General features: G+C 35.0%; 3 protein-coding genes and 1 non-coding gene across 4 annotated transcripts; 1 reads left to right on the top strand and 3 right to left on the bottom strand.

The window, feature by feature from the left end:
• Positions 1-7,712: 7,712 nt before the first annotated feature.
• LOC130941763 (tobamovirus multiplication protein 2B) lies at positions 7,713-10,799 on the bottom strand. The gene is made up of 5 exons (XM_057870345.1): positions 10,584-10,799; positions 9,093-9,158; positions 8,936-9,000; positions 8,413-8,503; positions 7,713-8,156 (listed from the first exon to the last, which is right to left on the bottom strand). Exons 1-5 carry the CDS (start codon positions 10,782-10,784, stop codon positions 8,118-8,120), a joined length of 462 nt encoding a protein of 153 aa, XP_057726328.1. The 5' UTR covers positions 10,785-10,799; the 3' UTR covers positions 7,713-8,117.
• A 14,808-nt stretch (positions 10,800-25,607) lies between these two features.
• Positions 25,608-26,322, bottom strand: LOC130941593 (uncharacterized). The gene has a single exon (XM_057870153.1). The coding sequence runs from the start codon at positions 26,233-26,235 to the stop codon at positions 25,714-25,716; it is 522 nt and encodes a 173-aa protein (XP_057726136.1). The 5' UTR covers positions 26,236-26,322; the 3' UTR covers positions 25,608-25,713.
• Positions 26,323-32,262: 5,940 nt separating this feature from the next.
• On the bottom strand, positions 32,263-34,296 carry LOC130940034 (actin-like). Its single transcript, XM_057868087.1, has 6 exons — positions 34,271-34,296; positions 33,889-33,988; positions 33,370-33,480; positions 33,129-33,250; positions 32,553-33,024; positions 32,263-32,328 (listed from the first exon to the last, which is right to left on the bottom strand). The coding sequence occupies exons 1-6, from the start codon at positions 34,294-34,296 to the stop codon at positions 32,263-32,265; spliced, it is 897 nt and encodes a 298-aa protein (XP_057724070.1).
• A 12,556-nt stretch (positions 34,297-46,852) lies between these two features.
• LOC130942314 (small nucleolar RNA R71) lies at positions 46,853-46,960 on the top strand. The gene has a single exon (XR_009070890.1). It is a non-coding gene; the product is annotated as a small nucleolar RNA R71 (small nucleolar RNA).
• The last annotated feature ends 25,129 nt before the right edge of the window (positions 46,961-72,089 follow it).

Here is a 72,089-nt window from a genome sequence, read left to right on the forward strand (position 1 = left end):
CATACGTGGCTTGATGAGCTGTTTGACCGTTATAATGAACCCTAAATCTCAAAATTTTTCAAATTCAAAACTTTTCTCATCCCAAACACGAACCCTACCCCTAGGTTAACAAAATTCTTCGAAGATATTCCAATGTCAAGGCGAAGACTCTTTACCCCACTTTCAAATGGGAGTTGTAGCGTATCTGGAAGCTCAATTTTAAAGTGGGGGCATGATAGGAAGTTCAATGGGAGATGCTTTTGTGGGTTGGATGTGACCTTGTTGTAGTAAGAAACGGCAATAAATCTTAGGAGGTGGTTCGTCCGTTGTCCCAAATGGAAGGTATACCTTTTGTACACTTTGTTCTATTCAAAGTGAATATGTCTCTGATCTAATTTTTCCTTGCCATTAATAGACTTCAAACTGCAGCTATTTTGTATTGGTAGACGAAATCGAAAGGTTAGTGAGAGGGTTTGAGGAGAGCATTTTTAGAAAGAATGATGCACGAAAATGTTCTTGAGGCTAAGGCTGAAGTGAAGATGCTCATGAAGTTAGGGAAGATTGAAGCAGAAGTTAGTAGACTTAGGTTGTGGCTTGTGACTATGTCAATCATTGTGGTGTTTAGCTTTGTGTGTAATATGTATCTGATTTTGAGCAGGTTTTGAATCTAAATAACTGTTCGTGTATGATTATACAATACCATGGCTAGTAGTTTTATATCTGTTCAGTCCTGGTTGTGTTTTCTTTGTCATGATAAAAATACCCATACTCGATTGAGAGATGGACATTTGTACACACGACAAATTTAAAAAATGTTAAATGTAGCCTTACAAAATATATAACTTACAAAATATATCCCTTAATAATCAGTATTTTTGTTTTAACTTTTATGGTATGCCAAAATAACATGAAACATAAGCAAAATAACATGCTATATAAGTAGTAACTGAGTTACTGAAACATGAAAAATAAGTCTGAGTATCAATCATGATGATCAATCCAAACCAAAAACTAAAACATAAGCAAAATAGAGTAAAGTATGTGACATATCCAACAAAAATAACATAAACTACATATCCAACAAAATAACATAATTTAAACATATTTGCTTCATGGATTTGGAGTATAATTGTTGCTTCCGCTTGATCCTCCATTCAATTGTGCAGTGATTGACTCTTTTCTTGCTGGTGGATGAAAGCCTGACTATGGCCACTTAGTTGAACTTGATCCTCTAATTCCAGGAGTTGGCATAAAGTCTATGAACCTTGAAGTAATTTTTTGAGAGGCAGCTTGCATGGTTTGAAGTGTCATAGTGGGGGCACATGATCAGTAGTTAGAGGTGATGGCCTCACTAATGGTTGCACATTTAGTGTTGGTGGCTTTGGCAGTGATTAAGCACATGGTGGTTGCTAAGTAGTTGGTGGGGGTCTTTTTAGATTCTTCTTCTTTTTAGGGAGGGTCTTTTTGCACTTAGTGGCCTTACTGAAGGAGGCATAACTGGATTAAGAACAGGATATGGAACTGTTAGAGCTTTCTGTAATAGTTGGTATATATTAGTGTGATTTAAAAACAAATTATAAAATTAACTTTTCAAGCACATTACTGGAGTGAGCCACACCCTTGTATTTATCCAGGAAGTATGTTCTCATATATCCAAGAGGAACAAAGGAGGGGATCCTAACCTCCCACTATCTGGCTGGAGGTGATTTTACAATACTAGGAAGAACAAAAGAAGGAAATCCTTACCTTCCACCATTTCAATGGGGTTGTACTTTCGAGAAAGAGTGCTCAAGATGAAACAACCATGCTCAATTCAGTTTCATAATCAAAATATAGTTTCATAATCAAAATATGCTTCTTCAAATTTATCTCCATTATACTTCGATATGTCTTCTTTAATCTACTCAGTACACACCAAAAAATATTCTAGCTAATCCACCCACAATACTCTACAATCCTAAGTCACTGGCTCTAAATTCATAACCAAAATACCCCTTTTATTTCACCTAATACTCTCTCGCTCGTCCCACAAAGGCTAAGCACTAGCTAGGGAATCTTAAGCAGTGTTTACGAAGATTTAGAAAGCTAGAGGAAAGGTTGAAAGCTCACAATTGCAATTTCAGCAAAACAGGGGCCATGCGTACGCATGCCACCCGCGTATGTGAGCTCATGAGGCAGGGAGTAATCCCCGCGTCACGTGGCACTACCGCATACATGAGATTGCATATTTTCCAATGCCGCGAATGCGAGATATCTGGACAGAGCCCAATACTCGCGTCGCGTGACACTGTCGTGTACGCAGGCATATCAGTTTTGCTAAAAGCTGTTAAGTTCAGAAAATCAATTTTTCACACTAAACTTCAATCGCATATAACTTTTTCGTTAAAAATATTTTATTCAAGACAAATTTTACAAGACTTGGGAGTCCGAAAATCAAGTTATGACCTGTCGAAGTTAGTTAAAAGTAGGATTTTACCAAAAATTGCCAAATCCTCTAGTTTTCAAAACTCTCAATTCAAAATCAACCCAACTATACCCAAATCAATATCAACCATACCAAATTTAACCCCTTCAACACCTAACAAGTATTATTTTCAAATTATCAACCCATTCAACCCAAATCTAAACACTCACTTTTAAATCAATTCAATCCACCATTCAAAGTTCAATCAAAATTTCCATCAATCATCATAAAAAATCAAAATTATCATCATTCAATAACACCACAATCATTATTCATCATATCCAATTTTACTTTATCAACTTCAATCTTCAACATCAACCTCATTCACTAATTTCACTCACAAAACTACCAACTTCATAATTTATACATTTAACACCAAATTCAACAATTTTCAATAATCAATTAACCAATTTATGTAATTCAAACCTATCTTAAGGGTCACTAGCTTAAGTTTCACACAGCATTATATATTAGATACAAGAAACCGAAACCATACTTTGACCAATTTTTTCCAAGCTCAAAACATCACAATTCAAGCGTCCAAGACTCTGAATCAAATCCAATAAGTTTTAGCCACCAAAACTTTATTCTAAGTACTCTAATTCACATGTACTCAATCTAATTTCATACAATGTATCAAAATTAAATACTAGGGTTTATTAATTCATCAATTCACAAGGATTTAGTGGTTTATCACCTTACCCACTGATGATTGGGACAAAACTCAACAATCACCCAATGACAGACTACACCTAAACCACCAAAATCATGAAAATCGCTCAATATCCAAACCAAATTCGCATAAATAAGGAAAATAGAGAACTAGGCACAAAATTAAGAGATTCTTACCACTTTGTTCAAATATAATTGAAGAGTTCGGCGAGGTGATCGCATGGCCGCAAATGACACACAAATCGGAGCTTTGCAGAAAAAGTTATGAGAGATTGAAATTTGAAGTGGATAAGGGTTTGTTTATTGATTCTCCTCTTCCTCTTCAGCATGTTTCTCTATGAATGAAGGGGAGAGTCGTTGAGCTAGGGTTTTATATGTTGGGTTTGGGCCCAATTTGTGTCCGATTCAATTAATTTAGTCCATTGGCCCAACTTTGAACCAAAATCTTTAAAATTAGTGTTTTAATTCGTATTTTAATTATTTTTATTTTTTTAAATTATAAAAAATTTTTAATTTCTTTGACTCATAATTAATATATTAGTTAATTATTTATTAATTTATTGAATTTTACAAAAATTTCATCACTGATGTGGAGGAGATTGGATATAGATCATATTGCACATGGTGACTGAACATGATACATGGCTGTGTGATTCTCTCTTCTTTACTCTCTTCTAATTTTTTGTAATAAGAAACAAAATAAAAATGTCTCCTGCTTTGTATGATTCTCAAATATCAGAGCTATTTTACACCAATAAATTATTTTATTTTTGAACGAATTATGAAAAAACAAAATAAAATTGTCTCTTAATTTCTTACTTGACATACTTTAGCAACGAAATTTTTTAAAAAAGACAAAAAAAAGACAAAAAGAATGATACCATAAATTCAACCCAATATTTTTTATACTATTCAAACCTTCGTACATGTATTGAAGTCTTCTTTTTTTCATGTACATTGTAATGTTACAAACGGTAAATAATTGATCCTTGATGGAAATATCAAAAACGATTAATTATTTGACTTTTGGTACATAGTTATTTGTTTCTCTCAGTCGAGAGCTGGAAGAAACTAATTTAAAAAAAAAGTTGGTTCAATGGGTTTGAGAGAGGTGTAATGTGTTTAGGTGGCTGCAGTTACGAAGCTAGTATATATATAGGTGTTATATGAATGGTATGGGGTGTGAGTTCATGCCTTAAGAACTTCATACTCAAGCAGGGACAAACATCACGGGCGAGTAGAGGTTTCGGCTTCACTAATTTTTATTTTAAAAAATTAATAGTAATAAATTATTATGTATAATTTAATTTAAAAAAATTATTTAATATTTAATTTAATATAAAAAAAAATTTCATTCAATTTAAATATTAATAATTTTTAATATTTAAATAATAAATAATAATATTAAAAAAAATTGAAAAAGATATTATTAATAATATTTTTTAATTAAATAAAAATTTTCAAATTTCATAAAGTAAATTATTTTTCTTTTTGTAACCGTCTTTTTTTATTCATTTGGTATCTGCTACAACTAAGAGATTTTTTTCAACTATAAATATTGTGAAAAATAACTAATTTCTTGCTAATTGTCTTTTAATTATACCGAAAAGAAAATTATTGAAAAATTTGACACAAATTCGATTATCGATAAATTTTATGATACGAAAAATTGACCTCTTCGTTAGTAAAAAGTACACACATATTTTTTGTACTTTAAAATATATTTTCTATCGATATATTTTTGTAATACATCTTATATTATATTATTTTTTATATAATTTTTAATATTATATGTGTTATTGACCTTATGAAAACATTTTTGGATCCGTCCTGTTACTCAAAGAACCTGCATTAGGTGTTGGAACATTCAAAATATATGTAGGAAAAAAGATGAGTTCAAAGAGAGGAAGAAATGGATACAAGTAGCTGAGTAATAATAATAACAATTGGGTGCAGTGGCTATAGCTAGACCGAGACATGCATGTTATGAGGTAGTGGTATGCTTAAATCTAAAAAGCTCAAGGCAATATGGTAGAATAGGCATATAAGAAACAACTTTTGAGAACTACCAACGGACTTGAAGTAGTGTTGATTTTGATTGCAGGGCAGAGCTCCATAATTTCAATAGTTTTCTTTAATATGGTAGAATAATGCTTTTTTTATGAACTTATTAATGTGTTGCATGTTTGGTGTGGGTTGTTTTAGTGTGTTATGTTTGGTTTATTTTAAATTGTAACTATTATAATTAAAAATTCATATGAATTTTGGTATGTCTTTAATGACAATGTGATGGAATGGATTACAAATTTTTTGTTTTTCTCCTCGTTAAGGATCGAGTTTGTACGAACGATCTAAAAACAATCTGTATGATGTTGATATGAATTTATTTAATTTGTTTATACAGTGATAGGTATTAGATACACTTAACTGTATTTTATTTTATTTTGTCAGAAGATTTATTATTTGATGAAAACTGGTTATAACCTGAAATAAGTACACCAAAATGCCACACATATGATAATATATAATAAGCACAAGTTTTGCCTTGTTCAAGTCATTATACAAAACTAAAACTGTGGCAACTATGAATAATCAAATTGGCCATACAATAACTGAAACAAGATGAGGACTTGGATAGATGGCTTTTGGCCGCCATTGACTCACTTTTTCTTCATACCTTTCTCATGTTCTATAAAACCCCTCTTTTTCCACCCCACAATAAATAAAATAAAACAAGGAGCTTTCTTCAATGAAAAAAAAGTATATTTAAATTTTTGGTGGTCTAAAATTTTCTATGAATCATGGCCATTGAATTTTTTAATCGATGATTAAGATTTAAAGTTTTTATTAATAATATAATAATTATATTTATATTTAAATATTTTTAAAAATACTTCTATTTCAAAATTATATTTTTGTCCTTTGTCCCCTCCTTTCATTTTTTTTCTCTATTACCCCCTTGCTATCGCCGCTGACGTCGCTGAAAAGAGGAGCACGACCGCCACGAAAAGCCGCCGTCGTTGTCATCTTCTCGGGCTGCCTCTGCGTGCGCCGTCCTTGCCGTCATTCATCCGCGTCGTGCCGTCGTCGTCGTCATCTTCACGGGTTGCCTCTGCGTGCGCGCTGTCGTTCATCCGCGTCTTGCCGTCGCCGTCTATAGAATTGCTAGGCTATCGCCGTTCGCCACTTCCAATGTCGCCGCCAAGTCAAGAACGAGCGCGAGGGAGAAAGATCCGTCGCCGTCGACGCTATTCAATGGAGGAGGAAGATCTGCGATGAAAAAGGGGAGCAGGAGCCGTCACGGTGGTCGCCATCACCGCTGTTGGGTAGCAGTGATAAGAGTCATTGCTGATGGAGTCCGCCAAAATTTCTGTCCGAGAAAATATTAGAAGAAAAAGAAGATGAGAATATTTATGTAATTTATTATTTTATTTTATATTTTTTTAGATCACCAAAAACCTAAATATACTTTTCCTATCTAATACAAAGCCATAAAACAAATGTTGGTCTCGCCACACTTGATTCCACTTATTAGATCCATCACTCTCCATTGGACCAAAAGTTATAAATGTTAGGACACTAACATTTATTGACAAGATAAAGTGCTAGCCATTAACAACGCACTTATTATTTTTTTTTTTTCATTTTTGAGAATATTTAGCGTGCGCTCGCATGTGTTGTTTTTAATTTTAACACACAGAAGTCAGAACAAATAACACAATTATTGATGACTTATTTTTCCTGTGGTTCAAATTTTAAAAAATCGACATCTACTGCCATGTTATTTGTTCACGTTTTGCACAAATTTATGTTGTGCCCACTGCCAATAATACCACTTCTGAATGAAATTGATGAAAAGGTATATTGAACTTTTAGAAGGTTGATTTTTGACCTCCCTTTTTTTTTTCTCTATGATTTGGTTCATCATTGTCCTCCTCACAAGTACCATGAATGTTGCCTCTTTTAAGGCCAATTATGTAACGTTGTCTCTAAGGAAAAGGAAAAATGGGTCATGTAATTAATTGATGCTATGGTACATTGGGTGTGTTTAAAGTTCACACGTGACTTTTCCTATGAGACCACTTGAATACAATGCTTGTCTTGTGTTGGGGGAGCATAAGTGTCGTTATACAAGTTAAAAACTTAAAAACTAATTTTACCTCATCTCTGAAATCTTAAAAAGATTCCATAACTACAAGAATGTGCAACTCTTGGCCTTATTGCATTTAATATTAAGCAGAAAATGTTTGCATGCAAATTATGCACTATGAAGCTGTCCTCCATTAATAGCTTGTTATTCCTGTAAATTTTAGAATATTATTCTTAACGATATATATTTAAAACATAAAAGATCAAAAATATTTTAGACTATTTCATAAAATACTTAAAGGTTCGAAAATACTCTGAAAAATGTTGAAAGACCCTAGGTCTTAAAAAAGTCTTAGAACATTCTAAATAAATATAAATGTGTAAAAGTAATTTAGGTTATCTAAAAGTATTTAGAAAAATATAGATATGTTAAATATTTCTAATAACAATGAATCTGGACCCATTAAATTTAATTCATACAAAAAGTGAATGATTATATATAGGGTGAAAACCATTAATTTGGATGTATATTTCCATGTACATTTAACAAACACTTATAAAGTGTTTTAGCCACTAAAAGACCCTTTTTTTTGTCTTAAGAGATTGAGCAAATCTAACTGTCAAAGTGTCGAATGTTGAAGCGTGTCCAAAGTTGTGACGCTAATCTAATCTAATCAATAAAATTTCAAAATTCACATCATGAAGTTTATGCTACATTATCTCTAGTGCTCACATATTTCTCCACTTGAATAACCTTCAACCTTACAAGGTGAAAAGAACATTTGTACATTCAATTTGCAGAAGATACATGATGAAGCATAAATCAACCCGATGAAATTAAAGAGGCTCCAATCCTTCTGAAAATTTTGCATCAATATACCAAAGGTGAAACTCCAAAGCAACATGCATTCCCTTAACCTGGCCCTTCAGTTTGGCTTCGTTGTTCAAGTTCCTGATAAGGGAAAAAGGATTGACAATAATTATTAATTAGCCACACATAGCGCATTAGCATGAAGGCCATATATAAAGGAGATCTAACTCTCACACAACCTCATAGCATTTCACTTTAGTAAACAAGAAATTTTCTGAAATGCCTACATCCAAAACTCTCCTATTTAGAACTTAACATGCTGGGGAGACCAAAGTGCATATCCGAATTTAAATTTAAATAGACTTTCATGACTGTCTCCATGACAAAACTATTATACCTTCTGGGAAGGAAGAGCGTTGGAGAGTGAACTAAGCTGGCTGCTTTGCATGTTTTCCATTAACAGAACCACAGTCTTCAAATGTGCCATGCTGCATAATTGTAACTCAAAGACTTATCATATGCAAAATATTTTTATAATTTAGTCAAGCACACTGACAATAATAATTCAAAATAAAAAATTCTTTTCTCTCCAAATATGCAAGGCATATTTAGTCAAGCACAACAAGAATAATTAGCAATTTAGCACATCAGTGAAGCTCATAAAACCACACAGGCAACATTGTCAAAATACAATTTTGTATAATTGATTTTAGGTATAATTAATTCTAACATAACTGGTTTTTATGTCTGCTACTTCCTCTCAATGTAATTCTAACACAGTAAAAATTTTCACTTTGATCCAAATTGATTCTAGAGACAAGAATTTGATTCTAGTTGAGAAAAATCAAACATAGATTAAGAAGGAGGTTCCAATTTCTAAACATGTAAGTATAGCCAATCAGATAAGAGGAAGTTCTAACTTTTGCAATCCATTATCCATATATGCATCCAAAGATGATATCACCCGAGGAAGTTGCTCTAAAATCTGCAATTCGAAAAGCAAAAAACCAGCATTACACACACTAGAAACTTGTTTTTGCAGTCATCCACTACCCTGCATCAGATACAAATGTGCACCTGCTCTGTATTCTTCATAGTAGAAACCTTTGCCATAAGGTTCTTGGGAAGTTTAGTGAGTTTGGCCTACAAATGATCGAAGAAAGGAGTCATACATCATATACTAACGATAATAATGTCAAAAATATGTGCTCTCTAATTAGCTTATTTTTGCGAAAAAAAAAAGTTATATAAAAACTGCAACATCAAGTTGAGTCAGGCAATCTCAGCTCAACAGTGATGGCAGTGTTTTGTGGGATATGGGACTGCTGGGTTTGGGTGCATCCTACGTGACAACAATGGTAAATGGATTCGGGGTTGCAATGGAAAATGTGTGGAGTTACAGGTACTTCATTCTAAGTTATTAGATATTTGATGTGAATTGAATTTAGCTTGGGAGAATGGTCATGGATCAATAGTGTGAGACTTATTGTCCCAAAGCTTTAGATATTTAATTTGCTCTGGTTTGAGAATGAACTTGTATCATATAGAGGCTTTCGGAATTAATAAAATTGTAGAAATCATTTCCAAGAGGTGGCTTGTTAGGTTTTGCCTTGTGGCTCACTTTGCAAATTCTGCTGCAGATTTCATGGCAAGAAAGGGTGCTCATAGTGATATTCATTACAATGAATCTGTGCAGCCTTATGATGATGTACTTCCCTTGATTCAGAGGAACATGTTTGGAAACTTTATAGCCCCTAGGTTTCTTTGTTTTCTTCTTTTTATTTTTTTTTTATTATTATTTTTTTTTTGGTGTCAAAAGAAAAGAGAAGAAACACAGCCAGATTAGGCTCCACGAATACTTATGGACTAAATTAGATAAAACTGCTCCACGGCTCTAACCACACCGAGCTTCTCACTGCATGCTTGGCCATAAAATCTGCAACTGCAGTAGCTGTCCTCTGCACTAATTTAACCTCTGCTGTCCAATTCCAAAGAAGAGTATCATGGATTTTCTGAATCAAATCCCTATCAGCTGCATTTTCATGAAGTCTATGGGGTTGGGATGCTAGAAAAGCATCCACATTGTCAGCCTGACAAATAATTTCCTGGCAACCGCACTCTCAGGTCAACACTAAGCCTCTCCAAATAGCAAAAAACTCACACCGGAGGTCACTAGAAAAGGGGAGGGTATCTTCGATTTACATCTCTAATGACACAGCCATATCCAGGTAAGTTACTTCTCTCACGCTAGCATCACAATTAATCCTGACTTTATTTCCACTTTTCCCCAATCTCAATATACTCTATCAGTTTCCTTAATCAATTTCACTAAAATATTTTCTTTACTAATCTCCTCAGGTTTTTTCCCAATCCATTAACTTCACAAATGAAGCCCCCTACAGCCCTACTGTTCATCCAAAAATCAAGGCATAAAATAATACAAAACAATTTACCGAAAAAAGAAAAAAAAAACAAATGAAACTTGATGCTGGATATGGAATTTATAATGATAGTAACATTGTTGTCATCACGGCGAATTTGTGTTTGTGAGGGAGAGCGAGAGAGTACCTGAGCCGGAGAAGAGTTCTGCATCAGGTGGAGGAGGTTGGCGGAGGATTGAACCGCCTGAGAGATCTGCTCCGTCACCATAGCCTTTGCCGGAGCCTCTCTTGTGCCACTGCCGGCGGAGGCTGATCCCGCCGTCGACATCGATCGCCACAACCGCCCTCTTCTGTCGTTACTGATTGGATTCTGTTGCCGTCGTTCCATTCTTCGGTTTTATTGATCTATGTAATTTTTTAAAACTTTTTACCGCTGATTAGAGTTACTTCTTGTTATCGGGGTGAAAAAAAGAAGACCATCGAAATTAAAAGTTTTAAACGTGAAATGTTTTATTTTGTTTTTGGTCATAGGCTGGGCCTGGAAGCCCAACACAGAGAAACAAGTCTAAAACAAGCATCTACTAGAGTATGCCGAAAACAAAAACGTATCTTATCGAGGATTAGGAAGACTACACCAGCATACCCACGAAAAAAAAAAGGAGGACTACACCAACAGATGTCAGAGATATTCGTCAAAAAACAATAAACTGATTAACCGGTTAAAAAACTTTAACCAAATTTTAAATAACTGGTTTTCTAAAATGGTTAATAAATTAAAATCAGTTTTAAAAAAGCAGTTAACCGAATTGGTAAAAATTGGTTAACCAATTCAAAACCAATTTTAATGGTTTGAAATTATAAAGTTGATTTTTAATATAAATATGTTATAAATTTAAATTGGTTTTATAATAGGCAAAAAAAGCTAAATTAGTTTTTTAAGTATCAAAAATAGGTTTATAAGTTAAAATTAATTTTTTATAAAATCACTTTTTAAATGAAAAAATCGATGTTTACAGGAAAAACTAGTTTTAATGGGGAAAATCAAATTTTAGAAGAAAATTTGATTTTTAAATAAACAACCGATTATTTTTAAAATTGGTTTTTTATTTTTAAAACTAGTTTATTATTTTTATAACCAGTAATAAAGTTCTATTTAAAACCAGTTTGATTTACTAATCTAAATCAAATCGATTTATTACTTTTATAATTGGCTAATAATAAGTTTTTCTATTTAAATCAGTTTGATTTATTAACCTAAACCAAAATTTTGATTAACTAAAATGAGGTTTAGTGTTTTGGTTGATCTTAACCATGTATATCCTTAGTAATAGAGGCTTTAGTCAAAGTGGCAAATCATAATGATACGAATTTTGTGGAACAAATTGAGAATCGTCATATGTTAATTGGTCTAATTACAAGAACAATAACTAAGAGAATAAAAAAAGATATTGCAATTATGACTAAATTATTTGTTCAAAAGATGCATCAAAAATTGGCTAAGACAATGGTTAACAGTTATGAAAATATACACGTTTTACTATTTACAAGTTATATTAAAGACTCTCGTTAGTTAAATTGAATCAAATAGGCATCACTTTACTAGTATTTATTTTAAGACTTATTTTATGTTTCTCTTATATTTTATTTTATTTTGTTTGGTTTAGGCCCAAATATGATTTGACCTATTTTTATTTTAGTAAACTTATGAGTTAGGGTTTTAAACCTAAGAAGTATAAAAATCTTAAAACTTTGTAGCCACTTTTTTTTCTTATTTTTTTTATGAATGAAATTTTTTTGAGGTTTTTTGAGAAACTTGGGTGTGAATAGAAGAGTTAGAGTGATTCTCTTAATTGTTGTATAAGAAAATCAAATTAAGATAGAAGAGTCTTTTTCTTTGATTTTCATCTTATCCTGGATTCCATTCCATATCACATAGTGCCTCTTCTTAATATGTTGTACTTGACTTTAAAGTTGGCAAAGTCAAGTAATGGATAAGAACCTTGAAATGTCGGACATGTGAATGTGTAGTGTGTGTGAATTTGTGATGTTCTAATACTTAAGATTGATGATTGTCTATTTTATCTAACAAAAAATAAAAAAAAATAAAAAACACTACACCAGAGTCAAGCAACAACAACCAAGACTAAGTTAACCAGTAGCGAGCTATTCTTCACCGATGTTCCCTTAACCAGGAGTGGTATCACAACTACTTGCCAAATGCAAGAGACGATAGTAAATGGTACAATTTTTCATGAAGAAAGGTAGGTAGCAAATAGAACCGGGTAGAAAACAAGGGCGAAATCTTTCTTGTACACAAGGTTGGCGGATGTAGAGACTCTAAATGCAATTTTTAGATCGGACGAAAGCTCTATAGAATCAGCGAACTATTCTCATCAAAAGGAGGATTTGAGAGTAGCCCTTTCTAATAAAGCAGCTCACCAATTATATTTTCCTTTCGATACGAGGATCGAAGAACCCAACTCATCTAACATTAGTGGTAGAGTTGAAGAAACAATAGTAGCAGCAGCAATCCACCTAGGCACAACAATGAACTCCTCGAATTGTAACCTCTTTTTGTCTCCCCTCTGGTAAGAACGAAGTTGGAGGAAGCTGTGTGGAGTAGCCGTGTTGCAACACGCTACAGAGAGGTGAGTTAAAATTGAATAAAGACATCAGATTAACTACTTAGAGAAGGCGGTATCATAGCTACCATCCTATTTAAATATGGTAGTCGTTAATATCACTGATTCATAGCAGTAGGTAACAATGAACACAACTAGAAAAATTATTGGAAGTAGATGATGACATTCATATTTTGCAAAGGGAACTCCCAAGTTTCAATCTGTGTAGTACGATAGAGTTGCTAGGCGAGGTTCAATTTTTTTAGGACTTGGCGAGGTTCAATTTTGATGTGCGTAATCTTGTTGCTATTTGAACTGGGCTTCCTAGTCTTTCTCTTGACCAAAAATATAAAAAAACTGAAATTCTTTATTTTATTCTTTACACTCTCAACTACAAATCAAATGAATACCTAAATAATGTCCAAAAAAATAGATATTCAAATGTTTTTAATCTATATCCAAGATGAAATGTTCAAAACACATTTTATTTTTCCAAATATAGCGGTGGCAAAATGGGTCGAATTCGGCAGGTCAAACAGCCAAAACCACCAAAATCTCCAAAAAGGGTGGGTTGGGACGAGATTTTGAACTTGTCAAATTTTAAAAATCTGCCAAAACTGCACCGCCAAAACCGCGGGCCAAGATAGGGTGGGCGAGTGGGCCCGGTGGGCTATCATCCTTTTTTCAGGGATATTTCAGTAAATTTATATAGGTATAAATTGAAAATTAGGGTTTTTACTTTACACAAACAACACATCACACATGTTGCCTTCTGCCTAATGATGCCATAGCCCACAATTCCACACAACCACACCCCAGATCCCACAGCCATCCTTCATCCCTTTCCTGACCCAATGATCCTGACTCCCTGAGCTTCAGTAGCTTGGCTGCCTCTTCACTCGCTCCTCCCAGCGCCGGCGGGCTTTCCTCAGTCTCGCGGTCCTCATTTCTCGGTGTTCCCTGCAAAAGAAAATGTGGAATATGTGAAAAAAGAAATTATACAAACTTTTTAAAAAATATGACAAGAATTCTTGTTCAACCATTGAAGCACTAGTATTCAATCTTCATCCATGGCCCATACCCCTGAAAGTGCAAGTAAGAAACGACTTGCGATTGTTGGTGTAAGTAATGTTTAATATATTTTGATTTCTCTTATATTATTAATTGTCATTATTCTATCCTAATAAGATAGTTTATTTCTATTTTTCTAGAAATTGATGAAACATAACTGATACGTGTTTCAAATATTTGTGATATGAAGAGTTCAAGTGTTATTTAGAAGATATTAGTTTATATTTTTAGAATGTTTTAATTTAACTTAATGTATTTTGATTTTGTTTATTTAATTACTAGATTGGGCCTTATATTTGTGGGCTTTAGGGTTTTCTTTGTTTTAACCTAATAAGAGGTTATAAATACCTCATTAGCTATTGTAGTCGTAACACGGAATGATTTAAAGGTGTGAAAACTCCTTTTTGGTTTCGTGATGAAATCATGATATGGACAATTGAGGTTGAGGAGTTTCTCTCTTGTTGTATCGGAGAATTGGATAGAAGGTTGAGGAGTCCCTTCGATTCAATTCCCAAATTATTACGTTGACAAGTTAGGTTGAGGAGTCCCTTTTTTGTTGCGTCAAGAAATTGAGTAGAAAGTAGAGTGATTCTCTTTGTACTTAATTTCAATATATCCTATTTGTTTTTATTTGAATTACAATGTATCTTTTTTTATTCAATTTAAAAGATAAACAAGATAAGGATTCAAATTGAATAAAAAAAGAAACATTGAAATTGAATACAAAGAGAATCACTCTACATTTTTCTCAATTTCTTGACGTAACAAGAAAGGGACTCCTCAACCTAACTTGTCAATGCTATAGTTTGGGAATTGAATCGAAGGAACTCCTCAACCTTCTACCCAATTCCCCGATGCAACAAGAGAGGGACTCCTCAACCTCAATTGTCCACACCATAGTTTCATCACGAAACCAAAAAGGGATTTTGAAACCTCTAAATAATTCTATACTGCGACTACCCTAGTTTATGAGGTATGTATAACCTCTTACTAGGTTAAAATATAGAAATCCTAAGCCCACAAATATATGACCCAATCTAGTAATTAAATACATAAAATCAAAATACATCAAATTAAATTAAAATATTCTAAAAATGTAAACTAATATCTTCTAAATAACACTTGAACTCTTCATATCACGAACATTTAAAGCACACATTAATAACCATCAAGCTAAGGTCTCTAGTGGAAAGAATCCACTTGATACATATTTGGAGGAACCACTTTTGTCAAAGGATTGTTTTGAAGATTTAGATGTTTTGGAATAGTGAAAATTATATGAGAATCGTTATCTGAAGTTATCAATCATGGCGCGTGACTTATTGAGTATTCGAGCCTGATCTTGTGCATGCATCTGGTTGAACTAATTCTTTTCAAGTCACTTATGGTCCAGCCGAGAGTTGTTTTGTGTGTCTTCAGCACTCGAATCAGTACTTCGACCTCTTGTGGTTTCAAGGAAGAGCTTATGAACACAGGGTAAGTGTCCCCATCTACTAGAAACACGTATTTCAAGGATAATGGCAGTGGCTTGAGCTCAAGTTTGGGAGGTTCATTTTCCATTTTTGGAGCCTCTAGAGCCTTATCATGCTCTTCTGATGCCTCCATGCCAGGTCTGTCATCTTCAAGGATGTCAACCACCCCCACCTCAAGCCCCTCAACCATGTACCTCTTCCACTAGGGAATCAATGACATCAATCCTCATGCATTCCTCTAGGGCGTCACGGTGTTGCATGACCTTGACAACATTCAGTACGAATTCTTCTTTATCAACTTTTAGATTTACTTCCCTTTTTTCTACATCAATAAGGGTCTTTCCTGTTGCCAGAAAATGTCTCCCTAAAATGAGGGATGCATTCTCGTGTTCTTCCATATCTAATACCATGAAATCTGTGGGAAATGCAAAGGGTCAACCCTTACAATCATGTCTTCAATCACCACTGATAGAATCATGGCTGAGCCGTCATCCAACTGAAGGCATATGCAGGTGGGCTTGACTTCTCGGATTAGACCGAGTTTCTTTATTAGTGAGGAAGATATTAGGTTGATGATCGCCCTAAGATCACATAGAACCTTCCTTATACAGGCGTCTCCAAGGTTGTAAAGTATCACGAAGCTTCCAGGGTCCTGAAGCTTTTCTGGTAGGTTCCTTTGGATGACTGCACTGCACTCTTCAATGAGGAAGACTGTCTCCACCTCCCTCCAGTCCTTCTTGTGGCTTAAGATGTCCTTCATAAACTTGGCATAGGAGGGTATTTGTTTAAGGGCTTCTTTTAAAAGGGATCTTGATCTCTCGGGTCTTGAGGTAATCTGCAAACCTAGCAAATTGCTTATCCTTTTCTACTTGGCGGATTTTCTGAGGATATGGCATCCTGGTCATGTACTCAGGTGTTCTGAGTGGTACAGGGTGAGTGTCCATGGTGCTTAAGGGAGGATTACCAGCTTGCTTAGGAGGGGTGTTCCCTGAACTTGCACATGCCTGGCCTCCCCCATCTGGGCGTTCAACGCCCATGCTGGTCCTTTCCTGGCATTGAACGCCAACTTTGCCCCCTCCTGGGCATTGGACACCCATGGTGACCCTTGCTGGGCGTTGAACGCTAGTGGTGTTCCCTTCTGGGCATTCAGCGCCCTTGGTTACGCCCTGGGTTACTGTGTTTTCACCTTCTAACATTCCCTCTCCTCCTTGCTTCTCACTGTTCTGAGACTGGTTGTTTAGTGTCCTTTCACTCCTCAATTGGATGGTTTGACACTCTTCTCTTATCTGTTTAGATAAGTGTTGTTCATCCTGGTCAAGTCGTGCCTCTATATTCTTGTTGGAGGCACGAGTTTTCTGCAACACTTCTTGAAAACTTAGCAATTGTTGTGTGAGAGAGTGTAGCTACTGGGTCAATAATTCACTCTGTTTTGGAGGGTCTGATTCAGTGTACACTGCCTTGACCTCTCCGTTCATCACAGTCTCACTAGATGAGTATAGATGCTAGTTGCTGACAACTGTCTCAATGAGTTCTTGAACTTCTTCAATTGTCTTTCTCATGTGAATTGAACCTCCTGTAGAATGATCTATGGATATCTTAGCATTGTCTGAGAGTCCAAAATAGAAAATGTCTAGCTTTACCCATTTAGAAAACATTTCCTTAACATCTTTGTAGCATCATTCTGTACCTCCTCCAAGCATAAAAAAAGAGACTCATTCTCTTCTTGTCTGAAGACTTGATTGTGCAGCTTGAGCTGGATTAGCTTTCTTGGGGGGATGTATTGGTTCAAGAACTTGTCTACCAGCTTATCCCATGTTTTCAAGCTCGATTTGGATTGAGTATCCAACCACTTCTTTGCTTGGCCTTTTATAGCAAATGGGAAGAGCAGCAGCATGTAGACATCCTAGTCTACTCCTTCAGCTCGTACTCTCAGGAATCTGTAGGAAGTTTGCAAGAATTCTGTGGGTTCTTCCTGTGAAAGTCCATAACACCGGTAGTTTTGCTGCACTAAAGTGATCAACTGTGGGTTGAGCTCAAAATTGGCTGCTCCAATAGGTGGTATACAAATATTCCTTCCATAGAAGTCAGGAGTAGGGGCAGCATAAGGCCACAAGGTTCTTCTTGGTTGTGCATTCTCAAGTGGATTCATAATGAATTTTTCCTGTCCTGTCTACACAAACAAAGAGCAAAGCAAAGAAAATGTGGGGGCCTCTATGTCAAGTATAAAGAACTCCCAGTGAGATGTCCTACAGAGATATGAAGTTTATTTAAATAATAATAATAAAGATGAAAAATAAAAAAAAATAAAAATATACGAGTTAATCCAAAATTTTTAAAATTTTAAGACTTAAACAGGAAAGGAGTTCAAAGTATTTTTGAAATTTAAAAAGGAAACAACAAATTGGATACCAAACTTAAAAGTTTTGAAATCAAAGACATTAAATTTCGAAAAATTGAAAAGAAAAGACACTGAAAGACACCAAACTTAAAGATTTCGAAATCAAAGAAAACAAAATACACAAAAATTTCGAACAAAGAGGAAAGAAATTAAGAACAATTTTTGAAAAGTGAAGAAAAGAAAAATCAACAAAACCAAAAAGGACATCAAACTTAAGACTTGACACAAGACTCAAACAAAAGAAAAAGATTACTCGAGATAATTTTTGAAAAATTTTAAGAAAAGAAACCAAGAAAGTTCGAAAAACAAGAACACAAGTAACCGGAAAACAGTAAAAATTAATTGATCTAAGTAGCAAGACAACCGGTAGTTTGTCAATCTCGAACAATTCCCGGCAACGGCGCAAAAAACTTGGTGCGCGAATTTGTGACTCGCATAACTGAATCGGCAAGGACACCGGGTAGTCCAAGTAATACCTCAGGTGAGTGAGGGCCGAATCCCACGAGGATTGATGGATTGAGCAAGCTGTGGTTATCTTGCAGATTTTAGTTAGGCGAATAAAATGTTGATTGTTGTTGTCGGCGCATAAAATAGAATAATAAAGAAAGCCACAATGAATTAATGTGAAGACAATGATAAAGAATCAGTTAAGGCCTCGGAGATGCTTGTTCCTCCGGATTAAGACTTCTCACTGTCTACTTTAACAACGAATGATTCATTCAATGGCAAGGATGTAAGTGATTAAAGTCAGGGTCAGTGGTCATTAATCTCCTCTAATGCAAACCAAATGATAGGGTCAGTGGTCATTCAATCTGAACGAGGGTGAAGTTCACGCATTCAATCTTTGATGATCTTACTCAAAACGCCACAGACAAGGTTGGATCTTCCAGATCGGAGAATGAAGCTCTGTGGTTCTAGCCTTAGCACCACAAAAACCTCAGTCACCCACGATTAACGAGATTTTATGTCACTTATCCCAATTAGCTCAGATACGTGTTGGAATCTGTGATGCACTCTCAAACTGTAGCTCAATACTGTCCTATCAGGGACTCGCAAGAACTCATGTAGAATAAGGGGTCATACATCAGTTCCACCCCAGATTCATAAGGATGAAGAACAAAAATACATCATAGAATACAATCAAGCATAAATTAGAGTAGAAAAGTAATTGTATTAATCCATAGGAATCAGTAGAGCTCCTAACCTTAACCTAGGAGGTTTAGTTGCTTATACTTTATAGGAAATCATGTATGATAAGTTCTGAGGGGCTGAAGATCCTAAATATGGGTGATCTTCGCCTATAAATACTAATCTCATAATTAAAAATTACAAAAATCAATTAAACTAAGCAGAAAGGTGTGAAAATTCACTTTTGGGCCCACTTGGTGAGTGTTTGGGTTGAGCTTGGCGTCTAACTTGAAGGAGTGGGCATTGAGCACCCACTAGGGGGGTAACTATGATGCTTCCTTGCTCCTCTTGTGGCGTTGAACACTGGGTTTGGGCGTTCAATGCTGGCTTGAGTCCTGCTTGGGCGTTGAACACCAGAAAGAGGGTAGTTTGGGCGTTCAACGCTCGTTTTGGACAGTCCAAACCAAAGGAAAGTATAAACTATTATATATTGCTGGAAAGCTCTGAAAGTTAGTATTCCAACGCCATTGAGAGCACATCAATTGGACCTTTGTAGCTAAAAAATGCTCGTTTGAATGCACAGAGGTCAGAATCTAACAGCATCTGCTATGCTTTGCCTTGCCTCTGAATCAGATTTTGCCAAAACTTGCCAAATTCAGCCAGAAATTACCTGAAATCATAGGAAAAATATAAAAGCTCAAAGTAGTATCCAAAAAGTGGATTTTTCATTAAAACCTACTAAAACATAATAAAACTTAACAAAATATACTAAAAACACTAAGAAAACAGTGCCAAAAAGCGTATAAAATATCCACTAATCAGACGGATCACAAGGTGGTTGCCCTTATCAGAAGCACTGTCATAGACCTGAGACTTTATATACACCAGTGTTCTTCCTTCAGTACCTTCAAGAATCGCTGGTACTGGGAACCCTCAGTAGGTAATAGCTTTAAAGTTAATTGTGATGCAAGTTTATTCCGTAATTTGAGTTTAGTTGGTTTTGACTGTATTATTAGAGACTCTATTGGAGGTTTGATCTCGAGCTGTTCTCGTAGTTTTTCTCCCTGGTCTATCACCAGATGTGAGCTTTTTGCAGTTTGGAGGGGGCATGTTTTAGCCTGGGACTGTGATTTGAGAGACATTGTGTGTGAAATAGATTGTTTAGACGTCCAGCACCTTTTGCATGACTCTTGTGGTGGTACATGTCTGAAATTGTTGATTTAGTTCACAAAATTCTAAAACTTTTATCAAGATTTTAGTATGTTCAAGTCAATTGGATAGCTAGAGAAGCAAATAAAATGACAGATTGGATATCTAGATATAAAATAAGAAGTAATCTCAATTATATGATTTGGTCAGAGCCTAATGATATTTTCAAGTAAATCATCAATTCTGATGTAGGATAAGTGGTTGCTTTAGTCTTCTCTTTTGTTTAGATACTAAAAAAAAATTTAATGATACACATTATTTATAAATTTATTTCAAATATAAAACAACAAAGTATAAATTTTTCATAACTTATCACTTTAACGCACTCAATACATTTCTTAAGAAGATATTAACGTGGGACATTATAATTATGAGTTTAATTGGTATATATTTACATAATTAATGATTTTATATTCTTATTATATTGAATTCAAACATTTGAATACTTATTAATTTAGGTAGTAAGTAGGGACTAGTTCTATAGGGATCCTAAATAGTTATGGGTACCATACTCCTTATTTAAAGGTGTGTGAATAGATGGGTTTTATTTTAAATAATTGGTGTAATTGTATGTTTTTTATTTATATTTTTAATTTATATTTTGGCAAACCCATGTTATGCTATTAAATTTTGGGAAGAATTTTAAGTATACTAGATACACCAATATTTCAATAATTTTAACCGTTAATCTCAATTATAATATATATAATATTAATTAAAATCAACGATTAAAATTATTAGAATACCGATAGTTCAAATACAGTTAAAAACTTTTCTAAATTTTACCTATACTCTTTTAGTTAGATGTTCTTTTTTGTTGGAGTAAGGAGTTCAAGGATCCTAAGAACAAAAAGAAAAAACAACAAATTAACCAACTCCCCTTAACCTATGAAAGTTACAACAATCTAAGAACAAATGATGTTTAATATTAGGAGGGGGCTATTGAAAATATAGAAACCATGAAAAAAGAGTTGACCCTTTCTGGCAAGACCATTCGCCATAGAGTTCGCCACCCGTAGCGTGTGAAGCCACTCAATCTTCTAGAGCCTCCAAGTTAGGAGAACAATATCTTCTAAGAGAGCGCTACACGGGTGGGATGAAGGAGACCCATTTTTTATGAAGGAAATTGCCATTGCTGAATCAGATTCAACGATAATGTTGTAAAACTAATTTGCATTTGTAATCCTTTCACAACTCTCCAAAGTTTCACATGCATGATATTAAAAGTGTTCAAATCTAAATCAAATCAAATTAAACTTTTCATCCAATCTAATCTAAATCGAAATCTGATTAAAACTATACTAATTTGCATTTGATTTTTTTTACAAACCACATCGATTGAATCAGATTTTAAATCTACTTTTAAAATTGATCTAATCAAATTTAAACCGCAGAATGTAATATAATATTATTATTTTATTATTATATTAAAATTTTACTTATAATATATTTAACTTGTTATACATTTTTATATCTTATTCATGTATTATTATTATTTAGTGAATATTTTATTTATTCAAAATGAGATTTATTTATTCTAACCAACATATAATTTTTGTTCTATTATTATATTATTGTTAATTTTTTAAGATACTATTAATACTTATTATGTCATTGTTGGTTATTTAAGATTTAATATTGAGACTTGTTATGTGTATTTATTATTTTTTTTAATTTACAAAACAACAAATCCAATCTAATCCAAACCATTTTGAAATTAGATGTGATTAGATTAAATTATTAGAAAGAATCATCCAATCCAAACTGCACTGCAAGTAAAATTAGTGTTTTGATTGGACAAATTTTTGACAAAATCTGATCCAAATTGCACGACGAATGTCCCTACATGATAGACTTCCTAGGTTGCATGCAAATCCAAGAAGAAACCTCTTTAGGTGGTCGCAAAAATACCTCCTCCCCTCCTGTGCACACGTTGCATTGTTGGATGTTGAGTAAAATGAGCCGTTAATGTTAAGCTTGATGCTGGCTTTATTTGGAGGCATCCATCTAATAAGCTGTTGTTGGTCTGATTTCAACTCTCCCAAAGCAGGTTGTAGTAGTGCATACGGATGGCAAACCCGCCCCGCCAAAAGTCCGTCCTCTGGTAGACTGGCCTGCCCTGCCCCACCTCGCTTAAAGATTTCTAAATTCACAAACATTAAAGTCTTTATAATTATAAATATGTAATAAACATGATCATAAACCAACCTTTTTGTAAAAACACCCCTGGCAAAAAAAGCACTAGGCCCGCCAAGGAAGCCTGCCCGCCCTGCCAAAGCCCATCAAAGCCCGATTTAAGCGATGCGGGTTAGGCGAACTTTTAAGTATGGCGGTCTCAGATTTTCAGGCTGGCTCGTCTTTTTTGGCGGGTTATGTGACCAGTCCGATAGGTTTAGACTTATTTTTCACCCCTAGTAGTGCAGATTTATGATCTCATAAGATCTCACATGGATGGACGAGGCTGTAATAGCAGGATACATCATCAGATTATTAAAGATTAACTTGTTTCTAAAGTACGACACGGACGATATAGCTACTCCAAGCAAAATATACCACTCATTTTTCATTAATAGGTTATCGATGGGCCAATCACGTTTAGCCATTAATTATGTTTATCGGCTGATGATGTTGCCACACTAGATCTCCTTCACTTCCACACAAGGTTGAAGATGTAGTCAACAATGGCAAGCACGCCATAAATGATTTGGTAAGCAAACTTGATTGAAGGCTCCATCAGAGGACCATGTCCAAGCAATCCAATTGGTTCTCTTCCATAAGAAGAGAGGAAAAGTGTAGCAATTTTCTTAACAATACTATCCAACAGTCACTTTTTGAGTTTATTCTCATCCCATGCTCCTGAAACCGGAAGAAAATCCATCAAGGAAGTATATAGGTCAGGAGATGCATTTGTCTATGTGGAGTGGTTAGACAGAGCTCCAAGATTCGGCACCCAATTGTGGTTCTAGAAGTTAATAAGGCTTCCATTCTCAATCTGCCAAACATAGTTACTCTTAACTTCCTCTCAGGTGGAGCAAACGCCTTTTTGATCCAATCGCTGGAGCGTCACTTCTTCTTATCAACCTCTGGTAGGATATCATTCCCATACTTATACTTATATCGAAGGACACAAACCCACAGAGAGTCTTTCTTCTCAACTAAACCCAATCCAATCTTCATCATAAAAGCGTAGTTGACATCCCTCTTGTGCCTTATGCCAAGCCCTCTCGAGCTTCTTGGCATGCTAACTTCTTTTCAATTTAAAAGACAAAATTTTTTGAACTGCTCAGCTTCTACCTACAAGAAGTTCCTATATTTGCGATCAAGCATATTACGAATAGAAACGGGAACAATGACAGTTTGCATACTATAAGAGGGAAGAGTTACCAGAATATATTTTACCATAGTGGCTCTCCCATGCAAGGATAGGGAGGATGCTTTCAAACTATTCAACCCATGATTCATCTTATTGATGATCCCAATGTACTTTGTTAACCTTGGAGTAGAGAAGAGGAACACCAAGATATTTTTCAAAATCATCCGTCCTTGCAAAGTTCAGTGAATTATTAATCTCACACAAAACATGGTTTTTCACATTCTTAAAGAAGAAGATGAAAGTTTTCTTATTATCCACTTTCTGACCCCAAACTCTAATAAAAAGTATCTAAAATTTTGCTAATAATGTTAGCTATTCCATAGTAGCTTCATCAAAGAGAATCAAGTTATTCGCAAAGCAAGAATGTGATAGAGTAGGGGTCTCTTGATTGAGATGGATATGCATCTCTAGAAATCGTGGTCAATAGTAGTCGAGAAATGAGCTGAGACACTAGTTCAATGCACAAAACAAAGATATATAGGAAAATATGGGGTCACATTTCCGAATTCCTCTAGAAGAAAAAAATTCATCCAAGAGTAGTTCACCATTCAATAATACCCTCATTTTAGTATATGAAAATACAGCTAGCAATCAGTTCAACAAAGTTAGTAAGAACCCCTATGTCGAAAAGAGTATATCTGATGAAGCTCTGCTTGAGCCTATCCTTTTGTAGATCAATCCACTACAAGAAAAGAGAGTTATTTTAGCACTCTTTTTTTAACACAATAGTTAAGTGTAAAAATTAATATATATTTTTGACAAATATTATAAATGTCGAATTCTCTATATTTTCTTGATGAATAATTTGACTGTAGAAAATTTATCCTCAATTTTGACACTCATTTATTTTCAACTTACTCTATTATTCCTCTTTTTCGTTGAGCTATGTCAATTTTGGCATCACACTACTCTCAATTTGGGATTATACTACTCATTTTTCATCTTTAAAATCTCAGTTGATTCTTCAGTTTCAAGATCTCATCTCATTCTTTGTTAAAAATTTTTACTGAGAATTTTTTTATGGTCAATAAGCGTCAAAATAAATAGTATTTTTGACGGTAAATAAGTGTCACAAAAAATATATTCTCAAATTTTTCTAACAAATTATTTTTGACAGCCAATATTTATCAAAATAAGATTTAACCTTTTTTTTATAATTACTTATATGTTAAAAATACTAAATACTATTTTTGACAAAATTTTTATGCACATATTTCTATAGTTAAAATAGTGTCAAAATTTGTTATTTTGACTAATTTTAATTTTTTTTAACACATATAATCCTAAAAAATAATCTATATTATTATAGTGATCTTAATATCCATCCATTCTTTTACTCTTTTCTTATTTTTTTATTGAGTAAAAAATCTCTTGAACAATAATAATATTATCAGAATTATGACGTCTATACACAAAACTATATTGAGTTGGAATCACCAGCTTCTCTATCACTCTCCTAAATTTTTTAGTTAGGGTAAATTTCAAGCGTTAAATCTTTAACCCATCTCTTCTAATGTTTATATTTATTGGATCATTTGATGTTTAATTTTTTATCAGAACTAACATTTTAAACGTGCCAATTATTGTGTTATTAACCAATTAGTACAATAAATTTCTTGATAGTAAGTCATTTGAATATTTAATCAAATTAACAAATTGTTCGAACAATAATTATCATTGAATTATAATTAATTTAAATTGATTGAGTGATTAATTCAGCTGTTTGTTTAAACAAATATTAGAATTCCAAGTTCCATTTTATACCTACAACATTCTATTGACTAATCCAATTAATAGAATAATTTCTCCTCCATACTCTCTATTATTGTTACCGAATACTGATGGTTAATTACTATGATATATAGATAATTCCACTAAACTTTAGAACATATTAGCAGTGTAATTTACCTACGAAAGTATATTGAAAAATAAGAAACCACACCTTAATATAAAATTTTTGTGCTTATATTATGGCACGAGTACTGCACTATTTTCATTAATTTGAGAATTCCAAATTACATAACATCATCAGTGCATAATCAATCTCATCTCACTATGTTATAATAACTGTCTTGCCAAAATAATGAATTGCTATCATTTTGTTCTTCCATTACATACCCTTCATAATCCTTCAAGCTATTATTCTCAACAACTACTCCATCATAAGGATCATCAATACACCAGCAGCTATTGTCATGATGATCACACGGTGAGGATGGCACGAAATCCATATCCACCCAGTCCACCCCAAATTCATCGTTTGATGAGGCCAAGTAATCCTGGCCGTCCACGTGTCCCATCTTGGTCCATGATGATTCTGAATAATCACCATGACCTAATTCCATGTTCTTATTGTTATTGCTTCCACTTGTTATTATTTCAGCTTCAAATGATCTGATCAAGCTGTTTAACCTATCATCATGATCATCATCACTTTCAGCAGCATCATGATCATCATCAAATGATGATTCATCCATTAGTGAGATGAGAAGAGCACCGTTGATTTCCATGACCTCATCGTCACCGTTGATGAAGCCCAAAGTTTCACAAACTTGATGAGAAGCCATCTTTGTTTTCTTTGCCAATAGAAGAGAAAGAACGAAGAAACTAAACAAGCTTCAATGAATTGTGTGTGTTTGTATTATGAATGAAAGTTTGAGGGGTTTATATAGGAACACATGAGGTGTCATATCACTTCAACTAATTTATGAAACAACCATCATGACCTAGACAGCCATGTGCTGATGTCCACAAGTTAAAGGGACCTATATTAATTAAATAATTATATGGATTTGATCAGGATTCATGCATGCTAAATATATTAATGCAATGTATGTATGTGGCATATAGAGGGAAAGCTCCACATTAATGAATAAAGAATATAATATAAATAATACAATACTACGTCCATATTCTATGTCAATCGAACTTATTTTTATACGGTAACGATATGTTTCAAACAATATATATATATATATAGAGAGAGAGAGAGGATATGAAAAAATAAAATTTATTAACCAACTTAAACTGATCTAATAATTAATTAATAATTTATTTAAGCAATTTTTAATATTTTTATCATCATTTAGTTAGAACAAACACTAAATTATCATTTTACTAACTTAGGTATGTAAATTTTAAAAGAATATGGGTGTAAATTGTATTGATTTATGAGTGTAAATTTATTGATTCATGTGTACAAAATTTTAGTAAATATAAGTATAAATTATATACTTCTTGTATGCAAAACGTATGTAAATATGGGTGTAAATTATTGCTAAAAATGAAAATATTTGCTAGCCATATAGCATTGTTCTAGTGAAAATTCGAATTCCACAACTTATTAATTAGTCATAATTTTTAACCTATTGGATTAAGAAATACCGTAAAAATTTTAATTTTTTTTTAAATTTATATCAAAATTATATATTTCAATCTTACTAGCTAGTTATGTCTCTTTTTAATTTTAGAAAAAGTAGAGATAATCAACTTTTTAGTTATTTTAATTCTAACCATTTTTATTTTTTTAAAGAATTTAAGATTTATAATTTAAAATTAAAGGTTTATAATTATTTAAATTTAAAATTTAAAATAAATAAAATAATATAAAAAAATTATTTAATATTAACTGAAAGATTAGCTTTCTATTATTACTCTATTTCTATATATCTCAATATGTGTAATTAAACAAATATTATATTCAGTTGCGTGTATATATTTTGTGTTTATAAACACAATCAAATCAAAACATAGTCTAATAAATTCTCATATATTATTAAGTCAATATCTACTTTATTACTTCTGAATTTTGACGTGATTTATAATTAGATACCTTATGTTTTTTTAATTTACAACAAATTTATTTATTATTTATGTGATTATAAACATCTAAAATTTATGTTTACAAATATCCATACTTGTTAACATAAATATGTACACATAGGTAGCGTTTGTTTGCAGGTACTGAGACAGAGACTGAGAGACTGAGACTCAGTATTGTGTTTGTTAGTTCAGAGACTGGTACTAAAATGTCTGTCTCTGTCTCTAAAATTTCAGTATTTCAGTACCTCCAAAAAGTAGGGACACAGGGGACTGAAATTTTTAGAGATGGAGACTGAAACTTTAATAACATTTTATACCTTAAATACTCTCATTTCAATTAATTAATTCCAATTTTATCTTTTGTGCAAATTAAATTAGAGTTTCATTCTTGTTTCAATTCCTGTCTCTCATTTTGCACCAAACAGAATACTGAAATTTGTTTCAATCCCTGTCTCTCAGTCTCTGTCTCTCAGTCTCAGTCTTTCTGTCTCTGTCTCTCCACCAAACGCTACCATACAGACGTATGTATAATCGTGTAGTCGTGTGGTATAGGCGTATAGCAGAGCAATAAGTGCGGCTTCACGTAAGCAAGATTGTGTGAATCATGGAATCTGACCCAAATCTTCAACTTAAATTAGGTTAATTGGGACAATGGAAAACATGAAAAGACAAAGCTTTCAGTGGCTGAAACTTGAAGTTGCAATTCAATAAAGAAGGGAATAGTTTAATATGATAAGAGGCTGACTTGTTTGCAGTGTGTTTGTGTTAGAAAAGCATAGCTAGAGACACAACCGCATAAATAATTTCACTTATAAATAGTACCATTGTTCCACATTCCTAAATGATAACTAGCTACCAATTTTTTTATTTTATTTTATTTTATTTTATAGGAAGATAGAAAGGAATAATGTGACCTTTTTGGGTTCCCTGCATGTATGAAGGTGGGAGAATGAATTTTTTAATAAAAACATTTCATATTACTTTTAATTTTTATATAAGTCTTTTTTTATTTATCTCATGTTATTTTTTTTTAATTCATCAAGATTGAACTCTAGATCTATTGAACACAGAACTTTAATATTATATCCAAAAATCGCTTCTTTAAAAAATTTAGACTAATAAAAGGGACAATATAAATTGTTATATGACTGTCGATAATTTATAATTTTATAAATATAACATCTAAAAGTTTAAGCCGTCGATTTGGCCATCAATTTTAACGGTGTTTTTTATAGTGTTGTATAGTTAATATTATTTAATTATTCTAACAATAATTAAAAAAATATAAAATAAAATAATTTTAGGCCGATCTTCTGTTATTTTTCCTAAACAATTAATTTTAAAGTTATGATTATAAGCATTCATTTCTTAGTTAGTTTGATTAATTATTTTTTAATTTTAAATTATTATAACTACTCCTTATAAAATAGTTAGTATTATTACCTAAGTTAGACTCTGTACGTAGTTTATGTCATCTCTCTCTTTTTCTCTCTCTCTTTCTCTCTCTCTCTCTCTATATATATATATATATATATATTAGGGAGAATCACAAAATGAAACTATAAAATGTAAGTGGATTTTTTTTAATTATTATTCTCATTTCTCCACTTTATGTATTCTTTAATTTTAGATAAGGCACAATTTGGGAATAAATTGGGGCCACTTGTATTTGACAATGTCAAGTCTTTAGAAAGGAGGTTGAAAAATCACCTTATCATCTCATATTTTGGAATTGAAGGTACTGAAAATCTGGATTGTGGGGCTTTCTAAGATTATGCCCAACTTTTATTTATACATTATTGTTATTTATATAAGTGTAATGAAAAGATATGCCGTCTATAACAAAAAAAAAAAAAAGGAAATATGCCATTAATGAATAATGATTAACGCATGAAACCAAGTGGACCCAATTTAAATTCATATCTTTGATACCTATGTTTGTGACCATCCAACTCACATTTTGATGCACATGTTGCCACTAGAACATTTTTATTCCATTTTTGGGGGTTTAATTATTAATTAATATTTAGATTAGTAGATGATACGAATATCACTTTAAAATAATGGAGGGTGGATCAACCTATTGGAATTTTTGAATATTTAATCCTTAGATTATTTACATTAAAAACGCCATAAAAAAATTGTTAAATGCTGTCGAATTTTTTGTTATTGTCAGATTTATTTTCGGTAAAATCGACAGTAATATATTATTTATTAATAACTATCCTTAGATTTATCAATAATAAATTCAACGATAAACTTAAATTTAAATTGAATATGTTAGGTTTATTTGAGATTAAGAGGCAGGTAGCGACGAAGTTTGATGTAATAAGAATCTAGAGGAGTGATGGTGATGCTGCGGGATGAAAATACATTAGGTCGGAAGGTGCTTCGCGTTGTTTGCTATTATTTTAGGATGAAATTATGTTTAAAATGAGTCACTGTCATAAAAGGGAGCGTTGGCTGTGTGTTGAATGGGTCTTATTCAAAATAATTTCAATTGTGCTTTCTTTGGTGTATGGAGGCTCATACAAGAGAAGATCACTACAACATTTTCAGGTTGAGGCAACATTTAAAAAGTGTTACTTAAAGGCAGGCAAAAAGTTGCTTTTGATCTATGGCAACACTTTTGGACCTAAGGTAACGTTTTTGGGCGGCGTTGCATATGCAGCCGTTGCCTTTGATAAAGGCGATCAAAGACAACACTTTTTTGTTTCAAAAGCAACGCTTTTGAAAGCAACACTTACCAAGTGTTACCTTTGGTTAAAAAACAACAACACTTCAGAGGTGTGTTTGAGACAACACTTTTGTGGTGTTGTCTTTTTTCTCATATTTTGGCCACTACTAACAAGTGTTGCCTATTTACCATAAAATGCAACTCTTTTACGCGTTGTTTATAAGTTTGAATTTGCAATCTTTTGAAGTGTTGCTTATTAGTTTTGAATATACAACCTTTAAAAGCATTGTCTTTTCTTTTGGATATACAACCTATACAAGTGTTGCCTTTTCTTTTAGATATGCAACCATCCTAATATTCAAAATATGTAACTAATAGAATGGTTACTTTTTTGGCAAAAATAAAAGTTTTTTGTAATAAAAATACAAAAAACAATAAAATTTTTCGTTCATACATGTGTAATTATTTTAATTAATAAATAAGTTTGCGCACAACAAAAAAAATTTTATAAAAGAGACAAAATAACTAATAATAACATTCTAATTAAAATAGATATTAAAAAGCTCAATTAGTATTTCAAATACATATTTATCAGGTAGCTGCTCCTCTTAGAGCTGCAAACATTAATAATTAAGATCAGGGTCATCATTACTATCTCTTAGTTCACAATACCATGCCAACATGAACACAAGACACATTTTGTCCTATGAGGAGCTAATTGACAATGCAACTATACTCTTGTTGATTCTTGACAGTGTCATCAAGGAGTGCTACCTGTTGCAGTTGCAGTGGTAAGAGTAGTGATATCATCATGAGAGCGGACATTTACAGCTGAACTAACCACAAAAGCTAGGTGACCTCTCTAAGTCCTCATTGCCTCAGCAGCCTCGATAGACTGCGTGGCCACCAATGTGGCTGCAGAGGCCATAGCCATGTCAATCTTGGCTATCCTCTCATCCTTGCTTGGTGCAGATGAAGCAGCCATTGCAGCCACTGAGATGGTACATTGCAGCTGAGCATTGTGAGTTCTTGTTTCTTCTTTCTTTTTCTCCCTTCTGTCTCCCTGGCCATGCTAGTAAATCAGTGCAAATATCTAGCACAACATCTACAAATTCGAGATTAAAAAGAATTTAGTTAGTATATTACTATATCAAGGATCATAAGTAGAAAGCCTTAGTTCCAAAGCATATGGTCGAACAATACAAACATATATCAATTTAGCTTAGTTTTTATTATTGAGAAAGTTATACTGTTATATTAGAAAATCAAATCACTAATGATTTGACATTTGAGAATCACACCCATCGCCTCTCTGTGAATCAAATTCTACCTTTGCAGCTTAGTCTTGTTCATATTGAGACGATAAAGATGCCTTCATGATCCTGATAACACCAAAAACTATCTTTATGCCTAAGATCAAAATTTTAAAACAGTCGCACAATCACAAAATATAAAGGGGAAAATAAAAACATTGGTGCTGGATGGAAACAAACAGTGAACATTGTATTAGTTGTTCTCTCGTCAAACCAATCTTTTCTTCTGTGAAATTCACAGTGTCACAAACGCCTTCTTAATTCATGCTTCATCCTCTTCCTTTTGAACACAGACAAAAAACAAACACACACATAAACATTCATTCAAATTGTTCAATAAGCACAGCCATTTGAGGACATCACACAGCCAACATAACCAAAAGGTTCAACTCAAATTAAATGAGACCTATAGCATTAAAAACAAGACACTTTCAGAGCATGGTTCTTTGCTTTTTTCTTATGCTTCTATTTCATCCACTTAATACTGTGAATTATGTCTAATATATAGCAGTATATCTACTATAAAAATATTCTTGCAAAAAATGGTTGGTTTAACCAAATTGAATAGTAACAGTACATAGTTTTTATTATACAACAAAATGGTAATGAGGATAAAAAAGAATTCAATGAAGAATCTTTCATATCTTGCTTAGCTTATGCTTTTAAAATATAGAAACATGGAAAAAATGGTAACAATATAGGAAAAGGAGAGCTCCTCAATCAACTGATAGTATTATATGTAATGAAAATGTGAATTGTAACTTGTTGAAAGCTTTGCAACATTAGAAGCATTTCCTGTGAACGATTGATGGACCTAATTCATCATATTCTGCCTTTGCAATCCACATCTACACTCGAGCAGATAACATATAAAAATTAATGATAATTTCATAACAAGATATATGATACGTCTAACATTGATAAGCCACTGACATGCCTTATGAAAAATTAACATGTTGTAGACCACTAGACCAATTTATTATTTCCTTTATATATATATTATTTTTTATTTATATTACCTAATACTTTAAGTTAATATTTTATTTATAGAAATGCACACTACTATACGTACCTGTTGGAAGGTGTTGAGTGAAGCCAAAATGGGGCTTCCAATCCAGACACTACTTCCTCTCGGGCGGTGCAACAACCTTATCTTCATGCTACTGGGTGCCAATGCAGAAATCTCCTTGCTCATCCTATCAGCAATACCCGGAAACATTGTGGTTCCACCACTCAAAACAATGTTACCATAAAGATCCTTCCTGATATCAACATCACACTTCATGATCGAGTTGTAAGTCGTTTCGTGTATGCCTGCGGCTTCCATTCCGATCATGGACGGCTGGAACAACACTTCCAGGCACCGGAACCTTTCTGCCCCTATTGTGATCACCTGACCGTCCGGCAGCTCGTAGCTCTTCTCCACCGGTGAATTCCTGAAGCATGGATTGAGGAAGAGTGAATGCAAACGTGAATCATTGTCATATTCGTCTAAAAAAAGACCTAGCATTTTCTTATCACCACAGTAACAACAAAATCCCTTCCTAACAACATACAACAAAAATAACAAGCCTGGCTTGTGCAATTTTTCACCACCTTGCAGTATTGAAGTGACTTCTAAGATTCAAAAAAATAAATCAAAACTTACCCAATCTTCTTCAGCTCTCTTGTCTTTTCTCCTCCAGAAATAGTCCTCAAGAGCCTCTTAGTATACATGTCTCGTGCTTGCGAACTATTTTTTGCATGGGCTGCTCTAACCCAAGCTGGTTCCTGTGATGAAAAACAGTGACATAGAGCAACATAATGTGTCATGTCACATGAAACAATTTGAATTGGAAAGTAATGAAATGTAGAATGTTAAAATAATGAGAAGAAATAATGTCCATTACCGAAGGAACCAAACAAGAGAAACCGAACTTAATCAACAATAGAGCATGCTCCATTATCAAAATCACCACGAGTCCCGGCTCAATCTTCCATTTTCCCTCCTCATCGAATAGCTATGCTAGAAGTGCACAATTAGTGCAAATGGACATCAATATGAGAAACTGCAAAACAGAGAAAATCTCTTCTCAGTGTGATATAAAATTAAAAACTAGGTATAATGATTTATAACATGAAGAACAGGGTTTAGAGATGAAATACTCATTCATGTCTAATTTTCTGTCTAAATTTCTTCATTAATTAGAATTATGAAGTTTGATAAGATATATCATAAAGAAAGGCATTGAATGAATGCCTATGATGCAATGAGCATGGAGAAAACACCGATACTCTGAAACAAAGAGCATGGAGAAGCAGAGTTTATAGATAGGAATTTATCAATGTAAAAAATAAGAGAAAAAGAATCTCTACTACACACAAGACATCACTAATTGCTTTATTTTCATGAAAGTTATAAGTATTACAGTTTTGACCACTAACATGAATTCAATTATACTGAGAGTTGAAAAACTTGTCAAGAAACTCTCTTGCACTTTGCTGAATCTATCAACATCTTCCTCCTCCCTGAAGAAGTAAGTTCAACTAAGCAGAGAAAAAGAAAAAGTGAAGGTAATTGGAAGCATTATGAAAAACCTAGCAGTAAATTGATTGAACCGGAAGCATTCTCAGGTCTCAGCCAACTCCAACACCTACAATAACTATGAATCTAATCTTAAGTTCCCTAAATTGAGATTCCACCAACAATAATTAAATAATTAAAGAACAGGCCAACGAATACACAATAAAAATAAAACATTGCAGTGATTTAATAGGATCATAATTAATTAAATAGTAATTTCTCATTACCAGAATTTCTCATCAACTTCAGCCATAACAAAACTGAGTAAAGCAAGGAGCCTATCTGTGATGGAAAGAGCACGAGCACCACGGGGGAGCAGAGCATATCAACACCCAGCCAGGGGCCAAGCAAAACGTCACAAGTAGAAGAAGGCGAGGAAATTGGAATCGAGTAGAGCAAAATTCAGAAGCTTAAAATGCAGAGCGACGAACACGACGGCGATGTGAGCAGCGACGAGCACGAAGGAGCGCGAGCAGAGACGAGCACGACGGCTCACGAGCAGAGACGAGCACGACGGCGCGCGAGCAGAGAGGAGCACAATGGTGACGCGAGCAGAGAGGAACACAACCTCAGAAGCAACGATGAGGAAATGCAGGTCAGCGACGAACACGACGGCGATGCGAGCAGCGACAAGTACAACGGCGATGCGAGCAGCGATGAGCACGACGGAGCGCGAGCAGCGATGAGCACGATGGCGCGCGAGCAGCGACAAGCACGACGGCGATGCGAGCAGAGAGGAACACAACTTTACAAGCATGTGCTAAGTTAAAAGAAGGAAAAAATATGTTTTTGTTAAAATATTTGGAGGGATGATCAAAATTTTAGAAAAAAAAAATTTAGTTGAGTTTTGACAACATTTATAATGAGAAGCTTATTAAAAATTGTAAAAACAACACTTATAAAGTGTAATATAAATATTATAAATGTTGTTTGTTTAATTTATAAAAGCAACACTTCTTATTTGTACTTTAATTAAACAAAAGGGAACATTTATAGTGTGTTGTTAAAAAAGAGTTACAACAGGTTTGTTTTTATGTAACAAATATTAAGTGTTATTTTTAATTAGTTTAGACAACATTTTTTAAATGTTATTTGCAGTACATGTTGCAATAGCTAAAAACTGTTGTAGTGAGAGAAACTTACTGTGTGGGAAGAATTGAATTATAATGCAAGGTTATGTCAGTCTTTATAGGAGAATTTAATGAGATTGTGCAGGTGGAGGGGAGAAAAGATGTTGCCAAATTAACAGCGACTGCGGACAATTCTAAGAATCGGATACAAGAAGATATGCAACTGTTGAACTTTCGCTTAGCGATCGAAAATTTACATGGTTCAGAGATCAATCTTGTAGTCGGATTGACAGAGTTTTAGTAAGCTTGGAGTGGCTGGAGATGCTTTTATGAGTAAAAATTTAGAAATATAAAATTAGGAGTACACTATAGGAAGGATGAGCACAAAATACAGTTGATGAACTACTTTACAATTTTTTCTTTTTGCTTTTTTTGTTGTACTTTTTTTACTTTTCTGTTTGCTTGTTGTTGTTCTTGCTCCACTTTTTGTATTGAGCTCTCTTGTTCAATTTTTTTAAAAAAATTATTTGAAAATTTAATATATAATTTTAAGTATTTAAATTCAATCATTTCTAAACTAACAAAATTCAAATTTTTACAAATTTTTTATAATAATTTGTCTATAATATTTAGTTAAAAATTCACAAACAAGTTCAAATATCAAAATTTACTATTAAAACTAAAACGAAATGAGAGAATTCAATTAAATAGAAAAATCAAATTTAAAATACACCAAACTTTCAATTACAAAAATCGAAAAAGAGCCGCAATAGCTGGCAGCCAGATACAACTGTAGCATGTGAAAGAAAATCCAGTAGAAATCCCAACTTGCAATCCATCATTTTAAATAATACACATCTCTTATTTCAAACTACACCTGGTAAGTCATTTTTGAAAATTAATTACACTACAAGAAAAATGTTGAATACTGTTGCATTTAGTGTTGACTTGCACCAACAAATTTACTGTCAGATTTTTCGACAAAAAGGTGATGCATTCACATCTTGAGTTATTTTTTTTGTCTTTAATTCATTGTTTTCTAAGGTTTAACTACAGTCTTATCTTCTAATCTTGTCACTTTTAAGTATCTTTTGCTATTAAGGTATTTGCTAAGTGTTTTGAAGAAATTTTGATTAAAAGAAAGGTAAATCAAGCATAAAAAAAGATGATCAAAGGAGCAACAAAACAAAGTTCTTGAAGAAACAGGAGGTGTGCGCACACACAGAGAGGACCGCACGCACTAATCAGAGAGTGGCTCTCAGTGCATGCGTACGCATGTGCGTACGCATATGTACCCAAACTTGAAGGAGTCGTGTCATGCCATGCAGGGCGTGCGATGCCTTAGGATCGCCAAAATTAAAGACTTGTCACACTGAAAAAAGCGTGCCACGCTATGCAAGGCGTATCATGCCCTGAAGGAACAATCCCATGTTATGCGTACGCACAAGCCCACTTCAAGCAAGGGAGTGTGCCACACTATGCATAGCGTGCCATGTTTCATATCAATCACAACAAGGCGTGCTATATTCAAAGAGAGGCGTGCCATGCATGAGGAGCCAAGTCAATCCCAAGAGAAACCAAAGTTCAGGCGTGCCACGTGCAAGCAGGGCGTGCCATGCCCTAACCCACAATTAAAGGGAGCGTGACATGCCAAGAAGGCTAGCTTAGTGCATCCTCCAACAATCATCATATAAGGCCCAATGTCAAAGATATGATTTTAAATTGAAGATTGAAGAAGATTGTGTAATTAATTAGTTTTGAATTGATTCTTTTTTGAATTTTAAGATTTGAATTGATTAAAGATTATCTTAATTATTCTAATTAAAATAAGATTAGGTTTGAATTGATTAGGACAATTCTAAAAAATTGTGTTTCCTCATTGAGGAACTTAATTGGATTTTTTTGAACTTAACCTCTTTGATTAATCAATTGACCAAAACATTGACAGTTGGTTAATTAAAGAGAAATCGAGTTAAGACATCAAAAAACGATTACTTTAGATTTTTCATGAACAGAGATTTGCAAACTTTAGAATTAGGATAACAAGGTAGGTTTTATTTTTCTTAGTACATGAACATCTCTAAAACCCTAGACATTCATCATTATTGATATCTCCAAACTCAACACTCACTGTCCGAAGCCTTCATTCTTCAAGTTTCAAGCCTTTCAAATTTCCAGCAAGTCACAATAATTCTCAATTTCAAGTTCTATTGATCTAATTAGCGATTTAACTTGATATTTATGTGCTCAATCTTTTAATCCTCGTGGGAATGATATCCATTCATCGTGGTATTACTTAAACGATCTGATGCACTTGTCAGTATCTATGAGCATTAGTTTTCGCTCATCAATTTTTCGGTGCCATAGTTGGAGATTAATTGAGATTGATATCATACATTGGGTTGAATTGTTAAATTAGGTTGTGTTTATTTTGTTTTCATTCTAGTTTAATTTTCTTCTTATTATTAGGGTTTGTGTTTCTGTTTAGTTTCTTTTCATTATTAGGTTTCTGTTTTTGTTTTATTTCCTTTGGTCATTAGGGTTTAATCAATTTAGTTTTATTTTATGTGCACGTGGTACTTTAAGTTAAGTTTGGTGTTTCGTTTTTGGTTTTGCTCTTTCAATTAAATATTTTGTTTCATCTTTTCACTGGTGCTTTTGATATGTTTTTTTCTTCTTGCATGCAAGGGAATAATAATTCAAAAGAATCCCCCTTCAATATAATTCTGACATTGAAGGGAGTGAAAAATGGAATGAATCTCTTTAATACGATCTTGAAATTGAATTGACTTTATTCCGATTAAGAAAGGAGGCAAGAGCCAAGAAAAAAGAGGAGAAGAAGATAGCTGAAGGACAAAATAATACAAGAAAACTCTTAGGGATTTCACCAGCTCATTATTGATACCTACGGAAGTAGCATAGTGAGGCCTCTTGTGGAGGCTAATAATTTTGAATTGAAGCCTTCCCTCATCCAATTAGCACAGCAAGACCAATTCAGTGGTTAATTCGCAAGAGGATCTATATGTGCACATATCTAGTTTTTTGCAAATATGTGACATAGTCAAGAGCAATGGGCTTTTTCAAGAAGCAATAAGGTTGAGGTTTTTCCCATTCTCCTTAAGGGATAGGTCCAAACAGTGGCTCCAATATCAACCCTTGGAAAGTATAGCAACTTGGGATGACACGATGAAAATGTCTTTATCATGCATTCCCTGAGTGGCTACAACTCTAAACTTTCTATGATGGAGTGTCTCAAGCCTCGAGGACCCTAATTGATTCCTCAGCTGGAGCATCCTTGCACAAAAGACACCACTACATGTATGGCAATGAAAGAATAGTGAAGAAAGGGATTATAGAGCTAGACACTTTGGAAGCTCTTCTGGCACAAAATAAAACTATAGCTCAACAACTCAGCTCACTCATTAGACAAATGGGCAATATGCAAGCCTCAGCAGTGAAGATACAACTTGCAATATGCAACTTATGTGGAGGAGCCCATCAAAATAAAGATTGTGCATTGTTTAAGGAAGAGCAACTCTCTCAGGAGCAAGTGCACTACATGAGAAATTTTTTAATAAACCCACAAAATGATCCTTACTCAAAGACATGCAATCCATGTTGGTGGAACCATCCAAATTTTGGGTGGGAAAATCAAAGACAAAGAAATTTTAATACTTCATATCAATAAAGGTCATTTTCAACATAACCACAAAATTTTTAGAAGCCTCCTGTTGACAACACATTGGATAATTTTTCCAAGAAATTCATGAAACCAACCAAATAGTTCATAATGGAGACAAGGGATAATTTCAAGAATCAAGAAGCTGCTATAAGGAACTTACATATGCAAGTTGGCCAGATTGCCAAACAATTGGCAGAAAAGCCTCCACACTCCTTTCCTAGTGACACGATCCTAAATCATAAAGAGGAGCATAAGGTTATTAATTTGAGAAGTGGCAAAGTGGTTGGCCAAAGGTCAGCAAAAAATAAGGAAGAAGAGAAACCATCAGAGGAGGAAAATAAAAAAAAATAGAAGAGGTTCACACTCCACCATCCCAAGCTCCAAGGGAGAGAACGTATGCCTTTAGAATTTCCTTTCTACAAAGATTGCAAAAGGAGACTCAACAAAAACAATACTCTAAGTTCTTAGAAATTTTCAAGAAATTAGGAATCAACATTTCATTTGCAGAGGCTTTGGAACAAATACCTCTTTATGCAAAATTCATGAAAAAGTTGTTGTCCAAGAAGTGGACTCTCAAGGAAGATAAACGATGATCCTCACCAATGAATGCAGTGATCTTATTCGACAGGACTTGCCTCAGAAGTTAAAGGACCCAAGGAATTTTCAAATTTCATGTACCATAGGGGACATCACAATTGGAAAGCATTATGTGACCTAGGAGCAAGCATTAACTTAATGCCACTGCCCATGATGAAGAAGATGCAAATAGAAGAAGTTAAACCTACACGAATTTCTCTTTAACTAGCGGATAGATCATTCAAGCTTCCTCATGGAGTGGTAGAAAATTTGCTAGTTAAAGTGGAAGATTTTATATTCCCTGTGGATTTTGTGGTTCTTGACATGGAGGAAATTGATGACACTTCTATCATTTTAAGAAGACCTTTCCTAGCAACTGGTCGTGCACTTATAGATGTTCAAAACGGAGAATTGACATTAAGAGTCCACAATAAGCAATTGAGTTTCAATGTCTTTAAGGCCATGGAACATCCGAGTGAGATAGAGAATTGCATGCAAATTGATCTAATTGATTTCTTAGTGGAAAAGACTCTTGAAGAAGTGCTACTCTCTGTCACTCTTGAAGACCATCAACCACTAGTGCTAGAAACCAATGGAGAAAAGGTGGAGGAGAATGCCACTGTGGGACAATTGTGGAAAGAAGTTGTACACTTTTCTCAAAAAGACGGTAAAAGATTCCATGAGTCTTGGAAGAGGTACAACGAACTACTGGAGAAAAATTCACAACATGACTGATGACAAGTCATCATATGCCTATTTTTCAAGCTAATTTCACTTGTTTCACTAGTTTTTATGCACTTTCTTGCATTATAAGTAAGTAATTTAGAGTGGAATTGCATGGTTTATTTGAATCAATCAACCACCCTTTAATTGACACAAAATCATAAAGTTTAAGCTAAAATTAATTGGTTTTTAAATGAATTTTAAGCTTTGTGAATTTTGTAATACTTTGATTGGTTGTTTTGATTATTTGTAGGTGAAGAAAAGAAGAAAACAAGAAAGCGTTGCCTAAGAAGCGTGGCCCAAGAAAGAGAAGAAGTGGAGCGCAACAATGAACCAAGGAGGCAAGCTTCAATGCTCTGCTCCCCTTGAGAGCGGAGCACAATTTGAAGCCAAGAAACAAGGAAAGGAAAAACAATGATCCGCTCTCCTTGAGAGCATTATCGGGCTCCCACCAAAATAAGTCAAGGGAAATCGTTTGCCAAATGCCCTCCTGGTGGACGAAGTTGTGAACAATACTTTTTCACAACTCTCATAATCCCCGGTAATGGCTCCAAAAACTTGGTAGCTCAATACCATGGCATTACACAACTTCGCACAACTAACCAGCAAGTGCACTGGGTCGTCCAAGTAATACCTTACGTGAGTAAGGGTCGATCCCACGGAGATTGTTAGTATTGAAGCAAGCTATGGTCATCTTGTAAATCTTAGTCAGGTAAACTCAGATGTATATGATGATGAACGAAAATAACATAAAAGATAAAGATAGTGATACTTATGTAATTCATTGGTAGGAACTTCAGATAAGCGCATGAAGATGCCTTCCCTTCCGTCTCTCTGCTTTCCTACTGTCTTCATCCAATCCTTCTTACTCCTTTCCATGGCAAGCTCGTGTAGGGTTTCACCGTTGTCAATGGCTACCTCCCATCCTCTCAGTGAAAGCGATTGCATATGCTCTGTCACAGCATAGCGGAATTCAGCTGTCGGTTCTCGGTCAGGCCGGAATAATATCCATCGATACTTTTGCGTCTGTCACTAACGCCCCGCCTGCTAGGAGTTTGAAGCACGTCACAGTCATTCAGTCATTGAATCCTACTCAGAATACCACAGACAAGGTTAGACCTTCCGGATTCTCTTGAATGCCGCCATCAGTTCTCGCCTATACCACGAAGATTCCGGTTAAGGAATCCAAGAGATATTCACTAAGCCTCAGATGCTTGTAGAACAAGAATGGTTGTCAGTCACCTTGTTCATAGGTGAGAAAGGTGATGAGTGTCACGGATCATCACCTTCATCAAGTTGAAGAACAAGTGATATCTTGGACAAAGAACAAGCGGAATTGAATAGAAGAACAATAGTAATTGCATTAATACTCGAGGTACAGCAGAGCTCCACACCTTAATCTATGGTGTGTAGAAACTCCACCGTTGAAAATACATAAGCATAAGGTCTAGGCATGGCCAAATGACCAGCCTCCCAATGATCTAAGATAGCATAAAACGAAGATAGCTACCAAAGTCCTCTAATACAATAGTAAAAGGTCCTACTTATAGATAACTAGTAGCCTAAGGTTTACAGAAATGAGTAAATGACATAAAAATCCACTTCTGGGCCCACTTGGTGTGTGCTTGGGCTGAGCAATGAAGCAATTTCGTGTAGAGACTCTTCTTGGAGTTAAACGCCAGCTTTAGTGCCAGTTTGGGCGTTTAACTCCCAATTAGGTGCCAGTTCCGGCGTTTAACGCTGGAATTTCTTGAGGTGACTTTGAACGCCGGTTTGGGCCATCAAATCTTGGGCAAAGTATGGACTATTATATATTGCTGGAAAGCCCAGGATGTCTACTTTCCAACGCCGTTGAGAGCGCGCCAATTGGACTTCTGTAGCTCCAGAAAATCCACTTCGAGTGCAGGGAGGTCAGAATCCAACAGCATCTGCAGTCCTTTTCAGTCTCTGAATCAGATTTTTGCTCAGAACCCTCAATTTCAGCCAGAAAATACCTGAAATCACAGAAAAACACACAAACTCATAGTAAAGTCCAGAAAAGTGAATTTTAACTAAAAACTAATAAAAATATACTAAAAACTAACTAAAAGATACTAAAAACAATGCCAAAAAGTGTACAAATTATCCGCTCATCACAACACCAAACTTAAATTGTTGCTTGTCCCCAAGCAACTGAAAATCAAATAAGATAAAAAGAAGAGAATATGCAATGAACTCCAAAAACATCTATGAAGATCAGTATTAATTAGATGAGCGGGGCTTTTAGCTTTTTGCCTCTGAATAGTTTTGGCATCTCACTTTATCCTTTGGAATTCAGAATGATTGGCTTCTTTAGGAACTCAGAATCCAGATAGTGTTATTGATTCTCCTAGTTAAGTATGATGATTCTTGAACACAGCTACTTTATGAGTCTTGGCCGTGGCCCAAAGCATTCTGTCTTCCAGTATTACCACCGGATACATACATGCCACAGACACATAATTGGGTGAACCTTTTCAGATTGTGACTCAGCTTTGCTAGAGTCCCCAATTAGAGGTGTCCAGGGTTCTTAAGCACACTCTTATTTGCCTTGGATCACAACTCTTATTCTTTTCTTTTTCTTTCTTTTTCTCTTTTTTCCTTTTTTTTTCTTTTTTTTTTCGGTTTTTTTTTTGTATTCACTGCTTTTTCTTGCTTCAAGAATCATTTTTATGATTTTTCAGATCCTCAGTAACATGTCTCCTTTTTCATCATTCTTTCAAGAGCCAACATTCATGAACCACAAATTCAAAAGACATATGCACTGTTTAAGCATACATTCAAAAGACAAAAGTAATGCCACCACATCAAAATAATTAAACTATTATAAAATTCAGAATTCATGCAATTCTTTCCTTTTCAATTAAGCACGTTTTTTTTTTTATTCAAGAAAGGTGATGGATTCATAGGACATTCATAACTTTAAGGCATAGACACTAAGACACTAGTGATCATAAGACACAAACATGGATAAACATAAGCATAAAATTCGAAAAACAGAAGAATAAAGAACAAGGAAATCAAGGAACGGGTCCACCTTAGTGATGGCGGCTCTTTCTTCCTCTTGAAGATCCTATGGAGTGCTTGAGCTCCTCAATGTCTCTTCCTTGTCTTTGTTGCTCCTCTCTCATGATTCTTTGATCTTCTCTAATTTCATGGAGGAGAATGGAGTGTTCTTGATGCTCCACCCTTAGTTGTCCCATGTTGGAACTTAGTTCTCCTAGGGAGGTGTTTACTTGCTCCCAATAGTCTTGTGGAGGAAAGTGCATCCCTTGAGGCATCTCAGGGATCTCTTGATGAGAGGGGTCTCTTGTGTGCTCCATCCTTTTCTTGGTGATGGGCTTGTCCTCATCAATAGGGGTATCTCCTTCTATGTCAACTCCAACTGAATAACAGAGGTGACAAATGAGATGAGGAAAGGCTAGCCTTGCCAAGGTGGAAGACTTGTCCGCCACTTTATAGAGTTCTTGGGCTATAACCTCATGAACTTCCACTTCTTCTCCAATCATGATGCTATGAATCATGATGGCTCGGTCTAGAGTAACTTCGGACCGGTTGCTAGTGGGAATGATTGAGCGTTGAATGAACTCTAACCATCCTCTAGCCATGGGCTTGGTCATGCCTTCTCAATTGAACCGGCTTGCCTCTTGAATCTCTCTTCCATTGTGCGCCCTCTTCACATATAACTGTGAGGACTTGGTCCAACCTTTGATCAAAGTTGACCCTTCTTGTGTAAGGATGTTTATCTCCTTGCATCATAGGCAAGTTGAACGCCACCCTCACACTTTCCGGACTAAAATCCAAGTATTTCCCCCGAACCATAGTAAGATAATTCTTTGGATCCGGGTTCATACTTTGATCATGGTTCTTGGTGATCCATGCATTGGCATAGAACTCTTGAACCATCAAGATTCCGACTTGTTGAATGGGGTTGGTAAGCACTTCCCAACCTCTTCTTCGGATCTCATGGCGGATCTCCGGATATTCACCCTTTTTGAGTGAAAAGGGGACCTCGGGGATCACCTTCTTCAAGGCCACAACTTCATAGAAGTGGTCTTGATGCACCCTTGAGATGAATCTATCCATCTCCCATGACTCGGATGTGGAAGCTTTTGCCTTCCCTTTCCTCTTTTTAGAGGTTTCTCCGGCCTTGGATGCCATAATAGTTATGGAAAAACGAAAAAGCAACGCTTTTACCACACCAAACTTAAAATGTTTGCTCGTCCTCGAGCAAAAGAAGAAAGAAGAGAGTAGAAGAAGAAGAAATGAGGAAGAGGGAGATGGTGGTGTATTCGGCCAAAGAGGGGGAGAAGTGGTGTTTAGGTTGTGTGAAAATGAAGGGGTGAAGAAGGGTTTATATAGGATAGAGGGGAGATGAGGTTCGGCCATGATGGGTGGGTTTGGGAGGGAAAGTGGTTTGAATTTGAAGGGTGAGGTTGGTGGGGTTTGATGAAGGATGGATGTGAGTGGTGAAGAGAAAGATGGGATTTGATAGGTGAAGGGTTTTTGGGGAAGAGGTGTTGATGTGATTGGTGAATGGGGGAAGAAGAGAGAGAGTGGTGGTGGGGTAGGTGAGGGTCTTGTGGGGTCCTGTGGGGTCCACAGATCCTGTGGTGTCAAGGAAAAGTCATCCCTGCACCAAATGGCATCAAAATTCACGTTTTGAGCCATTTCTGGCGTTAAACGCCGGGCTGATGCCCATTCCTGGCGTTTAACGCCAGGTTCTTGCCCTTTTCTGGCGTTTAACGCCAGTCTGGTGCCCCTTTCTGGCGTTAAACGCCCAGAATGGTGCCAGACTGGGCGTTAAACGCCCAACTGCTAGGCTTACTGGCGTTTGAACGCCAGCAACATCTTCCTCCAGGGTGTGCTATTTTTCTTCCTGTTTTTCATTTTGTTTTTGCTTTTTTCATTGATTTTGTGACTTCTTATGATCATCAACCTACAAAAAACATAAAATAACAAATGAAAATAGTTAACTATAAAACATTGGGTTGCCTCCCAACAAGCGCTTCTTTAATGTCAGTAGCTTGACAGAGGGCTCTTATGGAGCCTCACAGATACTCAGAGCAATGTTGGAACCTCCCAACACCAAACTTAGAGTTTGAATGTGGGGGTTCAACACCAAACTTAGAGTTTGGTTGTGGCCTCCCAACACCAAACTTAGAGTTTGACTGTGGGGGCTCTGCTTGCCTCTGATTTGAGAGAAGCTCTTCATGCTTACTCCCCATGATGATAGAGGGATATCCTTGAGCCTTAAACACAAAGGATTCTTCATTCACTTGAATGATCAGTTCACCTCCATCAACATCAATCACAGCCTTTACTGTGGCTAGGAAGGGTCTGCCAAGGATGATGTTTTCATCCATGCACTTCCCAGTCTCTAGGACTATGAAATCAGCAGGGATGTAATGATCTTCAATTATCACCAAAACATCCTCTACAAGTCCATGAGCTTGTTTTCTTGAGTTGTCTGCCATCTCTAGTGAGATTTTTGCAGCTTGCACCTCAAAGATCCCTAATTTCTCCATTACAGAGAGAGGCATGAGGTTTACACTTGACCCTAAGTCACACAGGGCCTTCTTGAAGATCATGGTGCCTATGGTACAAGGTATGGAAAACTTCCCAGGATCCTGCCTCTTTTGAGGTAATTTCTGCCTAGACAAGTCATCCAGTTCTTTGGTGAGCAAGGGAGATTCATTCTCCCAAGTCTCATTTCCAAATAACTTGTCATTTAGCTTCATGATTGCTCCAAGATATTTAGCAACTTGTTCTTCAGTGACATACTCATCCTCTTCAGAGGAAGAATACTCATCAGAGCTCATGAAAGGCAGAAGTAAGTCCAATGGAATCTCTATGGTCTCATTTTGAGCCTCAGATTCCCATGGTTCCTCATTGGGGAACTCAGAGGAGGTTGGTGTACGCCCCTTGAGGTCTTCCTCAGTGGCGTCCACCTCCTTTCTTTCCTCTCCATATTCGGCCATGGTTATGGCTTTGCACTCTCCTTTTGGATTTTCTTCTGTGTTGCTTGGGAGAGTACTAGGAGGGAGTTCAGTAATTTTCTTGCTCAGCTGACCCACTTGTCCTTCCAAATTTCTGATGGAGGACCTTGTTTCATTCATGAAACTTTGAGTGGTTTTGATTAGATCAGAGACCATTGTTGCTAAGTCAGAGGTATTCTGCTTAGAACTCTCTGTCTGTTGCTGAGAAGATGATGGAAAAGGCTTGTTATTGCCAATTCTGTTTCTTCCACCATTATTGTTATTGAAACCTTGTTGAGGTCTCTCTTGATTCTTCCATGAGAAATTTGGGTGATTTCTCCATGAAGAATTATAGGTGTTTCCATAGGGTTCTCCTAGGTAATTCACCTCTTCCATTGAAGGGTTTTCAGGATCATAGGCTTCTTCCTCAGATGAAGCTTCCTTAGTACTGCCAGGTGCATTTTGCATTCCAGACAGACTTTGAGAAATCAAATTGACTTGTTGAGTCAATATCTTGTTCTGAGCCAGTATGGCATTCAGAGTGTCAATCTCAAGAACTCCTCTCTTCTGACTAGTCCCATTGTTCACAGGATTCCTTTCAGAAGTGTACATGAATTGGTTATTTGCAACCATTTCAATTAGTTCCTGAGCCTCTGTAGGCGTCTTCTTCAGATGAAGAGATCCTCCAGCAGAGCTATCCAAAGACATCTTGGATAGTTCAGAGAGACCATCATAGAAAATACCTATGATGCTCCATTCAGAAAGCATGTTTGAGGGACATCTTCTGATTAATTGTTTGTATCTTTCCCAAGCTTCATAGAGGGATTCTCCATCCTTCTGTCTGAAGGTTTGGACTTCCACTCTAAGCTTACTCCATCTTTGAGGTGGAAAGAACTTTGCCAAGAAGGCATTGACTAGCTTTTCCCAAGAGTCCAGGCTATCCTTAGGTTGTGAGTCCAACCATATTCTAGCTCTGTCTCTTACTGCAAAAGGGAATAGCATCAGTCTATAGACCTCAGGGTCAACCCCATTAGTCTTGACTGTGTCACAGATTTGCAAGAACTCAGCTAAAAACTGATGAGGATCTTCCATTGGAAGTCCATGGAACTTGCAATTCTGTTGCATTAGAGAAACTAGTTGAGGCTTAAGCTCAAAGTTGTTTGCTCCAATGGCAGGGATAGAGATGCTTCTCCCATAGAAATCAGGAGTAGGTGCAGTGAAGTCACCCAGCACCTTCCTTGCATTGTTGGCATTGTTGTTGTTTTCGGCTGCCATGTCTTCTTCTTCTTTGAAGAATTCGGTCAGGTCCTCTACAGAGAGTTGTGCTTTGGCTTCTCTTAGCTTTCTCTTCAAAGTCCTTTCAGGTTCAGGATCAGCTTCAACAAGAATGCCTTTGTCTCTGCTCCTGCTCATATGAAAGAGAAGAGAACAAGAAAATATGGAATCCTCTATGTCACAGTATAGAGATTCCTTAAAGTGTCAGAGGAAAAGAAAAATAGAAGAAGAGAAGGTAGAAGAATTCGAACTTGATTAGATAGAGTTCGAATTGTGCATTAGGAAGGAGTAGTACTCCATAAATAGAAGGATGTGGAAAGGAGGGAAGAGGATTTTCGAAAATTCAATGAAAAAGATTTTGAAAACATTTTGAAAAACACTTAATTGATTTTCGAAAATAAAAGTAAGAAAGAAATCAAGTGATTTTTGAAAAAGGATTTGAAGTTAGTAATCAAAAAGATTTGATTGAAAACTATTTTGGAAAAGATGAGGTTAAGAAGATATGATTAGTTTTAAAAAGATGTGATTGAGAAGATATGATTTGAAAACAATTTTAAAAGATATGTTTTGAAAATTATTTTAAAAGATTTGATTTTGAAAATTAGTGACTTGCCTAACAAGAAAAGATATGATTCAAACATTAAACCTTTCTCAACAGAAAAGGCAACAAACTTGAGATGTTAAATCAAATCATTAATTGTTAGCAAGTATCTTTAAAAGTGGAAAGAAAGTAATTTTGAAAAGGATTTGATTGAAAAATTGATTTGAAAAAGATTTGATTTTGAAAAGATTTTGAAAACTTGAAAAAAAAAATGATTTGAAAACAAAATCTTCCCCCTTTAGCTATCCTGGCGTTAAACGCCCAGAATGGTGCACATTCTGGCGTTTAACGCCCAAACTTATACCTTTTTGGGCGTTAAACGCCCAACCAGGTACCCTGGCAGGCGTTTAAACGCCAGTCTGTCCTTCTTCACTGGGCGTTTTGAACGCCCAGCTTTTTCTGTATAATTCCTCTGCTGTATGTTCTGAATCTTCAATTCTCTGTACTATTGACTTGAAATGACACAAATTAAAAATATTTTTGGATTTTTAATAATAAGAAAAAAAATCAAAATGCAACTAAAATCAAAGAGCAATGCATGCAAGACACCAAACTTAGCAGTTTGTACACTACTAACACCATCAAAATGCACATGATAAACAACAAAACACTCAAGTCAATAGAATTTAAGAATCAGAACAAGGAAATCATCAAGAACAACTTGAAGATTAATGAAGACACATGCATGAATTCGAAAAATGCAAGAAGAACATGCAATTGACACCAAACTTAAAATGAGACACTAGACTCAAACAAGAAATATTTTTTTGGATTTTATGATTTTGTAAATTTTTTTTTGGATTTTTCGAAAATTAAGTGGAAAAAGGTATCAAAATTCTCAATGAGAATTCCAGGAATCAGTGCAATGCTAGTCTAAGACTCCGGTCCAGGAATTAGACATGGCTTCACAGCCAGCCAAGCTTTCAAAGAAAGCTTCGGTCCAAAACACTAGACATGGCCAAAGGCCAGCCAAGCCTTAGCAAATCACTGCTCCAAAAGCAAGATTGATAGAAATCAACAAGCTTCTGTGATGATAAGTTGAAACCTCGGTCCAATGAAATTAGACATGGCTTCTCAGCCAGCCAGATTTCAATAAATCATCATGAAACTCTAGAATTCATCTTCAAGAATTTGAAAAAAAAAATACCTAATCTAAGCAACAAGATGAACCGTCAGTTGTCCATGCACAAAACAATCCCTGGCAAAAACGCCAAAAACTTGGTGTTGTTGCCGGATCTTGGCACTGATGTTTACCAAAAGCTTGCTCAAAATTTGAACAATCCCCGGCAACGGCGCCAAAAACTTGGTGGACGAAGTTGTGAACAATACTTTTTCACAACTCTCATAATCCCCGGTAATGGCTCCAAAAACTTGGTAGCTCAATACCATGGCATTACACAACTTCGCACAACTAACCAGCAAGTGCACTGGGTCGTCCAAGTAATACCTTACGTGAGTAAGGGTCGATCCCACGGAGATTGTTAGTATTGAAGCAAGCTATGGTCATCTTGTAAATCTTAGTCAGGTAAACTCAGATGTATATGATGATGAACGAAAATAACATAAAAGATAAAGATAGTGATACTTATGTAATTCATTGGTAGGAACTTCAGATAAGCGCATGAAGATGCCTTCCCTTCCGTCTCTCTGCTTTCCTACTGTCTTCATCCAATCCTTCTTACTCCTTTCCATGGCAAGCTCGTGTAGGGTTTCACCGTTGTCAATGGCTACCTCCCATCCTCTCAGTGAAAGCGATTGCATATGCTCTGTCACAGCATAGCGGAATTCAGCTGTCGGTTCTCGGTCAGGCCGGAATAATATCCATCGATACTTTTGCGTCTGTCACTAACACCCCGCCTGCTAGGAGTTTGAAGCACGTCACAGTCATTCAGTCATTGAATCCTACTCAGAATACCACAGACAAGGTTAGACCTTCCGGATTCTCTTGAATGCCGCCATCAGTTCTCGCCTATACCACGAAGATTCCGGTTAAGGAATCCAAGAGATATTCACTAAGCCTCAGATGCTTGTAGAACAAGAATGGTTGTCAGTCACCTTGTTCATAGGTGAGAAAGGTGATGAGTGTCACGGATCATCACCTTCATCAAGTTGAAGAACAAGTGATATCTTGGACAAAGAACAAGCGGAATTGAATAGAAGAACAATAGTAATTGCATTAATACTCGAGGTACAGCAGAGCTCCACACCTTAATCTATGGTGTGTAGAAACTCCACCGTTGAAAATACATAAGCATAAGGTCTAGGCATGGCCGAATGGCCAGCCTCCCAATGATCTAAGATAGCATAAAACGAAGATAGCTACCAAAGTCCTCTAATACAATAGTAAAAGGTCCTACTTATAGATAACTAGTAGCCTAAGGTTTACAGAAATGAGTAAATGACATAAAAATCCACTTCTGGGCCCACTTGGTGTGTGCTTGGGCTGAGCAATGAAGCAATTTCGTGTAGAGACTCTTCTTGGAGTTAAACGCCAGCTTTAGTGCCAGTTTGGGCGTTTAACTCCCAATTAGGTGCCAGTTCCGGCGTTTAACGCTGGAATTTCTTGAGGTGACTTTGAACGCCGGTTTGGGCCATCAAATCTTGAGCAAAGTATGGACTATCATATATTGCTGGAAAGCCCAGGATGTCTACTTTCCAACGCCGTTGAGAGCGCGCCAATTGGACTTCTGTAGCTCCAGAAACTCTACTTCGAGTGCAGGGAGGTCAGAATCCAACAGCATCTGCAGTCCTTTTCAGTCTCTGAATCAGATTTTTGCTCAGAACCCTCAATTTCAGCCAGAAAATACTTGAAATCACAGAAAAACACACAAACTCATAGTAAAGTCCAGAAAAGTGAATTTTAACTAAAAAATAATAAAAATATACTAAAAACTAACTAAAAGATACTAAAAACATACTAAAAACAATGCCAAAAAGTGTACAAATTATCCGCTCATCACCTCCCAAGAATCGAACCAAGCACCTAAGGGGGAGTGGGGAGCGCTACTCACAAGGAAAATAAGCCAAAAATTGGCCAAAAGCATCCTCTAAGGTTCGAACCAAGCACCTCAAGGAAAGGAGGAGAGAGGCGCTACTTCACTCACAAAGAAAAGGAGTCAGCGCATGCCTCCAGCAAGAATCGAACCAGGGACCTCCCCTTGGAAGCACCAATACTCCGCTCCTAAGGAGAGCAGAGCGCTACTCCTTGGCGCACACAAGCACACATCATGACACGGTCCAGGGAAGCAAGGAGCGCATAAGACACACACTGCTCCGCTTTCCACAAGAGCGGAGCATTATCCTGATGTCTCTCCAAGCCTTGGCTCGCAATAAGGATCTCCAACATAAGCTTCAATGCTCCGCTCTCCACAAGAGCAGAGCATCCTCCTGGGAGCAACACTTGGGCTGGAAATTCACTTAAAAATCTAATTTAATTCAATTCTTCACCCATCTTTTAAGCCCACCCAAATTCTAAAATCCAAGAATAGAAAGTGTATAAATAGAAGCTAGTTTGATTTAGTTAGGACTTTTTACCTTGAATATTTTTTCTTTTACTTTTACCTCTAGACTCACTTTGAAATTTTCTTTTTCATTTTTTGAGCTTTTACTTTTAAATTTAGATCTTAGAGAATTGGGAAGGGGAATTGATCTCTCTTCTTCCTTGTTCTTGCTTGAGCACTTTTTATTTTTCTTACTTTGGATCTTGGGTGGAGAATTGAAGAACTTCTGTTTCAATCTCACCTTGAGATCTCTTGTTTACTTTCTCTACATAATTGAATTTCACTTTCCGTTTACTGTTTCATCTTCTATTCTTCCTGTAATTTACTTTTCTTTATTTCTTTTGCAATTGTTCTTGTTGGATCAAGGAAGGATTTAAGATTTAGACTTGTTTTCTAGTCTCTTCCACTCCTGAGACCTTCAACCTTCTTTTAATTTGCTGCAATTGAGCTACATCTACTTTCTGTTTTTAATCCCTCAATCACTTTTACTTTTCTATTCAAGATCCACTTTATTTCACCTCGTCTTTTACTCTTCCGTTTATTGCAAGTCACTTTTTCTTGTCTAAATTCTACAATCCCAATTCCCAATTCCTTTTATGATTCAAGCAATTTACATTTCTTGCACTTTAAGCTTCCGCCATTTATATTTCTTGCAATCTAAGTTTCTGCACTTTATATTACTTGCACTTTAAGATTTAGCTTCTTTACTTTCTTTGCTCTTTAATTTACTACAATTCTTCCCTCTCCCTTTACATTTCAAGCAATTTAGTTTCTGCAAATTACAAACAACTCAACCAATACTTGATTCGCTTGACTAAATCAACCACTAAACTAAAATTGCTTAATCCTTCAATCCCTGTGGGATCGACCTCACTCATGTGAGTTATTATTACTTGATGCGACCCGGTACACTTGCCGGTGAGTTTCGTGTTGGATCATTTTCCACACATCAAGGACATACCCAAGGTGTAACACCCTACCATACAAAACCTTACACTTCAGTCCTAAGTCAAAGGTAGCGAGGCATTACGATCTCTAAGAATAAAGTACATATGTATATTTGAAAGGTAATAATATAACTTGGAGCCTGTGAAAAAAAAATGATAGAACAAATAATCGCATCACATTTGAAAACGTCAAAGATATACAGAGACGACTGAAATATATATATGATTAAAAAAGAGATACATAACAATACTAGTCCTGACCTGCGAAGACGAGGCCGACCAGTAAGTATAATACAGTCCAGAAAGATACAAAATGCAACATGTTTCTCCAAAGTCAACTTCTAAGAGGGACATACAGTTACAATTAGGGGGTGGGCATGGTTTGGATTTTCAAAAATGCAAACTGCATCTACTTTAGAACTAGTTTTGTAGTTCATGAAACACAACTGGAACCAGATTAAAAAGGGAAACCGATTCTAAACTGGTTTGAAAAAATAAAAACCGATTTCAAACTGGTTTTAATATTTAAATCCGGTTTTATATATTAATCGGTTTTAAATCCAATTTTTTAATATCCAAATTTAAAATCCGATTTTAAATCTGGTTTTTTAATATCCAAATCTAAAATTAGGTTTTTTTTAAATCCATTTTCAAAACCAGTTTTTAAAAATCCAATTTCCAAACTAGATTTTTTAACCAAAAATCCAGTTTTAAAACCAGTTTTTAAAAATTCAATTTTTAAACTAGATTTTTTAACTAAAAATCTAGTTTTAAAACCTATTTTTAAAAATCCAATTTCCAAAGTAGATTTTTTAACAAAAAATCCAGTTCTAAAACCAGTTTTAGAAATCCAATTTTCAAACTATAATTTTTTTAAAAGTAAAATTAATACTAAAGTCTTTTTAAACTGTATAGGTTCATTACAACTAAGATTTGGTTCTTTATAAATCTAATGACAATAGCTAATATATATAACATTTAATCATTTTCAAAACATCAAAAGGATACCACCAAAAAATCTCCCTAAAACAATAACCACAAAATATCAAAAATGCCAAAATTTTATACTAAATTCATAATGAATGGTTATTGTTGTTATTGTTGTTTACCTGTATGATTCGAACTAAAGGGCTACTTCCTTTTCGAGCATTGTTTCTATATAAAGACCCGCCCATGCATATGAATATGATTGCAAACAAGACTGCAATAGTGCAAATAGTAAAATTACAAGCCCATCCTTGGTTGGTACTGACCCAAACAATGAAAGTAACACCAACAATGGCTCCTATGGTTAGGCTAAACAAGAATCAGTTGAAGAAGCTTGACATTTGAGGAGCTTCTTTGGGGTCCTTCTCATCAAACTGGTCTGCACCTAATGCTGGCAATGCTGCCTTAACACCACCAGTTCCCAATGCAATAAGGTAGAGCCCAGTGTAGTGTATTTCAACCTGTCCATCTGTGAAAGTATTACGATGACTCATCTGTGATGCTACTCCATTCTTGCAAGATATTGGTCTTAGCTGCTGGAAGTGTGCTTGAGCTGTAAGCAGATCATATCCTTGCAATTACATCAACTAGTTTATGTTAAAGGTTATTTATCAGAAGCTTATGTTAATGTTACTTCTCAAGTAGTGGTTAATTCAAACACTTGTTTTGTTGTGATAATTTATTTGATGGTGTTGGTATAAAATTTTTGGAAATGTTTGATAACCGAAAAGTATTAGTCAAAAACTGCTCAATTCCATTCTCAACAATTTCAGATTCAATAACACCATATCAAACAATTCTCTATTTGTCAAGTTCACCAAAATATCTGCAATCTACATTCTAACCAAATCCTAAAATCTTAACCTACCATAATTTCATTTTACCATACAGTTACAGGGGAAATATATAATTTTTCTGCATTTGGGTAATTTCAATCTCAAATTTCACATAGTTACAGGAAATTTTCAAAGTGCATTGCATTCTAGATTCATAGAATTCATCTAGAGGCAGAAATTAGTGTGCATTCTAGTTTCACAAATCTGCTCATCAAAACAAGAATTAATTATTAGAAAAAAATTCAAAAGCTAATACTAGTTACTAACTTTTCTCTTATTTAAGACACAAACTAGTGAACCACTGATAAAAATAATTATCAAATAATAATATGAAATTCATCAAGTCAACTCAAGTCTTAGTCAAATTTCCAGATTTGAACAAGTTCAAAGTTCAAAACTATGCTTCTCTCTCCTCTTTGTTCAAAAAATTCAGAGCATAAGAAACATTGTCAAACAAAGATTAAAGAAAAAAAAAGGGGAGAATAGAAAAGAAATGAAAACTCACATTAGAAGGATTAAGAAGAACAGGGAAATCAAGAAGTTCGCAGGACTCAAACTAGGAGGAACAGCGAAGTAAGAAGACGGAGAAATGGGTGGTACTAACCCTGTGAGGCTGTGACCCAGAAGCAAGAAGCACGAGCAGAGGCGAATGGAAAGCAAATATTAGTGTTGTGGCTTTGGACCCAACATGAGCTCGGTTAAATCGTTTTAGTCTGTTGGCCCAATTTTAGGCCAAAACCTTTAAGATTAGTATTTCAGTATATATTTTAAATATTTTATTTTTCTCAAATTATAAATTTTAAATTCATAACCTCCTTTACTCATAATTAAATTATTAATTAATTATTTATTATTTTCTGGGTTTTACACAAAGAATTCCTGATTTTTTACTTTTATGATGGGCTATCTAGAGATTATAAAATAGTGCTGGATGGTTAGGCTGGAGGTTTATTGAAAAGGTGAACACAGGAGATGCTTGGACATTGATAGAAGAGTTGGCAGCATGCATTAAAACAAGAATTGACATAAAGATGAGGGATGCATGCATCAACATAAATGGCACTGAGGTGTGCCATGAAGCCCCCAAGCCCCTATCTAGGGAAAACAACGTCAAGCTATAGTAACAATAACAGAAAACTTGTTGGAAGACAATCCAACCATGGTTAGTCATTTTCAGTTTTCTTTCATTTGATTTTGTTAGCCTTTACATCATTTTTTTCCTTTTCCTCTGCATGCATTTTCATTCTAATAATCATGTTTAATTCCCTGCATGTATAACCTACTATTAGGTTATGTTTTGCTTTTTTAACTCCATTCATGCATCATATTTAAACAATAAAAACAAAGAAAAAAAATTTTTAAATAACAAAAAATTTTGATGAAATATTCATTCATGCATACAAACGCCTAGTGCCACACATACTTAGAATTTTATATTCTTTCATGCTCTTTACTGTTTGATGATGTGACCAAACCTTAAGTTTGGTATTCACCAATCTGTACATAGCCAAACTCTAAGTTTGGTGTTGCAATTAAAGACCAAGAGTGAAGATGGAAAGAGCAACAAGGGCAGCTAGTAAGGCAAGTAATGTGGCTTATGGTGGTTATTTTTTCTTTTTTTTTTTTGAATTACCTTTCATTCATCTACTCGTACATCATGCATGTCTCTTTTATTTGCACTATCTATGCTTATTACTAAACTTGTCTTCTAAGTTTTCTAGAAACTCATGAATATGAGAGTTACTTAGTGAAAGAAATGTGAATCTAAGGAATGAAGTCCTAATATAAAAAGTTATGGTACATAAACTTATGATCATATTCCATGGACTGTGGTTAAAGGTTAATGATCTTGGAGGAAAGAGAAGAATGATGCTTTACAAGTAGAGGCTAGAGAAGTATTATGAAATCTCTAAGCAGACAAAAGTTCATTGAATTGAAAAAAAAAAAAGAAAAAGAAAGAGAGAAAAGAAACAACAAAAGACAAGAAAGAACAAATAGAAAAAGATCAAAAAGAAAATAAAATTTTCAAAGCTCTGAGCATCAATGGTTGAAGAGCCCAGTTATGTGTCTGTGGCATTGATTGTCTAAGGATAGGGCTCGGGTAACTAGATCTGAGGGGTACTTCATTTCCTAGTAACTTGGGACAATTAGTCCGGGATTATCAATCGAAAGCCCACAATCAAGAGCTCCCTTGAGGCAAAAGATTCAGTGGTTAAATTTAGAGTAAAATATCATTTTTGTCCTCAATGTTTGGGGTAAATTCCAAAGTTGTCCCTAATAATTCAATCGTCCTATTTAAGGCCGTAACGTTTTAAAATTGGCTTAATATTGTCCTACCGTTACGAATCAGTTAATAGAATTGACGGCGGGACAAAATTAACATGATTTTGAAACGTTAGAGACTTAAATAGAACAAAAACGTTGGGGACAAAAACGATACATAGAAATAAATTTTAATTTTATCCTTCAATAATATTAATTTTTTACTGTATATAATATTCAATTATTTTTTAATCACATCTAAGTAAATTACACTCAATCACAATACTTTCATTCTAAATAAATTTTTTTATATTTTTATATTAACTTATAACTTTAAGTGTAAAATTATAAAAAAATAATTTATTTAGAATGAAAGTAATATGATTAAGTGTAATTTACTTAGATGTGATTAAAAAATAATTGGATACTATATACAATAAAAAATTGATATTATTGAAGGATAAAACTAAAATTTATTTCTATGTATCGTTTTTGTCCCCAATATTTTCGTCTTACTTAAGTCCCTAACATTTCAAAAATGTCTCAATTTTGTCCCACCGTCAATTTTGTTAACAGATCCCCAATAGCAGGACAATATTGAGTCAATTTTAAAATGTTAGGGACTTAAATAGGACGATTAAAATGTTAGGCCCAACTTTAGGATTTACCCCAAACGTTGGAGACAAAAACGATACTTTACTCTTAAATTTATTTAATGAAGTGTGTGATTAGGATTTGTTGTGTTAATTTAACGGATGTAAAAATCAAATAATGTTAGAGTAGGTTAAGTAAGGTGAGATTAAGAATGCTTGAGTTGTTAGAAGATTTTAGTTGAGTTTAGTGATTGATTTTTTTTCAATTGCATTAAATTTAAGTTGCTTATTTTTGTCAAGCTTCTTGTTAGTTTAGTGAAATTAGAATTAGGTTTTAATTAATTGGAATAATGAGTTTTACTTATTCTTTCAAATTAGTTTTTGATTTAGTTTCACCTTGTAAATTTAATACGTTGTCCTTTTTATTAGGATGGTGCTATTTTTTGGAGTTCACTTTTTTTGTTATTTGTGCAGTAATATTCCTGGTTAGTTTTCTATCTCTGAATATAATGAATTTATAAATTTTATATTGGACTTACTTTTTCTAGGATAGAGTTTCAGGACGGAAATGGGAGATGGTTTCATAGTCGCGCCTTCTCAAAACATTTGTTTGCTGGAAAATTGTGGAGTTATAAGGGGTTGCGCACTAGAACAGTTAGGATTTGATGTTTTATTGAATGCGTGTATGTTATAATTTATGCCTATAGCTGTTTTTCTGTGAAAACTATTATATTTATTTGATAGATGTCTTTGAATTAAGAAAAAGTTTTGTCAAATTATCGTTTAAATAGTTTAAAACATGTTTGATTTGTCAGAAAATGATAATTATATTTGGCGGAAGATTCTAATTATAGGATACACTTTGCCGAATTTTCTAAAAAATTTAATAATTTGTGTTATTCGTTGAATTATAGGATGTGTGTTTCAATATGGTTCTAAGTCATCGTTTATGGATGTATGAGAGGGATAACAGTTGGCGGGGCAGGGGCAGGGGGTTTAAAACCTGAATTCTTTGAGAGGGTTGACGCATTTGTCGCACATGTCTTCAGCATGGAACCATTTAGGTCTGAAGGGGGTATCTAGGTGTTTGTGTCAAAAGTGTCAGCTAACTAAGTGGTTAGGACCTTTGGGCATAACGCTTCACCTCTACCATAACGGGTTCATGGATTGGTATTAGATGTGGATGGAATGAGCAGGGAATTAACCGGTCTGCTTCTAATTTGAATAAGTCTAATTATCAACCAACAAGGGTTCGAGTGGTGAGAGACCTAAACATAGAAGAAAGGACTTGGGAGGCTAACCAAGAGAGATACAATGAGATGGTATTTGATGCAACAGGTGTTATAGAATTAGAAGAGGTTGAAGAAGAGCTTAACCTGGAGGCAAAGAGATTTTATCATCTATTAGAATATGCTATGAAACCTTTGTTCGAGGGGTGCGCTCATTCGGAGTTATTTGCATGTGTTAGAATGATGAGTATTAAATTGGAGTCAAATAATACCCAAGAGTCTTTTGATAAGTAGGATACCCTTTGCAACAAACGGGTACCTATTAGGTCCACTCGCATCTCCCAAAACTACTACGAAGCAAAGAAGCTAGTTTCAAAATTGGGTCTAAATGCGGTGAAAATTTATTGTTGTTTGAATGGTTGTATACTGTACCACAAGATGGATGTAGACCTAATTTGATGTAGATTTTGTAGATCACCGAGCTTCCAAGTCGAGAGAGAACAGATTGGTAAATACTGGTTAAAGAAAATTCTAATAAAATGGATGCACTACTTGCCCTTAATCCCTAGGCTGAAACGATTGTATGCATCGATGAGTTCAGCCCCTCATATGACCTGGCATAGTAACATCAAGAAAGATGGTAGAATTAAGACACTTCTGTCACACGAAGAAGCTTGGAAGTATTCTGATGAATCCATATTTGACGATATATTTTGGTTTGATTTGAGTGGATCTCATCACATAAACCCACATTTATCCATGTAAATAGCATGCTTTTGTGTTTTCTCTCTAAATTGTGTCTAATTATGAAATATGCTATTTTTAGCTTAAATTAGTGATTTTTAATCCCACTTTTATGCCATTCGATGCCATGACATGCTTTGTTGAGTGATTTTAGGTTCTAGAGGCAAGTTTGGCAAGGCAAAAGTGGAAGGAAGCATGTACAAAGGAAGAAAACATGAAGAAAATAAAGGAGAAGCACATATTGGAGTGTACGTGCGCACAACCACCTGTGCTTACGCACAAGAGCCACAAAACCATGTGTGCGTACGCACAACATCCTGTGCATACGCACAAGAGGAAAATCAGCATGTGTGTGTACGCACAGGTACCAACACGTGACCTCATTAATGCAAATCACTGGTGGAGATTTTTGGGCTTCCAAAGCCCAAATTTTGGACCTTCTGAAGCTGATTCTTCCTATATTAGATAAGGCCTCACTCCATGTGAAAGGGGGAGAGCAATTAGGGTTAGTTTAGCATTATGTAAGTTGTTTTCTAGAGAGAGAAGCATTCCCCTTCTCTCTAGAAATTAGGGTTCTTAGTTTATTTTCTTTGTAATTTCTATTTTTAATTCTTGCTTTCATCTAGTTTCATTTATGTTTCTATGCTCTCTTGTCCTTATCTTCTTCATTTCTTTTGTCATTTTCTCTTTTATGTCATTTTTCATTTTATGAACACTCTTGTTATTTTAATTTCAATTAATTCAAATTTGTGTTTCATGTCATTTATTGCTTCCTTTAATTGTTATTGTCATTTTCTTGCTTTTGGTAGTTAGCTTTTATTTTCTATGCAATTTAATATTATTTTATTTTCATGCACACCAAGTATTTGATAAAATGTTTGGCTTAGTTTTTACATAGTTTTTCTCCACTCTTGGCTTGGAATTGATGACTTTGGTTACCCTTGAGTCATTAATGTCCATTCTTGTTTGATATATTAGAGTAGTTAGTTAATTTGGTCTTCCTTGACACTATGTGACCCATTAGTGTTGACATAGGACTTAGGGATTGGAATCAACTATGCCTATTTGACTTATCTTCGATGTAAGGTTGACTAAGTAGGATTAACTCTTCATAATCATCATATGTTTGTGGTCAATGTCTAAAATAGGTAACCTTAGCTCTCAATTACTTGCCAAGAGATTTCTTGCATTTGAAGTTTCCTTTTCTTGCATTTAATTGTTTTGACTTTTATTGCTTTGACTTTTACTTTCTTGCATGTTTAGTTTTTCACACTTTTGATTGAGAAATTGGGTGTTTGGGTGGAATTGAGTTGTGGATGTCCATTCTGCATTGTGTGGGAATGGCTAATTGGTTTGTTTTCCATTGACGCTAGTCTTTCACTAAGTAATTAGTGAGTTGACTAGGACTTATGGATTGAGATCAATTACGCTCTTTTGAATAATTCTCAATGAGGATTGACTAATTTGGATTGATTCCATACAATTGCCATGTTTGTGGTCCATAACTAGGATAGGAATCCTAAATTATCCAATGCTCACCAAGAGCTCTTTTTAGTATTTAATTTCCAATCGCATTGCTTTTACTTGCATATTAAGTTACTTTCTTGCATATTTACATTTCTTGCTAGTTACATTTTCTTGCCATCATTCAATCCCCCATTTTCTTTAATAGTCAATAACATGACACTTAATTGTAATTCCTAGAGAGAACGACCCGGGAGTCTAAATACTCTCATTAACTTTTGTATTGAATTGTGACTATCCTTTTGAATTAAATTTGATTAAGAGGATTTATTACCGGTTTGGACTATACTTACAACGAAAATCTATTTAATTCTGAATTGGTATAATTCTCTCTTATCATATTCTGATCGGGTCTATCCTACATTTGCGAGCGAGCCCAGAAACGTTAGACTAGTTTTGTGCTCTGACGGGTTTGCACCGAATTCTAGTTTCGGTAACGCATACTCTTGTTGGCCTCTAGTTGTGACACCTTATAACCCGAGTCCTGAAATGTGCATGAAGGACCTATACAAGTTTCTAACTTGCATCATACGTGGTTCCAGAAATCCAAAGGCCAAAATAGATGTCTTCTTACAACCCTTGGTGGATGAGTTAAAGGAGTTATGGATCCGTGGTGTAGAAATGTATGATATTTCAATGAAGATAAACTTTTAACTGCAGGCAACATTGATGTGAACCATTAATGACTTTTTCTGCATGCGGCATGTTGTCAGGATAGTCCACTCAAGGCAGAATAGCATGTCCCAATCATATGGAGGATACAAAGGCATTTTGGCTAAAGAATTAAGGTAAGTATTCGTGGTTTGATTGCCATCGAAGATTCTTTGACATGGATCATCTTTTTGGTGCAACAAGAACTCGTTCAAAAAGAATAAAACTGAAAGAAGAGGTACCTGTGATGTTGGGTGGTAGGCAAGTTTGGCACCATGTCAGTAGAATCTTAAGGATTATTGATAACGGGACAAGACTGAAACCTTTGGGATATAGAAAGGAGAACAATTGGACTAAACAGAATATATTTTAGGAGTTGTCTTAATGAAAAGATAACTTATTCAATATTATCTTGATGTGATGCACATTTGAAAAAAATATGTTAGAATCATGCACACATTAATGGACGATGAGTGAACAAATGATAATGATAAGGCTAGGTTAGAATTGGTGGACATTTGCAGGTAGCCAAATCTGAACTTAAAGAAACTTGATAGCGGGCGGTGAGATAAACCAAAGGCAGTGTTCGCTCTAACGAAGGAGCAGAGACAAAATGTTTGTAAGTGGATAAGAGGATTAAGGTTTTCTGATGGTTACACCTCTAACTTGAGCAAGTATGCAAACGTGTCACAGGGTAGGCTTGTTGGGTTAAAAAGTCATGATTGTCAGGTCTTCATGGAGCCTTCGCTTCTTGTAGCATTCAGAGAATTTATAATCAACATCTGGAAATCCCTCACAGAAATAAGTGAGTTCTTTAGGGAGTTATGTGCTACAAAACTTAGAATTAATGATCTCACAGTCATGGACCAGAACATTTCCATCATACTTTGTAAGCTAAAGAGGATATTCCCTCCATTATTTTTTGACGGTATGGAACACTTAGTAATCCACCTACTGTACGAAGCAATACTATATGGTCCGGTCCAACTTCAATGGATATACCCATTTGAGAGGATGATTGGTTCATTCAAGCGCACCGTGAAGAATAAAGCTCCGTTTGAGGCAGCATCTGCAAAGCATTCCTAGCTAAGAAAACATCCGCATTTTGCTCATTCTATTTCAGTCTCATGTTGAGTCACATAGAACAAGGATTACAAGAAAAGATGAGAGCGGGAGAATCCTCATCAAGTGGAACAACATACCCATCTGTAAGGAGTTGCAATGGGTGCAGGCAATGACTACTGGTTAGAGCAGAAGGAAATCGATACCACACATCTGTATGTGTTGCTTAACTGTGACCAAATTTCACCCTACCTCATGTGAGCTTTTTAAATTTTCGTAAATATTGCAATTAGTAAGATACTAACTTAATTTAATAAAACATTCTTTATCCTATTCTATCATATAGGTTTTTCTAAGAGGCAAATCTTGATACCTCATTGAACAATTTTTCATGTTAGTTTAGAGAACGCATCAACGTGCATCTAACTGACACAACATATTCGAAACTAGTTGCAATTAGTTAGGACCCAATGAATAAGGGCACTAGCTACCCAATATACAATGTTAACAGATATCGGTTCCATTCTTTACAGTGGTCAATTGGAAAGAAAACAGATAATACTAGTAGGGCTATCGAACGGGCTAGCCCGGCTCATTTAAGCCCGCTTCATTTGCAGGCTATAATTTTCAGCCCAAACCGTTTATGGTAAACCTGATGGGTTAATTAGGCTGGCCCGTTTATCCTTTTATTTTATTTTTTGAAAAATATTTTGGCAAAAAATATCACTTTTAGGTCAAAAACCTTAAACAAATAGTATTTTTTTAGTTGATAGGTTGGATTTTCGGGTCAAATCAGGAGAAATATCGGCTTAAAGTACTTTTTTTGAAAAAAATTTAAAAAAAATAAACGGGCCATCGGTTTAGTCCACGGGCAAGCCTATTCAACCCGTCATTATTTTTGAGTTAATCAGGCTTAGCCCGAAACTAAATTGGCTTAATTTTAGAAGCAAACCCGCCCATTTAAATAGGTAAATAGGCTGACCTGATGGGTTTAACCCATTTTGACTGCCTTAAACCCTAGAGCTTGGGTTCATGAGAATCTAAGCAGTGGTCATTCTGATTGGTTTGGTGTGTTGCACAACATAATTTAATTAGAGTGTTTCTGTCACACTATGTAGAAGTTGTGCTTATTTAAATGTGAATGGTATGATCCATGTTTGTAACAAGGAATATGAAAGCACAAGGATTATGATATCACTGAAGCTAATGTAACAAAAAATATAAGCATTACGATCCTTTCATTCTACCTCAAAATACACGATAGGTATACTATTTGCCTTATCAGCATTCATGCAAGTCTAGTTGGATAGTTGTGGTCAAGCCAAGAGGCCGCACTGTGTCTGATGATAGGACAGAGGGTCAGGAACCTTACCAGGTTGATGATCCAACTCCTTCAAAAATGGTAGTTGATACCGGTGAGCTGATCACCCTTAGGTTAGCTGTTATAGATGATGACATCATTGACATTGGAATAGATGCCGACGCACTTCCACCAGAGGACAACGATCTTCAAGAAGAAGACGGGGTTGATGGCGACCAAGAAGAGAAAGACGAGTTCGATGATCAAGAAACTATCTCGGAAGAGGAGGATGGTGAACGAAAGAAAGAAGATGATGAATCTGAATAGGGTTAATGTAAACATAGATATGTAATATGTATTTCTTTAACAAACTTTGCGAAGAATGTAATATAATTAGCATTGTTTTAGATGTTTTAATTACCTTTATTCTGTATTTTTAATTTATATTTTTCATATTTTACATCAAGTTTAAAGCACTGTTTCAATTATTATCAGGGTACATTATAGATGGACGGGAAAAGATTATTAAAGAAAAAAAGACTACCATCGAAATAATCTGACGATAATAGTCCAGTTAATTTAAAAAAACATTTAAAAAATTTTCTGTTGACATTACTATCGGATTAATCCGCCGGTAAGATGCCGCAGAGATGATAAACCACTATTTTATGGTATAATTTGGATTGAATTGAGTAGATTTTTGTCAATTATTCTCCCACTTATCCATATAAATTGCATGTTTTTAAGTTTCCTTCCTAATTTTGTGCTATGATAGAAAACATGTTTCTTTGGCCTCAAAAATGCTAATTTGTAATTTTCTCTTATTACCATTCGATATCGTTACATGTGTGTTAAGTATTTTCAGGTTTTATAGGGTAGGAATGGCTTAGAAGATGGAAAAAAAGCATGCCAAAGTGGAAGGAACACAAGAAATTGAAGATTTGAGAAGCAGGACGCGACGCGTACGCATGGACGACGCATATGCGTGACTGGTGCAACAGACAAACGACGCGCACGCGTGGGTGACACCTACGCGTGGCTAGGTACAAGATTCAATGACACATACGCATGGCTGACGCGTACGGGTGACAAGCGTCACGTGGCTCAGTTGCGAGAAAATGCTGGGGGCGATTTCTGGGCTGTTTTTGACCCAGTTTTAGTCCCGAAAATATAGATTAGAGGCTGTAGAATGAAGCTGGAAGGATCCATCAATGACTTTTCATTCATACACACTTTAGGTTTAGATGTAGAATTCTATCCTCTCTCTAGGTTTAGGGTTTCTTCTTCCAATTTCTCTTTAGATTTAGGTTTCAGTCTTATTTTAATTTAGTTTTCTCTTACTTTTATTTGTTCTAGCACTTTAGTTATCTACTTCTCTTATTGATTCCTTTATTTTGCTAATTTAGTTTATGAGTTCATGTGTTACTTTCAATTTTCATTAATGCAATTTATGTTTCATGTTTCTTATTGTTCGATTGCTTTGTTATTGTTATTTCTTTGTTTTGGTTAGTCTTAGAATTTACTATGTCTTGTCAATTTTCTATGTTTTTTATTTTATGCCTCCCAAGTATTTGATAAAATGCTTGGGTGGATTTTAATTTAGATTTTTATGTTCTCGACTTGGATTGATAAATTAGAGACTATTGAGTTATCAAAATTCTTTTGTTGATTGGTGATTGAAAGTTTCTAGTTGGCTTAAGCCTCACTAAATCTAGTCTTTAATTAGGACTTGTGAACTCAGGTTGATTGTATGCACTTGACTTTCCTTCATTTGTTAGAGGATAACTAAGTGAAAGCAATTTACATTTACCATCACAATTGATTATGATAATAAGGATAGGACTTCTAATGCTCTTTCCTTGCTAAGAGCTTTCTTAGTCATTAGTTTATTTTCTTGCCATTTTACTGTCTTGTTCCTTATTACAAAACCCAAAAATATACTTTTCCACAGCCAATAATAAACTACACTTCTCTCCAATTCCTTTGAGAGACGACCCGAGGTTTAAATACTTCGGTTAATTTTATTGTGTTTGCTTAAGTGACAAACAATTTAAACATTGATTGATGTTGAATTGTCGGTTTAGAACTATACTTGCAACGCAATATTTTTGTAAAAATCTTTACCAATATTTTTCCTCCGTCAAGTTTTTGGCGTCGTTGCCGGGTAATTGAAAATGTGTGCCTTATTATTGGTTATTGTGGATATTGTGAATATGTTTGCCTTTTCGTTTCTTTGTTAGTTGATGCTAGTTTAAGAGTTTGTTTTTATAATTTCTTGTTAGTCTTTGTTTTTATTTTCTCTTATTACTATGAATTCTCACCCCTTTGGTTAAGAGTCATTCCATGATGCATACCAAGACAATGGATATGGTGGACCTCCTTGTGACTAACAACAACCACCACCATATGCCTATGAACCCCCTCTTCAACATAATTTTGAACCATCATACTCACAAGCCCTGTTTTACCAAACACCTTCATATGATCCTAATCCTTACCCACCACACCAACCACCATATGAGCCATACTTACCACCACCCACATTCCAACACAATTACTCCCAAGAACCACCACCTTAATATACACCATCTCCATATTCTTATCAAGATGAACCACCTTCCTATTATGAACCCTTCTTCCCAAGCAATGAACCCTCATATCCACTCCAATCTCCAATGGATGACACCTTTGGTGTTCTTCTTCAAGGGCAAAGAGAGATGCAAAGGACGACACTGGAATTCATGGCTACCTTGACCAAGGTAATAAATAATTTAGTAACCCTATGCTTCGACACTCAGAGTACCCCCATGGCCACTGATGAGCGGATAATTTATACATTTTTTGGAATTGTTTTTACATAGTTTTTAGTAGGTTTTAGTTACTTTTTAATATATTTTTATTAGTTTTTATGCAAAATTCATATTTCTAGATTTTACTATGAGTTTGTGTATTTTTCGGTGATTTCAGGTATTTTCTTGCTGAAATTGAGGGATCTGAGCAAAAATCTGATTCAGAGGCTGAGAAAGGATTGTAGATGCTGTTGGATTCTGACCTTTCTGCACTCGAAATGAATTTTCTGGAGCTACAGAAGCCCAATTGGCACGCTCTCAATTGCGTTGGAAAGTAGACATCTTGGGCTTTTCAGCAATGTATAATAGTCCATACTTTGCTCGAGATTGGATGGCCCAAACTGGCATCCAAACGCCCACCAGAGACCTTTTTCTAGCGTAAAACGCCAGAACGGGCACCAAAGTTAGAGTTAAACGCCCAAACTGGCACCCAAGTTGGCGTTTAACTCCAAGGATAGCCTATGCACATGAAAGCTTTAAAGCTCAGCCCAAGCACACACCAAGTGGACCCCGGAAGTGGATTTCTGCACTATCTACTCATTTTCGGTAAACCTAGTTTACTAGTTTAGTATAAATAGTGGTCTTCTTCCTCTATTTTCAAATTCTTATGCCATTTGGGAGGCTGGCCATTTGGCCATACCTAGACCTTTTGTTCTTATGTATTTTCAACGGTGGAGTTTCTACACCTCATAGATTAAGGTAAGGAGCTCTGCTGTTCTTCATGAATTAATGCAAGTACTATTGTTTTTCTTTCAATTCATGCCTACTTCTTCTCCAAGATATACTCTCGTATTTAATTCAGTTAAGTTAAGTTAGACTGAAGGGGTGATCCGTGACAATCACCCACTATCTTCAGTACTCGCTTAGCCAAGATCCGCGTGCCTGACAACCACAAGCGGTCTACATGATGTTCAATGTAGTCATTGGACGCCAGCTGGAGTATATTCTCTTGGGTCTCTGATCCATGTATTTGACTAGCATCTCCTGACAACAGAGCATTCAAATCAGTGATATCAGAACCTTCGTGGTATAGGCTAGAAACAATTGGCAGCATTCCTGAGATCCAGAAAGTCTAAACCTTGTCTGTGGTATTCTGAGTAGGATCTGGGAGGGGATGACTGTGACGAGCTTTAAAATCGCGACTGTTGGGCGTAGTGACAGTGCGCAAAAGGATCAATTGATCTTATTCTGACACAAGTGAGAACCAACAGATGATTAGCCCTGCGGTGAGAACCGTAACTGGACCATTTTCACTGAGATGACGGATGGTAGCCATTGACAACGGTGATCCACCAACTTACAGCTTGCCATGGAAGGGAGGATGCATAATTGGAGGAAGACAATAGGAAAGTAGAGATTTAGAAGCAATAAAGCATCTCCAAACGCTTATCTGAAATTCCCACCAATGAATTACATAAGTATCTTTATCTTATTTTATGTTTTATTTATCTGTTAATTATCAAAACCTCATAACCATTTGAATCCGCCTGACTGAGATTTACAAGATGACCATAGCTTGCTTCAAGCCGACAATCTCCGTGGGATCGACCCTTACTCACGTAAGGTATTAGTTGTCCTTGCAAATTTTTTAATAAAATAAATTTTTTTTTAAAATTCGATAGCGCACTAATACGATTACAGGCTTCTTAATAAATAGTTAAAGTTTTGGATAAGCAAGTTAGTGATACTCGATTTTCAATATGATCATAATGTATTAAAAATTAAGTCGTTACAATATATAAAAATTAACCAATAAATTTGCACATTTAAATTTTAAAACTACAAAAGCAAAATTTATGTTAACTTAGCTGGTTATTGAATATTTTTTATTTTTAATTTGGCTTTCTTTTTCAATGAACTATACACATATAATGTTATAATATTCACAAATTCCACTTTCTTTTTGTTCCTTCAATTTTTAATTGCTTACTTGGTTAAGTTGTGAAAGCTCTAAGTTTCACATCTTGTTTTCTTCCCCAAATATAAAAAGTTGTTTTGAATCATTGTTTTATTTTTTGGTGAATATTTTAGTCACCTAGGTTACATATCAAATCTTTGTAGTTTATTATTGCACTTTTTTTTATAATAAATTATATGAACTATCATACATTTCTTAATCTATAAGAAAGCAGACCTTACCTTATATGTATATAATTATATTTGTGCCTATATTGTATTTGTAGTTGCCGCTGTGGACTACCAATGAAGGACGTTTAAAGAAACTAACGAGACAAGGACCCGTGTTTACCACGCACAACCTTAATTCTGTACAAAGTCATTTCAATTTAGAGGTTATTCAAGTGATATGAAATTTCCGGTTTGCTTTTTATGATATTTTATTAATTTGTAAAGTAAATGTTTTTATAAAAATATTTTTATATGAAAATATTAAACATATTTAATTAAATATGTTAAATAATTTAATAATTTAAATGTTATTTTTAAATAAATATATTTTTTATGTGAGTATCCATCTATTTATGTGTAACGAATGATATGAATTCATCATAAATCAGTTAATTCATACCATTATCATATTAGCAACTTTTTTAAAATTTATTATCTCTATTTATACATATATACCATTATGATATTTTACACAAAGTAATGAGATACTAGAAAGTAAACAAATTGAACTTATGTGCTAACTAATATTAAACATGATAAAGTTCTTAGTGATGATGCATATATTTCGATACCTTTTTATATAGAACATTATTAGAAAGAAAAAAAAAAGGTAGCTACTAAAAGATTATATTAATTGCGACTATGATCCTCATGAGAGGAATAAAATCAAACATTATTGCAGACTTGGTGCGCCTAAGAAATCCCTCCCGATTCTATTTCCTTTATATTTGAACATTTCAAATTCTTTGAATATTCATCAGATTGATACCAACTGGACTTTGAGTGGGAGCGAGAGAATTAAATAATGAATGGAAGAACTATATGAGGAAAAAAAAAACAAAAACATATATTCCAATTAAAAAGAAATTATATAGCCCCAAAGATGACAATAATTCACCTGCATTGACTTATTAGCTGTTACAAAATGCATGGCACTATTCACCTATTCAAAAGTTCTAAGATTTCCGTCCCAAAAAAAAAATTGTGTATTTTCTAGCAATGCCAGCAAATGATGGCAAGCAATTGAGGATTTCAGCCAGCATTCTTCAACGAGTTAATCATCTCCGTTGCTACAATTTATTATGTCTAGAAATTATCAAAGCTCTGCGAGGGAAGCCAGTCTTTAAGAGAATTTTGAGACCATACTACTTTACTTGTAGAGCAGTAGAACAAACAGTGAGTGATCGTTTCTGTTGCTTCTTGACAGTAGGGACATGTTGGCGATATAGATGGATAGCGGCTGTGGATCTGAGCAAGGACCGGAAGACGGTCATATAGAGCTTTTCAAATAAAGATCTTAACTTTGCGGGGCAAATTCAGCTTCTATAGTTCAATCCATGGCTTCTTCTGCTACATATAATTAGGACAGAATTCAAGAGGCGAGTGGTGAAATAAGTAGCCAATTTTGTAACCTGAAGCAATATCATAGTGTTTGGAATTGTTCAAATCCCATTGCAATTTGTCACGACTCCCAAACTGCAAGAATGCTATCATAAACGTCTTAGGGAAATAATTCCCGAATAAGGCTCTGATTCCAAATCCTGTTTTTAGTAATTAAGTCTATCACTTGTGGAATAAGATTGGAAATAATCTGACTGTTTGGCATTCCTGATATTATTAGAGGATACGGAAGAGGTAGCCATGAATCCTCAAAAGTTCGGATATTCTCTCCAGTACCCACAACCCAGTTAAGACCTTTTTCAACTATCTTTCGGCCTTCAATATGCTCCTTTATCCCCAAGAAGGTAAGACTCTAGTTTCTGTAGTTATAGCTTTACCATGTCTAAAGTACCTTCCTCTCAGAATTTTGGATAATAGAGAAGTTGGCTGTGTTACTAATCGCCAAATTGTTTGTCTGAGTGTGCCAAATTCTAAATTCTAAAGTCTTTAAATCCAAGACATCCTTCTCTTCTTGGGCGAGTTATAGTGTCCCAGCTAATCCAAGCCATCCGTCTTTTAAAGCCTTTTTGCCACCACCAAAACTGAGAGAGTAGAGAGTGAATTTCCGAAATTAAACCATCAGGCAATCTAAAATAAGACAATGTATAGATAGGAATAGCTTCACCTACAACCTTAAGCAATAGTTGTCGACCTTCTGAAGATAAGAGACTGCGTTTCCATCCTTGGATTCTCTTTCTCACCTTCTCTTTGATCATACTGAACGAAGCCTTTTTAGATCTAGAGATCGTAAAAGGTAAGCCCAGATATTTGTCTTGAGCTCTAATGTGATTGATATTCAGAGAGTTAGCCAATTGTGTACGAGTAGTAGAAGAAGTGTTGTGGCTAAAAAATATAGCAGATTTATTAAGATTCACCCTCTGACCACTGATGCTTTCATAAGAAGTCAACAAATGTAGAATGTTTGAACACGTCTTAGGATTAGCCTTACAGAATAAGATGGAAACATCAGTAAAGAGGGGTGATTGACCTTGGAGCATTGCCTGTGAACTTGAATAAACAACACCATTCTATGTAGATAATTTGAACTTAGGTAAACACCTAAAACAACGCAGGGATCACTAGAACCATCATCTACCAAAACTAATGCTGCAATGAAAAATCTACCATGCTATAAAATCTAGACGGTGTAACTATCTCTCCATGCCATTACCAATCCCCAGATAAGCCATCCGGATCCACAATAAACCATTCTTTGAAACCACAAGATCTTAGTTTCACCTCAACTTGTCGAGATTGATTTTTTGTTTCACAGAGAAAACTAACTTTGGGGGAGTAAGATTTACAAATTTCTTTAAGATTGTGGATTGTCAAGGATCTCCCAAACTTTGATAATTCTACGAGAGTAGCTTCATATTCCTCTGAGTTTCACTTGAAGGCTGGCACCCTCTACCGTCATATCATCAGATACAATATCATGCATTGAGATAAATTTTCTTAGAGATATGATTGAGATCTTTACCTCCACTCCTTCATTTGAAACTTATCATTGACTTTCTGGCAAGTTGTTCTAGGCTTGGTTTTTTACACTCTTCTCTAGACTTAGTCATGGCACTATTATCTTGTTGGTCATTATTCAAGGGATATGATAACTCCAATAAAGCATTATAAGAAGAATTAATAGTAGTAGTGTTATCATTGTCACTTGGTTCATCCTCCTTTTCAGTTCTAGAACCCGAATTGATAGCATTGTTATCTCTGTTCTGGTTTTTCTAGTAGTCTTACATACGTAATTTTAAGAAGCTATCAAAAAGTCAGAAAGGTGGACATTTTTTCTTCGGTTGAACTAGAACAGAATCATCCAGTGGGTGATTAGAATTGAAGGGATCTCTCTTTTCAGTTAATCATCTTCCAATTTGATCTGCCTTAAGCCATTCACCAACTCTATCTTCCTTAACATTGTTTTGCTCATAATCATCAACAAAAGATTGATAGTTCTTAGCTTCATGCTCTAATTTCACACAATAGGTACATAACACACCTATTCATTCATAGCGAACTCCAAATTTCAATATTTTTTTGTTAGGATCAACCAATTTTAGGGTATCTTTCAC

This window comes from Arachis stenosperma, chromosome 7 (assembly GCF_014773155.1).
Source record: "Arachis stenosperma cultivar V10309 chromosome 7, arast.V10309.gnm1.PFL2, whole genome shotgun sequence".
NCBI classification, from domain to species: Eukaryota; Viridiplantae; Streptophyta; class Magnoliopsida; order Fabales; family Fabaceae; genus Arachis; species Arachis stenosperma.

Excerpts from the sequence above, each read along its gene's own strand:
- LOC130941763 (XM_057870345.1), bottom strand. The coding sequence starts at position 10,784 with ATGGAACGACGGCAACAGAATCCAATCAGTAACGACAGAAGAGGGCGG. Across the intron at positions 9,001-9,092 it reads CTATGAAGAATACAGAGCAG|ATTTTAGAGCAACTTCCTCG; the intron begins GTGCACATTTGT and ends TTCGAATTGCAG. Across the intron at positions 8,157-8,412 it reads ACGCTCTTCCTTCCCAGAAG|GAACTTGAACAACGAAGCCA; the intron begins GTATAATAGTTT and ends TTCCCTTATCAG.
- LOC130940034 (XM_057868087.1), bottom strand. The coding sequence starts at position 34,296 with ATGGCTGAAGTTGATGAGAAATTCTG. Across the intron at positions 33,481-33,888 it reads TCATGTTAGTGGTCAAAACT|CTATTCGATGAGGAGGGAAA; the intron begins GTAATACTTATA and ends CTTCTAGCATAG. Across the intron at positions 33,251-33,369 it reads TCTCTTGTTTGGTTCCTTCG|GAACCAGCTTGGGTTAGAGC; the intron begins GTAATGGACATT and ends TTTTCATCACAG.
- LOC130941593 (XM_057870153.1), bottom strand. The coding sequence starts at position 26,235 with ATGGCTTCTCATCAAGTTTGTGAAACTTTGGGCTTCATCAACGGTGAC.